This window comes from Ictalurus punctatus, chromosome 14, assembly GCF_001660625.3.
Source record: "Ictalurus punctatus breed USDA103 chromosome 14, Coco_2.0, whole genome shotgun sequence".
Lineage (NCBI taxonomy): Eukaryota > Metazoa > Chordata > Actinopteri > Siluriformes > Ictaluridae > Ictalurus > Ictalurus punctatus.
The window spans coordinates 28,697,818-28,768,082 of NC_030429.2; the positions used below are offsets into that span (position 1 = coordinate 28,697,818).

Genomic DNA, 70,265 nt, shown 5'->3' on the forward strand with positions numbered 1-70,265 from the left:
CTCAAACAGATTATTCATCTCAGTCCAGCTCTGACTGATGTGGCAAGAAACGTAAACGGAAATAATTAAACTGCGTTGGTGTTTGTGTAGTGTCTTTGATCTCTGAGTGTGTTGCATGTAATATTCGTGTAGCGTGATTTCTAACTGCGCAGTATTTTGTTGAACCTTTTGTCACATACTGTACTTCAACATGAGTGTTTACTTTCCCTTAAGTGGTTTAAAGTCTGGGTGAGGCAGTTTATTTTTATAGCTAAGAACCGGTTATCTGTAACTGGGTTCATTTAGCATTTGAAAGTAATTAAGTAATTAATTTGTGTTTTGACTTAATTGTGCCATATGTTTTATTTTCCCGCTTGCAGAGGCTCCCCCGCCGGTTTTGTCTCTTCCCGTGTTGTCGAGTTTGCAGTCCAGTTCATCGGTGTCTCGTTTCCTAGCCGAGCTTCAGAAGTCCTGCAGCGCCATCGATTTACGTCGAGTTTCTCCCACTTTCCTTTCTCACAGCGACCAATCTGAAATCGCAGAGAACCTTGAGCAGCTTTGGACGCTTGCGCAATGTTACCGTGACGACAGTGGTGGCACAGTGCGCTCTTCCTCTGAAGATGATGATGATTAGCTCTGTGTAAACAATCCAAGAGCAACAAGATAACATTTCTTCAAATTAAATCAGTTCTGCACTGAATCATGGCACAGCTAAGAAATAAAGATGGAAGGACTAGATTAGATAGTGCGTGGTATTGATGGTGAGATGGATTAGCTGCTAAGAAAGAGGGAGGAAAAGTAATGTAGAGGAAGGATGGTGGAAATGGAGGATAATGAAAATCACCCCATATTTAGCATCTTGGGGACAAAACTGTAGGGTAAAAGGGTGCTTAGGACTGATATTCTCAAGTAAAGAAAACTGCATGTGTGTTAGTCGAGAATAAAACATTTATTGACCGATAGAACCTCACTATTGTGGTTCATGAGTGTGGTTCATGAGTGTGCTCCATAACCAAGCTAGTTTTTATTGAAAGAAAACCTGCTCCTTCAAATATTGACTGACCTTATAAAAACAAAATGTATAATAAAAAAAATAGTTTTTTGTATATAGCTTTATATGAACATAAAACGGTTATTAATAAACAGTATTCTGCTCAAATTCATTTGAAGATGGAAGAGTATTTGATGGAAGAACTATCCAGCCTGATTGCCAAAGGGAGTCAAAATGGTCTTTTTGGTTTAAGTTTAAAAGAGAAAAAAACTAGATACAGATGAAACATTCTAAACAGGGTTTTTTGTTTGTTTGTTTTGTTTTGTTTTAAATTAATAAATATTTTTTTTTATAAAAAAAAAAGCTTTTGCGTTTCTGGTTAATTTTCATCATTTCAGATTAATTTGGGGCTAAAACTAATGAGCAATCTGGAATGGCTATGATGTGTAATAGCAGTGACGGGGTAGATAGGGATCACTACATGTTATAAAAAATAACAATCTTTTATGAAAACAGAATAACCTTCCAAAATTACACCAGAGAATTTGGATTCACAAATATGTTTCCTAGACTTTGGTGTTGAAACAAGCAGAAACTTTTAAAGGGAACCCTGACTATGAAGACTTGGATGGCTTATTAGATTAACTCTGACATCCGCTATATAAATCCGCTACATAAAAACACTCTAGATGTCAGAAAAAACATCCTTGCACTCTTAGGCCGCCATTGCTGTTTACATCACAATGCATTCTGGGTAGCGACATCAATTGGTTGCAACGGTCTTGATTCTCCACGACCCTACAGCGATATAAACATGTCTTTAGCCTTTTCAATTTGAACCCGAGTGTAACATAAGCGAGGAGGCTAATATAGAAGACATTACTTAAAATGTCCATCCAAATGAAGACGATCAGAGAGGTGAGGAGGCGAGAGTGGGGCAAAATCCATGGTGTCTGTGTAGCAACTGCACGTCTATGCCAGCCGAGAGTGTTTGTTGTTCAAGGCAAGCACATGGATTAAACTATCGTTTATGAAACGTATTCTAATATCAATAATTTTAGAGATTATCAGCCATCTCACCGTCATATACTTTATCCTGTTAAAATTCCCACGGCCCATGAGCGTGCTGCCGCCATGTTTTGGGCAAATCTATGCTATCTACAGTTTCTCTGTGTACGAAGGTACTCATATCAGTGGAAAGCTACGATTTTTGTGATTCGATTGATATAAACCGTTTTGAGATGCAATCACAACAGCAGCTACAATCTGTCAGACCATCGACATACAATCAAACATGAAATGCAGGCAACTCACCTCATAGTAATCCACTGATCATCCTGACAATAACATCCTGACAAAAACAGTCTTGTTACACTTGCAAAGGTCCAAACATTCCAATTATGTAAAAATATTTAATCCACCTTTCAAGAGACCAGAACCATGCGTGTACTCCAAATGGTTCAAGAACAGCTTTAATTTTACTTTGGGTATGCCAGGTGTTTTAGGCTAATTTTATTGGAGCTTTATGTTATGAATGTACAGAAAAAACACACTAACAAGATGCTTACGGGTTTGATTATATTTAAAGATATCCCCTGTATCACAGCACACAAGAACTAGAACATTACAGCCAAAAGCAGCACAACCATTTTGAGAGCACTGCGTATGTCACATAATGGCGGCCTCCGTAGGTTAAAATGTGTATTAAATATTAAGGATTTTTAAAGTAATGAACATATCATGTGTTTATTATCTCGTGGATAAATCAACCTTTTCAGCCTAAGTCAAAAACTTCAGAGACAGAGAATTTAGTAGATGTGAAAAAGTAAATAAACTTTATTGAAACAATAAAGTGTGACAGTCTGCAGAAAGTCCAAATTATTCAAACACACACACAGCCCTTTTTCTACCTTCCTCCACAGTGTAGTCATTGTAGGCAGGGTTTTGCCTTTCCTCATAAAAACAGACCAATCTTCTTCACCACAATTAAATATCCATGTCTATATGTTATCTTAAATTTGTGGAGCATCCGCAGTTAGTCGTTTTTTCTCAAAAGGATTTCAGGTAGTCATGGTTTCCCACAGGCTTGTGTGTCCTGACCTTGATCCACACTCGCCTTTTTTAAGTCTTATCCTAGCTCGTTATTTGATATCTGGCCTCAAAGTTATACCTGCTTCTGTGGAAGAGGATACAGGCTGGTACAGAATGAACAACTAGTGTACAGTAAGACACAGAGTTCATCCAACTCGATCCACACTCAGAATATAACTTGATCAAACATTGTTCTGTGGATTTAGATTATGCTTCTAACTATTGATTATGCATATAGATTCTGCTTTTTAACCAATATTGATTATTTGATTATGCTTAAGTAATAATTCTAAATGTTGGTTATACTTATTGATTACACTTCATAAATATTTTCTATTCTAACAACATATTTTAGTAGAAGAGGGAAATTATTGCTTGTTAAGGCCTACAAGACTTCATAGTCAGGGTTCTTTAAAAAAAAATGAAGAAAAAATCATTAATATCCATTTCAGTGCATGCAAAGGAAAAAAAAAACGTTTCCTTTTTTTCCGCCAATTTCCTTTGGATGAAGTTTGTTTTGAATGTATGCTGTGTTTTTCCTAGCACGAGCACAGAATGGCCAAAAGGTGCACGGACCCTCATCCTTCATCTAAGGTTCAGCATTTTAAAATATGACCGTTATTTCTCAGCTGTCCCATCACCGATTACATTTAGGAAATCTGCATCGCAACTGATGACAAAATGAGCTCCCGTGGCATGTGATTGGTCAAGCGGTTTGTGGCGGGAATCTTTTATGGAAAATTCCAGAAACTCGCATCAGGCAGGGGGGATGGAGGGGAAGATCACGGGATAAGATAAAGTGAGGTAAGAAAGCAATTAAATAGGTTATGATCTACATTTCTACTTTTAAATAAATAAATAATAATAAAACTACTTTCTTTGGAAATTAAGTATTTTAGCACTAATTATGTTGTTAAGTTCTGCAGGTATGTTCTCAATAGGTCTTAAAATAGCCTTAACTCATCTTTTCCCCTTTTAACGCGGTTATTCTTTACTATGTTATTTAAGGTTATATTAGGATGACAGATTTTATTAGCAATGTGCTAACTAGCCCTCTGATCCTGCCATGTTAGCTAGTTGGCTAGCATTAGCATTGATGATTGCAGACATTTTAATACAACCAACAAATTTATCGTAAGGAGACAGAGGAGGATGTATCCATATTTACAACGCGAGAGAAGACAAAATGGCGGATAAACTGAGGTAAGGAGCCTGTTAGCTTCCCTCCCCATTTCTCAAAAGGACTCTAAATTTTACTCTTATGTAGGGCTTGATTTGAGGATGACAAATTTCATTAACAACTGAGCTAACAAGCCAGCTGACGTTAGCTAACTGCTTAGCATTAGCAGTGACTATTGTGGATTTAAAAATCTCCAGAAATCAGTTTCAGGTTCGCTCATGTTAGCTAGCTGGCTAGTGTTTGCTGTCAGGTTATCCAGTGCTAGCTAGGTGGCTAATGTTAGTAATCAGTTTAGTTCTAACCCATGAGATCCTGTCAAGTTAACTCAGTGTTCAATAACTACATTCGCCGGTCAGAATTGCATCATTTTGACCTCGGCACGTTCAACAGACGAAATGGGAAACTGGATGCCCCCATGTTTGTATTTTGTTAGTAACAAATTAATTGCTAGCATTGCTGTCGGTAAAAGATGCAATGTTGAGCGCCATGTCACTCAAGTTCATGGTGACTTTACTCCGGACGTTCCTGTGGGTAGCGGGCTACAAACTGAAAAGGTGAAGCAGCTGAAGACAACATTACAAAAACAACTATCTTTATTCACCAAACCGATAAAGAGAGGAAACGCTGTAACAGAGGCATCATTTAAAGTGACGCGTCTCGATAACACACAAGCTCACCGATGGCACCATGGTGAAGGAAGCGATGACTGCGGAGGCAGAAACTGTGTTCAGGGACAACAAAAGCAAGACAGAAATGATGTCCGCTATCGCTAATGTCCAGCTCAGTGGCAAGAAGGGTTTCCTTGCTTTCTTCAGATGTAATGGGACAGTTAGAACAGGACAGGCAAAGGTGTCAATGGTGTCATTTCAATGTGATGAATCGGTGGACTTGAGTGATACAGCCCAGGTGGCTGTTATTGTCCGGATGGTTTTTGATGATTTTTCCACCACAGAGGAGTTTTTTACATTACTTCCTCTGAAAACCACGACCAGAGGAGTCAACATCTACAATGTTTTGAAGAACTGTTGTGAACCTAAGTGCATACACACCGGCATATACCTCTCTTGTGGAATCAGTGCCGTGTCAGTCAGCTCATTAACTGTAAATAAGTGTGAATGCACTTCATGTCAGACTTGTGACCCATCATGCACTTTCTCATGTACCATGCACTCTCATTCATGTGCTGTACATTTTAGTTCAGAATGCAGGACAACATTTGAAATGCTACTGCTGTTTATATTCCAGTTAATTTAGCTTGGACTTTCATTAATGTATATACGTAAACTCCCGTATAGTTCTGTGTAGACAACTATAACAAAGTGTGCTGTTCTCCATAAAGAACTGTACTCTCTGATTCTGTCTTCTTCTCTGACTCCTGCAGGTGTAGATCAGTTTGTTCATTTGAGAGTTATGATACATTATGTGAAAGATTGTAAGTATTGTATGACCTGAGTAGCTCTCAGACACTTTCATTTTTTTTTTTTTTTTTTTAAATAGCTCTTAAATGAAAAAAGGTTGGAGACCCCTGGTTTAGACTTTTGCACAGCACCCACTAACTCAGCCTGATGTTGCATCGCATATATTGCACCAACGACTGCAAATTTGTGCACCATATTAAAAATACAGTCATACTGTTTCTTCCATCGACCTTCGTATCCCTTACATCATTAAAAAAATTTTCCTTTTCTACCTACATCGAAAAAAATGTAGATTTTTGTCCATTTATTTTGCTTTATTTTATTTTACTTTTATTTTACTATTAAAAAAAAAGAATTTCACTGCATGGTTGTGTATGTAACCAATAAAACTTTAATATGAAATTTGAACTAGAAAGAGACACTCCCAACTCTCCAAAACCGCCAAAGCTTTGAACATGGTGAATGAAAATGGGTTTATATCCAGTGTTTCACACCATAATGAAAAAACAAGTTTGCAAGCAATGAGCTGCTAAAACTGCATTTGATCCCTTTCAAACATGTTGGTATGTTGAGGTAAAACAAGTCATGGATAATCACTTAAGTGTTCCTAAATACTCAGGAAAATTTACACGCTGACTGACACCATAAACTGTTTGAATGAATGTTTTTGATCTTCTCATGTGGTGAGGGATGTGTATACCAAGGAACATAGAACCACTGGTAATTTAAGGCAAGGACTGATCTGGACTGTAGACCTTTTTTAATTTTATTTTAGTAATTTATTCATAATTCATTTTTTATCTACTAATTCATCTGGGATGCTTGCTGATTGATCAGATTGAAAGAGTCTTAGCCCTTCACATGCATACATACAGTAGGTCCTAAACGTGATGTAATGTTCAGTAGACGAGTTTGTAGTTTGAATTTATTCATAAACATTCTAAGCTGCTATTAGAATAGTAAAAACCTATAAAATATACATTAAATATAAAATAATTACATGAGAAAATACTAAGATAACAAAAATGAATATATACTAGCTACAAAATTACAAATGTTACAAAATATTAGCCTGAATGAGTGTGGAATAATGGAATCTGTTCTTTTATGTTATAATGACATCTGTTGGTTAGCCTAATGTGTGTTCGTTAGTCTCTCTTTGGCTGTAAACAGGAAAGTAAAGGGATCCCTTATCATTGCAATCTCATTTTCTGGTGCTTGTCCACGGTACCTTGTTTTTTCTCTGTACAGCCCACAAACACTACTCCCTCACATTCCATCACTTAATAGTGAGAGTTTGGTGAAGTATGACAGCCTTGTGGAGATCGTGTAGCATGAACAGGAAGGATGAATCACCTGATGACAAATAATAAAGATCAATTTGAATGCAGCCATGTTTCTGGTGATTTTAAAATAATTACATGAATGTTGGATAGAAAATTATATATAAATGAGACCCTTTGTTGATTGAGATCATGTCTTGGTGAAGGCATTTGTACTGTGTACTTTAGTGAACCTCAGGGCATCGTCACTGGGTCCCAGTTGTTCTCAGTAAGACCAGCCTTTGTAAACAGATGTAACGGAGTGGTAGTCAGACAAAGAATGATCCTAAAGATCCTCCATGAACACTACTAAAAAGAGACTTAAGTGTATCCAGCCAATGTTAAGATTACCAGAACCCACCTCTGGAGTCAGGTGTGGTGGTGGTGTCTTTAAACCCAGTTGGGTTCAGCTCAAAATGCAAATGTCAAGTCATCTTGTTGGCTCAATACCAGCAAGATGAAAGCTGGGGTTCAGGTGTGATACCAGACAGTTGCAGTGGGGTACAGTGGGGGAAATAAGTATTGAACATATCAAAAAATGTTCAGGAAATATATTTCCAGTGAGACTATTCACATGAAATTTTCACCAGACTTTGGTATTAACTCAAGAATTCGGCAATATAAATCTATACATTAAGTTATGTGTAATAAAGAGGAATGACACGGGTGAAAAAAGTATTGAACGTCTCATCTTCGTCATCCTGGTAGATGGCAGCAGATTCTTCTCAAGAATCTCCCGGTAAAGGGCTCCATTCATCGTTCCTTCAGTTATATGAAGTCTTCCAGTAGCATGTGATGAGAAACAGCCCCACACCGTGACGCTTCACCTCCAAACTTCACTGTTGGTGTAGTGTTTTTAGAGTGATGTGCAGTGACATTACTTCTCCAAACATGGTGTTCAATTAAATTTTTCAATTCAATTTTATTTGTATAGCGCTTTTTACAATAGACATTGTCTCAAAGCAGCTTTACAGAAATATATAAACACGGGATACAGATTTTAAATGTGTGATTTTATCCCTATTGAGCGAGCTGGTGGCGACGGTGGTGAGGAAAAACTCCCTAAGATGTTAAGAGGAAGAAACCTTGAGAGGAACCAGACTCAGAAGGAACCCGTCCTCATCTGGGTAACAACAGATAGTGTGAAAATAAAGGAAAGTTCATTACAGTTTAATATGAAGTCTTTGTTGAACTAGTCCACTGTTCAGAGGAGACGCGAGTGCAAAACTGTATGTTGTAATTCCAGGCTTTAGAAGCAACCGTAGTCCCAGCAACCACAGTGAGTGTGTCCATCTTGAGAGCTCCATCCAGAGGTAGGGCATCCGAACGGATCAGGCAGGTCCTGAGAGCAGAAAGGATCAGGATCTCTAGTATCTCTATGAAATCGTGTGTGACTCGACAGAAGGAGAGAGGGAGAGCAGAGATTATTAGGACTGTGCTTAGTGTAACAGAAAGTCTAGTCAGGGTAGGCTTGAGTAAACAAATACGTTTTAATCCTAGACTTAAACACTGAGACTGTGTCTGAGTCCCGAACACTAATAGGAAGACTGTTCCATAACTGTGGGGCTCTATAAGAGAAAGCTCTTCCCCCTGCTGTAGCCTTCACTATTCCAGGTACCGTCAGATAGCCTGCACCTTTTGATCTAAGTAGGCGTGGCGGATCATAGAAAACCAAAAGGTCGCTTAGATACTGTGGTGCGAGATCATTTAGTGCTTTATAAGTTAATTATTGTAAATGGTAAATGGCGCACTTATATAGCGCTTTTATCCAAAGCGCTTTACACTGCGTCTCATTCACCCATTCACACACACTCACACACACACCAATGGTAGCAGAGCTGCCATGCAAGGCGCTAACTTGCCATCGGGAGCAACTTGGGGTTCAGTGTCTTGCCCAAGGACACTTCGGCATGTGGAGTCATGTGGGCTGAGAATCGAACCTCCAACCCTACGATTAGTGGACAATCCGCTCTACCACCTGATCCACAGCCGCCCCAATAATAATATTTTATAATCAATGTGAGATTTCACTGGGAGCCAGTGCAGTGTGGATAATATCGGGGTGATATGGTCGTATCTTCTGGTTCTAGTTAGGACTCTAGCAGCTGCATTCTGGACTAACTGGAGTTTGTTTATGCTCCTACTGGAACATCCAGACAGTAAGGCATTACAGTAATCTAATCTAGAGGTGACGAATGCATGAACTAGTATTTCCGCATCATGTAGTGACAATATGTTTCTTATCTTAGAAATATTTCTGAGATGAAAGAAGACTATCCTAGTAATATTATCTACATGAGCATCAGATTATACACTGGAGTCAATAATCACTCCAAGGTCTTTAACTGCTGCACATGATGAAACAGAAAGTCCATCCAGAGTTACTGTGAGATCAGAAAGATTACTTCTAGCTACACGTGGTCCTAATACATGTTCTTCTGTCTTATCAGAATTAATGTCTAATGTCCTTTACACAATCCTCAACTTTACTGAGCTGCTGTCTGTCCTCTGGCTTCACTGAAACATACAGCTGTGTATCATCAGCATAACAGTGGAGGATAATTCCATGTTTACGAATAATTTGACCTAGAGGTAGCATATATAAAGTAAAGAGCAGTGGGCCTAAAACAGAACCCTGTGGAATTCCAAATTTAACCTCGTTATGCATAGAGAAGTCTCCATTTACATCTACGAACTGATAACGATCGGTCAGATAAGACCTGAGCCAGGAGAGGACTGTTCCCTTAATGCCAACAACATTTTCTAGTCTATCAAGGAGAATAGTGTGATCTATAGTATCAAAAGCTGCACTAAGGTCGAGTAACACAAGCGTGTGTAGTATAACAGCCGATAACTACAATTTTGCTCTCGTCAAGAGATCACCTCCTGCTGACTACATATTGCTTCTTTGGGAATTCCCAGATTTCAAGTGAATCACTGCAGCAGTCTGTGGTGGTAAAGCCCACTACCAGCTCAATACGGACGAACATTTCTTACCCACCCACTGCACTGATGAACGTCAGTAAAAATGATGTTAAATCAACATTTTTCTATGATAAACACCTGCATGTTGTATGTTGATAGTGAGGATACGTATTATAATTTTTATTATTAGTAGTAGTACTTCTATGAAGACATATTCTAACTACTGTATGTATGTTAATCCTAATACATGTTCATTTATATAGCAAATAAAGTGATTACTAAATGTAATACTAGATTGAACCACAAGAAGGCAGAGTGGCCTTTAATATTAAACATGTTAAAGACATATAGGAGGCCGTTTATCAGTTGCTGTTCTAGACTTGAGGTAATGAAATCATGGATCGTGATGGTATTTGCTTCATTTATTATTAATTTACATTTTCATTTGAGTGGCTCTCAGAAGTGCTTTGTTGTCTCCTTAAAAAGTATATCTTCATGTCAGTACAAATAGTCCAGGGTCTTAAATCATGCATAAGAAGAGTTAATCTAAGCTAGTACATTAACAGCAGGAGTAGTCAAAGTTTTCACCACCTGTGTGTAGGACAGTAAGAGTCTTATTGCATGTCTTCCTTGTATTTCACGGTTCAAGTTAAGCCTTTCTTTTTAGCTTTGTAGAGTTGCATGCATAAGTTTGGGCACCCCAGCTAAATTACCTGCTTGCTTGTTTTTTTTAGGGGAAACAAGCACAAGCTGTGCAACCTCTGAATTAAAAAAAATCTGCAAGTATTAATGCACAGTTACTATACAGCGCATCCGGAAAGTATTCACAGCACTTCACTTTTTCCTCATTTTGTTATGTTACAGTCTTATTCCAGGCGGCCAGCTCTAGGAAGAGTCCTGGTGGTTCCAGACTTCTTCCATTGATGGAGGCCACTGTGATCATTGGGACCTTCAATGCTGCAGAAATGTTTCTGTACCCTTCCCCAGATCTGTGCCTCGATACAACCCTGTCTCGGAGGTCTACAGACAGTTCCTTGCACTTCATGGCTGGGTTTGTGCTCTGACATGCAGTGTTAACTGTGGGACCTTATACAGACAGGTGTGTGCCTTTCCAAATCATGTCCAATCAACTGAATTTACCACAGGTGGACTCCAGTCAAGTTGTAGAGACATCTGAAGGATGATCAGTGGAAACAGGATGCACCTGAGCTCAATTTTGAGTGTCATGGCAAAGGCTGTGAATACTTATGTACATGTGCTTTTTTTTTTTTTTTTTTTTTAAATAAATTTGCAAAGATTTCAAACAAACTTCATTCACGTTGTCATTATGGGGTATTGTTTGTAGAATTTTGAGGAAAATAATGAATTGAATCCATTTTGGAATAAAGCTGTAACATCACAAAATGTGGGAAAAGTGAAGCGCTGTGAATACTCTCCGGATGCACTGTATATTTGATTAGCTTAAAAATAGGAAATAAAATGAATTGTCATGTACAAAGGTGTGTTTTTTTTCCCCACTTCAAAAATCAGCAAAATGTCATTTGGCGAGGGATGGTCAAACTTTTGCATACACCTGTAGCTGAAGATCGGTGTAAATTTTACATTATAGCGCTGTGACAGTTAAGACTAATAAGCTTAAAATTCCTTTCTTAACCCAGCTAGAAGCTTATAAAACATTATATGAGCTGAACATTTTCTGTTCGTGGATTAAGTGAATAATGAGAATAACGTTAATTTTAACTAGGTGTGCTCCAATATCTGAATGGAGGTAGGTGCAATGGAACATAGAGCTGAAGATAAAACAAAGCAGTCCAAAATTCAGTTTTATGGCTTGTACAGTGGCTCTGCTCACTTTAATGAACACATCGTAAATTGTATGCAAGAACTGAATAAATAAATAAATAAATAACAAAATGTCTTTATCTTTAGATCTTTATGGGTAAACTCTCTCAACTGAATCTAAGGGTGTCTGGATTCGCTATGAAATGAGAGTTATTATTTATTCACTAATCTTCAGTAAACAATGTCCTGTTTGCAGTGCATACAAAGTTTGTCACTGGGCACAAATCCGGAAATAAAATAAGAGAGGAAACATGAATTACCACACAGACAGAAACCTGAGCTCGGGATAGAAAAACACCAAACACAGTTTGAATAATGTCAACATGTACCATGTAAATGTGAACCAGATTACACAGAAATAAATTTTTATCATCTCACCGGTGCATTATGGCAGTGCCCATAAACATTCTTAACAAGGAAGGTGGCTGCCTATGATTTGTTGATTGATTTACCTACTTATTATTATTATTATTATATATCTTAACTGTCTCACTAGTGTTGGTTCAGTTAGTTGTTTTGTAGGTTGTATTGCAGATCAAAATAGAAATAAAGCAACATTAAAGCACAGGGGGAAAATAGAATAGAAGTGTATAGAATGTGAATGCTTCGCTATTGGTTAACATTCATTATCATCAGTGATGCTGTCCTGGGCATAAAATTGCAGGATCAATATTATGTACCATTAAAAGAATAGATGAAAATCTTAATGAAAGTAATTTATGCTACAGTGACTGCAGAGAAAATTAGATCAAGTGTCTTGATCTGGAAAAACTCAAATATTTGGAAGAATGGTGGGATTTACAGGGTCCCCAATCAAAAGTTCAATCTGGTGTCATGCTAGCTAACCCCAATACCATTTATTGAGATTTTTAAATACTCTGTAGCCCTTATAGTTTCTTATATAATCACAACTTCGGCAAGCGTGTTCTAGACCAAAAACTCCACCTACAGCAGTAAAATATTGTCTCCAGGTGAAGTACCGTTCATACATCTTCTGGTCTTTGTCCAGAAGTGTGAGATGTTCTGTCAGTTCTTGAGGGGATTTGAAATCGTCCACGTGAATGAATGACTCTGCTGGAATGAATTCCTCATAGTTCTCCCTGGGTGGACCGAGAACCACAGGAACCGTGCCGAATTTCAGAGGATTAAACAGTTTTTCGGTGATGTAGTCTTTGTGGATGGAGTTCTCGAATGATAAGTAGAATTTACAGCTTGATAAAATCTTATTATAATCTTCATTATTAACATACCTGTTGAAGTGTCTACCGTAAGCTTCTACTTTGATGTGTTTGCTCAGTTCATTAAAATATTTAACTCTCTTTAAGTTGGGGTTCCAGTTACTGACAATCCAGCAGACAAGTTTATCCTTTGGTGGTATTTCAAAGGGTTTGTCCTGCTCAGATGCTTCTAAAATTCTCCCATAAGGCACCCAGACGTCTGAATCTTTCCGATAATTTGCTGTAAGATTAAATAAATGATCTGCCTCATTACGTCTAGCTGAATTATCAGGAGACTCCCAGTTCATCCACACCCACTTCTGGTGTGGAGGTCGTGGCTTTTTCTGCAGGTTTGGTAAATCACCACCAATATCTCTGTGATGAAACATAACACCATGGGCTTTGTGATATTGGCTTCTGTCATCAGTAATTTGACAACCTTTAATACCAAACTGTGGACTACAGCCTTTTACATCAAATTTAAAACCAAAAGGCCATGACCAGATTAACATGATGGTGTCAAGGTTCTGATTTTCTTCATTGTTTTCCAGGAGAGCTTGATTTTGCTTTAGCAAAGTGTAGTTAAGATTGCCGGTGGTGTTTGTACTCTGGGTAAAGTTTTCTATAAATGCAATGAGGCATTGATCTGTGCAGACTTCATGTTTGGAGGCTGGAACATTAGGGCAGGAGAGCAAGTTTTTCATTGGCTTGTAGTAGGTATAGAATACTCCTCCGAAACAAAAAAGCAGAAAGAGAATCAGCAGGAGATGCTGAGAACGTCCTGATGAAAGTTTAGTTTCCATCTTTTACCTTTTGGAGAAGAGAGAAATAAAATTCATGAACTTCAGTTAATGCCAAGTTACCTGAAAAGAAACACATTAATGATTTTTTTTTATTAGCTCATGGCCTCAGTATTATAGTTATTATAGTTATTAATTTGCCTTCTGTCTATATTTACACATTGTAGAGAGCAGATCTAAAGCATCAGTATTGTAAACTTTTTACTTTATTGTAAACTTTATTGTAAAAAATAAACTTCTCTTTGTAGATGTTTTGCATATGATCAGTGAGAGTAATAAAAAGCAATTAAATAAAACAGGATGGTGTTGGTCAACTGTACTCGCTTGTGTTGTGACATTTAAACATTACATTAGAAAGTCTTTGGCACAGAGAAAAGTTTAATATTGTGGCCAATGTTGGATAAGATTGATGTTAAATAATACAGACATTAGCTAGCTACATGTAGTGCACTTAATACATTCAACATTCCATGATATTCTACGCATATTAATAACAGTATTATAATTTGTTTTAAAATGAAGGTTTAAGCTAGACCTCAAATATCTTGTATTTTACATCTTCCAAAATACAGGATATGTATAAAATAAAACATTCAGAACGATATGAGGTCGCAATTTTTTATTACTGGGGTTTTTATCACACATCTCCTTTATTGTTCACTTCCTGAGATTGATTAACAGTAAATTGTTTAACAGTTGTTATATATTCTATTTATTTATTTTTTACTGGTAAGGAAGGCTTCTGAGCTGAGTGTACTTGCCACTGGATCTTGTCTTATGCCTTTAGTATTGTTGTGATTTCGAAGTGTCTGCTGGTCGATAAAAAGGATTTGGATTTATTGCACACGTTAATTACTTGCTTACTATAATTACCAGTCACCTCTGGCTTTATTAAGAAATCATTTATTGATGGGGACTTCAAAGCATTTCTGTAAATCCCTATAGATAAGGCCATCTGAGTTTACAGAATAATAAAGTTTAAAAAATACACTTTCTAAATGTGTCAGTATTTCGATAATCTAACGGAGACATTGCTGAGCTGTATATAAAATTACAGTACCCGAGTTAGCCGGAACTTGAAGTCAGAACCTTATCAGTTCATGAGCTGCGGTCTTGATCTCGCTCTGGATTCTCCTAGTGTATATAGGGATAACGTACAATTACTCTACATGTTAGCAAGCTTTGGAAGAAAACAAAATATCTGTATAATATCCTTTAAAGTTTGCGTCTGGTCTAATCCTACAGTCCTATCTATTTTTACATTCATAAGTGTAAGTTATGAAATACTTTGGTTGCTGCTGTTAAATGTAATGAAGATATAACCTACACGTTTATACGATAACCTACACTTTTGAACCAGAATTGAAGGTGACTAAAACAGAACTGAAAAACGTACCTTAATGTTTTAGATTTTCCACTGACTCACGGACAGACTGAACACACATTCTTCTGCACTTCCTGACCTGCAAGTTTCACAAATAGTGTTAACCATTTCTTAGGAAACCGCCGTTTTAAGGTTTGTGTATGGTAGTAATGAGTAAATCATTTCCTTGGACTGTAGTTCAGCAGCCAGTGACCACTGAAAATTATTTACATGCTTTGGGGTCAATTTGCTATTAAAACTACATGCAAATTGTAGTCAGCCATTTTGTTTTTTCTCTTAAATTTTTGCTCCTTTTTTTGCCATTTCCAGGCCTCGTACTGTAACGAACTCCTCTTAGAGATTTCATCAGATCGACATCATATTCGGTCAGTCTCATCTAAAGACATTGGCAATGCTAAATTGCGAAGCTTTGGAGTTTTTGCTGCACGGCATGGGCATGGCGGTCTCACAAATTTTGATGTTTCACCATGAAACAGGAAGTTGTTATAACTCATACATACAATGTCCAATCTGCTCCAAACTTCACAAGTTTGTTAAAAGTCCCGGCCTGAAGACATCTACCTGCCAAGATTCAGTTATAGTCATAGCGCCACCAACTGGCAAGAGGAAGTGACATGTTTTACACTGTGATGCACTCCTTACAATATATTAAAATATTCCAGCAAGTGGTAAATATGCTAGCAACATGCTAGAAACATGTTATACCATACTAGCAACACTTAGCTAAGTGCTAAAGCATGCTATTAAGGCCACAAAACAGGAAGTTGTTATAACTCAAGCATACAACGCCTAATCTTCTCAAAAGTTCACGTTTGATAAGAGTCCTGGCCTAAATACATCTACATGCCAACAGGAAATTACATGTTTCACATCGTCATACACTCCTAACAACATACAAGTGCTAAAAAGTGTTTTAAAAAATGGAATGTCATTCCCCTGGCAGAGCAGCCCCAATGTGCACCCGGGTGTGAGGGCCCGTTCATCGCTGCTTGCAGCCTTAATGTTTTTACATTAGATTTTTGTTTTGACTTCAGTTTGCACTTGTTGATCATCTGCACACTTATTTATCTCAGGATTTAGTCTCTATTATATTTTTGAGGTTGCAGTGACCCTGTATGTGATGCAGAGTTTGTTCTTTTTATCCACATACTCAAGGTTTTAGTTTCTGATTTCTTGGCACTGTAGGAAGAAAAACAGTTTGAGGACGTTTTATTTTGTTTATTAAAACATTCAACATTACAAAATACAATAATTTAAAATGTATAATAACAAAGTGTACTCCTGATTCAAGATGAAGATGAAGGTATCAAGGCAAGAATGTGGTCTTAATTAAGTTTATATTTTTATAACCGCTGTCAAGTAATATACAAAACTACACAAATAATAATAATTTTTGACAGGAAATAATTTTGACAGGAATTTTTCCATCCATTCATCTTCTATACCGCTTATCCTTCTTCAGGGTCACGGGGAACTTGGAGCCTATCCCAGGAAGCATCGGGCACAAGGCGGGGTACACCCTGGACAGGGTGCCAATATATGGATGGATGGATGGAATTTTTCCACACACCTTTAAACAGCTATTGTTAGGTCTCTGCTGAAGAGAAACAATCTTGATTCTTCCGTGCTCTGTAACTACAGCCCTATCTATAATCTTCCATTTCTCGGCAAAATAATTGAAAAAGTTGTGTCCATACAGCTCAATATCTATCTCAACATCAATAATCTTAATGAGATATTTCAGTCTGGCCTTTGGTCCAACTGTAGCACAGAAACTGATCTTCTTAAAGTTTTAAATGATCTGCAACAAAATAAGGACTCATGTAATCTGTCAATTCTAGGTTGTTGTTTTTTTTAGATCTCCGCCTTTGACACAGTCGACCATGAAATCCTTTTAGATCGACTGCAAAACTGGTTGGCTTATCAGGACTAGTCCTAGATTGGTTTAGATCCTACTTAAGTGTCAGGGAATATTAAGTTGGACTGTGTACACACAGCTCCAGATGTCATTCGATATCTTGTGGTGTTCCCCAAGGCTCAATTTTGGGTCGACTAGTGCCCCTGTAAACTGCATAAACTTGTGGATGTTACAGAACTTTCTGCATGTCACGTATCGTGACGGAGCGGAGATAGGACGGATGCAAGTGCAGTATGAACAGTGTTTATTTTAAAAGAGAGACAGGCAGACAAATCCAAAACAGGCGAAGGTCAGGCGATCGGCAAACAGGCATACACAGGGTTCAACATGAACCAAGGTCGTGGTCACGGAAAACAGGGTCACTAGACGAGAAACATGAACTATGACGAGGAACTGGGAGCGGATAATCCAGCGTCAACTAACTCTAAACATGGACCGTGACTGTGACTGTGACTGGGACTGTGACTGTGACTGGGACTGTGACTGTGACTGGGACTGGGACTGTGACTGTGACTGTGACTGGGACTGTGACTGGGACTGTGACTGTGACTGGGACTGTGACTGTGACTGGGACTGTGACTGTGACTGGGACTGTGACTGGCACTGGGACTGTGACTGCCATACGAACTAATCTAACTCTACGATAATCTTCCGCGTCGTGTGCTGGGAGGCGCGCGGTATATATGCGGACATGATCAGCGTCTAAACCGCTAGCAGCTGAGGGCAATACAGACACACGTGAAATCCCAGCCAATGACAGAACAGGGAGGAGACATGACCGAAACATAAACAACACACACATGTCCAGATGTCACTACTGACAACAATGGAACAGCAGGCGCCCGCGCATCCGCGCTTAGGGCACACTGCTTCAAGGGGAATCATGACACTGCAGCTAAATAAAGATAAGACAGAGGTACTTATTATCGGAAATGATGCACAGAGAACGTTAATTATGCCGTAATTGACTAATGACTGTGTTAAGAATTTAGGGATCGTGTTTGACAGTGATCTCGGTTTAACACAACATATTAGCAATGTTTGTAAAAGAGCTTATTATCACCTTCGTATCAACATCTCTAAGCAGGTGTTGTCGTCTCCCCCACAGACTCGACTACTGCTACAGTGTTTTGGTGCATTACCAAAGATCTCCATTACACACTTACAAAGAATTCAGGATGCAGCTGCACGGATGCAGACATGAACTAGACCGAAGAATCAGCTCAGTCCGGCACTTACATCATTTCACTGACTACTTGTGATTTCAAAATGCCGTTAATGATTTTTAAATGTCTTCACTGTAGTGCTCCTACATACCTTTGTAATATGATCACTAAAAATCGTCTGCTACATCACTTAGGTCATCTAACTGCAACCTGCACCAACCTGCACTGCAACGGGTTTTACCCAGAATGCAGCTGAAACTCGGGAGTCGGTCTTTGGGAGTCGGGCCTAAACTGTGGACCTCTCTCCCTGGCCACTTACATGCAGTTCATTCAATTACCACTTTACAAAGTCTCTCAAAGCGCGTTTATTCTCTGGGGCTTTTCCTCAAGCCAGTTAACTTTCCATACTTGACTTTATTTGTATTCTTTTACTTATTCTATTTTATTTCCTTAGTTTTTTAAAATTTATTTTTGCTTATTGTCTTTTATTGCTTATTTTTTATTTATTCTTACTACTGATTTTATTTTCTTGTATCTATTGTGTATGTATTCTTAAAGCACTTTGTAAGCATTGTTTTGAAAGGTGCTATATAAATAAAGCTTTACTTGTTTGGGTCACAATTCTAGCCGGCATAAGAGAAAGACTGTAGTGCATGCATGTAAATTTAAATTTAAAAGTTGACTTGACTGTGCTCACCAAAACAATGGTGCTGTTGTTTTATTATTTATCTATAATTACTATATTCAAAAGTAAATGGTCAAATAACTATTAAAAGAACTCATAATTCATCATAATTGTGTAAAATAAATATCTATAAATAAATAAATTTCTACGGACACAATGCTGTAAAATAGATATGTAAAATAAAAATCTAAAACCTGAGTCCTTTTTATACACATATATTTATGTGATCTCTCTCTCTCTCTCTCTCTCTCTCTCTCTCTCTCTTTCTGAATATTATTGAATAAGCAGTTAGCGATTGAATAAGCAGTTAGACACACCAGTAATAAAAACATGCACCTTTAGCCTGTGTTCTGTTGATTATGACAGTGTCTAGTACTTTTATACAGTACCGTGTGTGTCCGAGAAGGAAGCACAGGAAAGCTATATGACTATGTTTCATCATTAGCAATGAATATAACTCATGAAACATTCTGTGGTTTGTTTGTTGAAGACTGTTTTAAGCGGTCCTGCTTACAAAAGTCATCAACAAACAAACCACAGACTTGAGAGAAGAGAAACTGAGATAAGGGTTTTTTCTCACCACCGTCACCTGTTACTGTTCATTACAGACCTAAATCTACATGCAGGTTTTCTGTACAATCTGTTGTGTGACAATGTGTACTGTCAAATTCACTATACAAGTATTATGAATTGAAAAATACTAACAGTTATTGTTTAGTCTTAAAGAAGAGCTTGTAGTAAGATTAACCCGAAGGTGAACTGCTTCTCTACACTGAAGAGTAGGAATAAATCATTATTCATTCAAAGATAATAATAGCTTTTACTTTATAAAGATAGCATCTTTGTCACACTTAAGTACATGTTCCAGATAAGTGAGACAATTCAGGCTGACACATTGCTCCGACATTTAAGTTATAAAAGAATTACGTACTTGAGTACTTAAAGCAATTAACAATCATCGTTCTGTGTAATTTGTTTAGCTCAAAGGCTAGGCATGAACACGATCACTCAGAAAGCCCTTTTGTGTCATGATTGTTTACTATGACATGGCAAGCATGTCAGACATGATGGTTATAAGCCAGGCAGCCGCAGTAGTAGTAGTAATAGTTTTTTTGAAGGCCATGTCACTCACCATTATACTTTAGCAAAATTATCACAGAGAGACACAGTATAGAAGAGGAGGAAAGAAGAATGTCTTTATTCGTTACATGTACATTACAGCACAGTGAGATTCTTTTCTTTGCATGTCACAGCTTGCAGTAGAGAGGGTTAAGGGCCTTGCTCAAGTGCCCAATAGTGGTAGCTTGGCAGTGCTGGGGCTTGAACCCCCCACCTTCTGATCAGTATTCTAAACCCTTAAGCTAATTTTTGATTACACACACTCCTTTGACTCCCACTTTGGGGCGGCTGTGGTTCAGGCGGTAGGGCAGGTTGACCACTAATCGTAGGGTTGGTGGTTCGAGTCCCGGCCCACATTCCTCTGTGTGCCGAAGTGCCCTTGGGCAAGATACTAAACCCCAAGCAGCTCCCAATGGCAGGCTAGCACATTACTTCATATGTGTGTGTGTGTGAGTGTGAGTGAATGAATGAGAAACGGTGGAAAGCTCCTTGTAGAACCGCTAAGGTTAAAAGGTGCTGTATAAGTGCAGACCATTTACTTTCAGTCACTGACCAAAAACGCTTTTTTTATGATGTGTGTTTTGTTCAGTTTAAAAGATGCTGTGATCATGATTCATGCTTTCACAAGGACATGGTTAGAATTCTCTTGTTTAGAATTTTTAGTAAAACCCTAAATAGACACCACCATGTTCAAGGTTCAGCTGCACGAGTCCTTACTCATGCCAAACATGTAGCACACAACAGTCACACTGGTTCCCGTTTCAGAGTCAAATCCCTCTCACTTACAAAGCTTTACTTTAGGAGGGACATTCCGTCTCTAGTTTCAGACAAATCTTAAAATGAAAATACATTTTATCCCGAATCTTTCATATTTCTTTAGTCTAGTTTCACATTGTGTCAGTTGCAAAAAGAGTGTTAGAAGATGCAATATAAATGAAATTTTCTATAATTGATAATAACAGGACCTCCACAGCCTGGTTATTAGTCACCCAACTCTTTATATGCATGAAATATAATATTCAATAATGCTTTCCATGACAAAGCAAATAAATGAGTAATTCTTATGACCTAGGAATTTATCCTTAATTGGAATAATGTAGCAGGTAGAGGCATGGTTTAGTATTAAAATGGTTTCCAATGTAACAGTCTACATATGCTTGTAAAATAAAATGCTAGCTAGCCCCAGTACCATTTACTGAGACTTGTAACCACTCTGTAGCCCTTCTGTTTCCTTACATGATCACAAATATGACAAGCGTGTTCTAGACCAAAAATTAAACCTTCAGCGGTGAAGTGTTGTCTCCAGGTGAAGTACTGTTCATAAGCTTCCTGGTTCTGGTCCAGAAGTGTGAGATGTTCTGCCAGTTCTTGAGGGGATTTGAAATCGTCCACGTGAATGAATGACTCTGCTGGAATGAATTCCTCATAGTTCTCCCTGGGTGGACCGAGAACCACAGGAACCGTACCGAATTTCATGGGGTTAAACAGCTTTTCTGTGAAGTAGTCTTTGTGATTGGAGTTCTCGAATGATAAGTAGAATTTACAGCTAGACAAGGTAGCTACATAATCGTCATCACTAAAATACCTGTTGAAGTGTCTACCGTAAGCCTCTATGTTGATGTGTTTGCTCAGTTCATTAAAATATTTAACTCTCCTAAAGTTGGGGTTCCAGTTACTGACAATCCAGCAGACTAATTTGTCCTTTGGTGGTATTTCAAAGGGTTTGTCCTGCTCAGATGCTTCTCTGATTCTTCCATAAGGCACCCAGACATCTGAATCTCTCTGATAATTTGCAGTCAGATTGAATAAACCATCTAGCCCAGCCCATCTTTGGGAATTATCAGGAGACTCCATGTTCATCCACACCCACCTCTGATGATGTGGTCGTGGCATGTTTAGCAGATTTGGTAAATCATCACCAATGTCTTTGTGATGAAACATAACACCATGGGCTTTGTGATATTGGCTTCTGTCATCTGTAAAGTGACAACCTTTAATACCAAACTGTGGACTACAGGATTCCGCTTTAAATATAAAACCAAAAGGCCATGACCAGATTAATATGACCGTGTCACGGTCATGATTTTCCTTATTTTTGTCTGTGACATCTGGTTTGGTGATTGCTGGCAGTTGCTTTACCAAGCTGTTGTTAAGAGTGCTGCTGTTCGTTACATTTTTGATAAATATCTCTTGGAAAACACTGAGGCATTTATCTGAGCAGACTTCATGTGTGGAGACTGGAACATCAGAGAATCGTGACAGGTTTAAAGTGTGGTTGTAGTAAGTGTAGAATACTCCTCCAAAACAAAAAAGCAGAAAGAGTGGCAGCAGGAGATGCTGAAAAGGTCCGATTGAAGGTTTAGCTGCCATCTTTTACCTTTTGAAGAAGAGAGGAACAAAATATACGAAGTTCTGTTAATTCTAGAAGAATAAGGGGCAGCAGGAAATGTTGAAAATGTCCAATTGATGGTTTTGATGTCATCCTCTACCCTCCAGAGAAGAGAGAAATAAAGCAAGGGTTCGTCAATGCCACTCAACATAAAGAATCCACTCATTAAAGATCATTCAGCAAATGCATTAGAAGACCGGAACATGCTTGTCTGGAAGTGCAGTGCAAAACTCAGTGATTTGACCACAAGATGCGCTCACAATAAATCTGAAGTTAAAGTTCAGGTTATTAAGGCTGCAGCACATAAAAGGCTGATGTGAAATGGTGCACATGGTTAACTGCAGTTTGAAGATAACGTGGTATTAAATAAAGGTCCTGTTAAATAAACACTCAAGCTAGGCCGAGTACACTGTGTGGAAGCATTACGATACTGTAGCTGATATACCACTCACTTTTTGACAAATTTAAAGGATCACAAAAGTGCTGTTTAATGAGTAGAATTTGTTAGACGTGAGGAAACTGAGGTAACATGTAGCAGTGAAAAACATAAACAAAACAATAACGCAACAGCAAATCAGACATGCGTGACAAAAGCAGCCCAGAGGACGATCCGTATTGAAACACATTGAAACACAAAATGTTATTTTGATATACAGTATCTCGCAAATAAATAAAACATATCTATAAGAATGAATAAAAAGCCTACGTTGACAGTTTAAAGCCCTGTAGTTTTGAGGATAAACAGCACACTTGGCAACACACATGGTACTGATTTACAGTTGATTTTAGGAGGCGGACAAAATCACACACGAGACTAACTGCTGCTAATCATCCAAAATTATTATTCATTCAAATCACTTAAAACCACACTTTCCGTCTCTCCTCCCGTTTTACACCAAAGTCCTACTGTCTGCACAATCCTCCTTCAAGTGCTTCTGTATGAGTAAGAGAAGCACACGCTACATGTCTTCACATGAATGGTGAATAAATGACACTGTATGCTTTTTTTTACATGTGGAAAGTGGTGTAATTCCACCTGAAAACAAACACAAACAGTTCCATACACCTGATCCGTACAGGGATATCAAACGCACTGCAGCGACGTATCCTTTGTTTTTTAAATATAGTTAAACATTAAACTAATGTTTGACCAGGAAGTAAGGCATTTGTTGTTCACAGAGTTTATTTATTCTAGTTATATGATATGAAAGGTCTAATGCCAAAATGTCCCCAGTGCAAACTGTGGGGTGGTACTCTCAAGCAAGCGTACACCATTTATACATACCAGCTACGAGGACCCTGTGGTCCGGACCTTTGTGGTGTGGTACGTTTTTACCTGTCATGTAGTCTATCTCTTCAAAATGAATATGGAAATAACAACAACGTGCTGATAATGTAGTGGAATACAGAATACAGCCTGTGATGATTACCAAATGACCGGCTCTCATCTGACCTCAGAGCAGCGTATGCATATATGTATCATATGCAAGAACATATGAATGGTGATGGTAATGAGGGCAACGGGCAGTTTGGAAAAATCAAAACGCAATTTAATTTATTTGTTTGTTTGCTTGTAACACTGCTAGCCAAATCGGATTGCTAGTTACAGTAACATTAGGCTACAATCTCCTTAGTTGGCGATAAATAAACGCTTAATGTTAGTTCAGTTATACATTGTTGTACTGTATGATGTTACTTATTAATAATATAATATGAGCATGATAAACTTCATTATTAACTGTTGTATTGACGGCATGTTATCATGTAGCACAAGTCAGAAATAAATGCATAAATTAGTCTGTCTTGACAAAATAGCGCAATAAAATTAACACAATAAACTTAAATAGGCTGGGTACGGCCCTGTCTCGACAGGTGCTTTTAGTGTATCTTTAGAGCTCAGTGTGAAGAGTTAAGTCAAGAGTAAAGTGATTTTACTGCACTCACCTATTTGTCTCCAAAACTACAAATACACATTTTGTAATTTTGTATGTACTTTGGCACCACATGAGCATGTTTCTTTTCATTCATGAGATGTTTTTATTATTTATTTTCTTTGTTTAATGTGTCAGTTTTGTGAGACTGTATTCTCAGTAATAATTAGCAAGTTTGTTTGTGCTTCTCATACACATGCATTTGAGGAATGACTGCACCCAAAAAAACAAACAAAAAACACCACACCCCTCACTGCAGAACAAAAAATCAACAGGGTGGAGCCTCACCGGATCCAGCTCCTCCAACCTGGGTGGACTCCATGTTTGTTTTGGTTGGACATGTCAGTCTGGACAAGTGTGTTTAATCCAGATTTAAGTCTGGACAAGTGTGTTTAATCCAGATTTAAGTCTGGACAAGTGTGTTTAATCCAGATTTCAGTCTGCATAAGTGTGTTTAATCCAGATTTCATTCTGCATAAGTGTGTTTAATCCAGATTTCATTCTGCATAAGTGTGTTTAATCCAGATTTCAGTCTGGATAAGTGTGTTTAATTAAGTCTGGATAAGTGTGTTTAATGTGTTGTTTTATGTCGTACAGTGGTGTGTGGGTTAGGGTTAATGTTATAGAAATTGGATCCGATCCCTCTCCACTGCCTGAACTTTCGGTTCTGCATTATGTGATTTTGTGTGCCTCCACAAACCCAGATGTAAATCAGCACCAAACACTGCTCTAAGATTTATAGGCAGACGATCACTGACAAATTGCCCTACCTATGGAGACGTCCTATATTTTAATGCTGGAAGTATTTACTGATAAAATCAGAGTAAGCGACATAGCAGAGAATACTTGTGGTATAGTTTTAGGACAGTTTGATAAGGACGGACACGTCATCAGAACATTAGCAGAACTGGGCCATTTTTGAACTGATGATTCAGGTTTGTTTAGTATTATTTATTAATTCATTATTAAGCTCTGTTCATTATGATACCTGTAAAATAACTGTGTTTCAATACGTCTTCTCCACTAGAGACTTTTTTTTTTGTAGATCTCGAATTACTCTCTTGACCTTTTCCACTGCAGTTGGTATGATGAGCTACAGCTGTACGAAATATAACATTATATTTTTTCCACCACCATGTCCCTTTAGGGGCTCCGTAGAAGACTGGAAAAAGTCCATGTGTTTTATTTTTCGAACCTTCACCAGCTCTGCATGATTTTTTAAATGTATTTATTTATTTATTTATTTATTCTGCCACATGATTGGCTGATTTGATAGACGCATGGAAGGACATGTGTAAATGGACTGCGTGTAAGGACAAAGTGTTAAAACTAGAAATATGTTTTTCATATTAATTATACGTGTTAAAAGTACAAGTAATTCCACTTTTCTTTTAAAATACTAATATACTAACACGAATAATGAAGGACACGTCAAAAAAAAAAAAAAACACAGACACGGGAAATGTTATGCATATAAACGTCGACATAACGCCATAAATGACTTTTATATCCCGCGTTATTATGAGATATAATTACTTTTCTAATGTCTTTAAGCTGTAAGTGATTAAAATCCAGCGGGTGAATGAAACAGGTTCATTATCTCTGTACCTGGGGAACTAAAGTGAGGCGTGGCTGTGTAACCAGACACACTTATTCACTATAAAATAACTTTAACTCTTTAACTTTAACTGTGCAAAATATAAACTTAATACTTACTTAGTTTTGCGAACTAAAAGAATAATAATATCCAGTCAGTCTGCTACAGACCACTTTCTTATTCCACTGGAAGTCATCACGTGATCATTACCTGCTGTCACCAACTCCCAGTTCTCCTCAAATACAACTACAATTTACCTAGATCGAATTAAACCCGAGTAATAATAAAGATCTGAGGAAACCTTCCTATAATTATGTTCTTCCGGTGACGCCGGCAGCCGTGTGTGCTTGTCTACAACTGCGCATGCGCGGGAGCAAAACGACCGCAATCACCGAAGCGTTAGACAAAATAAACACGAGATAAAAACGTCATGTAGTTTTAAATACCAAAAATATGTTCCTTGAAACATACAGTAGAAATAATCAGATAATAATAATAATAATAATAATAATAATAATAATAATTATTATTATTATTATTATTATTATTATTATTATTATTATTATTATAATTATATAATTATAATTATATAATTATTATTATTATTATTATTATTATTATTATTATTATTATTATTATAATTATTATTATTATTATCATAGATTACATTAACATCACTATTGCTGGTCAGACAGATTATTAAGATGTTTAAATAGAGAAGATATCTGCCTTTACTCATGTCTAAATAATACAATTTTTTTTTTTTAATCTGGAATTTTAGAAAAGCAAACTTTAAAGAAAAAAGATTGTCTCAGCTACATTCTTCAGTCTTCATGAAGCAAGTACAATGGAAATGACTTGTAACCTTGACACCTAAAATTAAAAAAATATCTAAACTTATTTGTTTATTTATTTATTTATTTATTTATTTATTTATTTACTTTGAATTTAATTGCAGCTAATATTAATTCCTCCTACTGGGGATGTAATAGACAAGTCGTGGTGTTGTATTGTACTTGGCTGTTACAGAAGACATTATGATACTGTTATTTTCATTGTCGTGAGATATAGTTTTGGAGCACGTCACTGGATATAAAAAAGTATGTAAATAAAAATGTGCACAGATGCAGGTAGAAATAACAAAAGTGTAAGGCGCTAAAATGGAAATAGATAGTTGCTGCTCCCTATGTCTGTATGGTACTGTTTTAAGCAAACAGGCTCAGACATGTTCAGGTAGGCTGCTAAGTACTGGCGCTCGACTCGACCGCTGGCGCTTTAGGGGCTTTCCACTGTGGTTAGTACCACCTAAAGCCGAGCTGATATTAAATGTGTCACACACTGAGGGAGTAGGAATTCTCCTTACCAAGTGGTTCTGTATTGTGTCTGAATAAATGTGTCATTTAATTCATACTTTACGTACAGTAATATTCTATTAATTGAAAATTCTGTATCATTTCATCTCATTACAGATAAAATTACAACAAAGTTTCTGTCTTAGATTCTTACCTGTCGCTTGTTACCGATTTCCAAACAGGCGTTTATCGAAGTCACTCTGTCGCAGCTAAAGCTAACGCAGTCATATAGAGCACTATGTAGGTTCTAGAATGTCGTTGTTTTACATCCTTAATAGTGTCCGTGTTCAGTGAACAGGAAAGGCGTTTGCAATATGGCCTGAGCGTGTATTTGAATAGGACTTCTATAATACAACATTATTCCTGCGTGAAGGCGAGTGGAAGATGGCACCCATGTTGAGGCGACACTAAACTACTGTGGAAAAGCAAGCTCAGAAAAGTCAAGTGAGCCGAGTCGAGGCGAGTCGAGCCGTACCCTACAGAGAAAAGTAGCTTATGACTACTGAAGTTGAGCCTAGTAAGCCTGAACACCTTCCTCTGAGAGACCCCAGCACATCCAACTACACTCCGGTGTCAGTACACTGCTGTTTGTGCTGCTAACTCACGACTGCGCTGCATATTACAGCTCAAACCCCATCATCAAGTTTGTAGTTGACATTAAAGTACTAGGCCGCATCACTAACAGTGAAAAATCAACAACAAAGATAAGCCACAGAGGAAGGAAGTGGGTCAGCTTGCAAGCTGGTGCAGAGACAGCAATCTTCCAGTGTGGATAAAATAAAATATTATTGTTGACAACAGAAGGATCCACTACACATGACTGGCACAGCTTTTCAAGAAAGATGTTGGAGTGAACATCTTGTATCATCTGTACCATCATCTGACAACACCTGAATTCAAATAAATAATAATAAAACAGCCCGAAGTACTCTATTGCTCAACATCTACACATGATATTGATCCCTCAAGCATCAAAAAGCACATCCATCCATCCAGATAGATTTTACAGCAGACCCATGGCATAGCGGCCACCTATGATCCGAATCCACCACCGTACAACGCACATAGACTCGCCTTACACAAACACTGTTTAACATCAGCACTTATCTTCATCTGAAAATGATTCAGAAACATGTCAGTGCTGGTCTCGTGTGATTCAGTCACCAACTCCAGATCGTGAAATAAAATAAATAAATAAATAAATGTATAATTAAGTGGTTTTTTTGTTTATTTGTTTTTTTAAAGTATGTACTCAATTACTTGAGTGATGTACTCAGGCAATACACTTGAGTATTATACTACTCTGTCATGTTAAAACTGAAACTGAATACTTGTACTCTTACATAGTTACATATATCTGTACAACAGAACAAAGCAGCATTACACAAATTCCTAGCTAGCATTGTAACTTACGTTCTTCCCTTTTCGTCAAGTTTGTTGTGTAGTGATACGACCCGGTCGGCCGGTTTTCCCAATGACTTTATAAGAGTGTAGCAGTTAATGAAAGCATTTAGTTATTTCACTTAAAATTAAACCTGCTTGTAAATATAAAAGAATTATAAGCTCACCTAAATGTGTAAATCAAATGCCCTAATGGTGTAGCTTATCCACTGAAGCTCCTGCTGAAAAAAGTGAGAACACACCTTTGCGCTGGAAGATTCATTTCCTTAAAAGGTGCCCGATCCAGTTTGACAACTAGCATGCTCATGTGCGCTGCATGTTAGGAAATCACGAGGAAGGTTCCGCCCAGAACATTACACAGGGAGCCTGGGTTTCTGACGGTGGACAGAGTTTTTCCTTTATACCCAAAATAGAATTTTCATGTTTAGTGAAGGGACAAAACCCAGCATATTAAATAAAAGGCATAAATAGCCTGAGAGAAAACCTAAACCAGCTAAACCAGCTCAGTGACCTTCAGCGTGCTTTCAGACCACATGTTCTTCATTTTACAGACTGTAGATCTTACAAAGTATGTAAATTTATCTTCAGGTATAATTAAAGAGTGTTGTCTGAAGTGAAAATGTGGGTTTTTTTTCTCACTGTGTCTTCATCTGTACTTTCACTCAGTTGAAATCTCAATCAAGTTCAAGTGTCAAGTGACTTTTAATGTCATTTCTACCATATACACCTGGTACAACACACAGTGGAACAAAACAACGTTCTTCCAGGACCAAAGCTTAATTTGAGCCAGAACAGGATCCTGACCTCCAAAAGGCTTTTGACACCAGTGATCACACTATTCTCCTTGATAGATTAGAAAATGTTGGCATTACGGGAACAGCCCTCTCCTGTCTCAGGTCTTATTTAACTGATGCCTATCAGTTCAAAGACGTAAATGGTGAGTTCTCTATGTGTACTAAGGCTTGGTGTTTGGTGTTTCTGTTATAAACCCACTGCTTTTTTCTTTTTAGAAGAAGATACGACCACATCACCTCGATCTCATCCACACTGCATTGGCTCCCAGTGAAATCTCACATTGATTATAAAATACTATTACTGACCTATAAAGCACTGAATGGTCTCACACCACAACACCTGCATGAACTTTTGGTCTTTTATGATTCGCCACGCCTACTTCCATCAAAAGGTGCAGGCTATTTGTTGGTAATAGTGAAGGCTACAGCAGGGGGAAGAGCTTTTTCTTAGGTACAGGAGCAGATCTAGAGGATCACAGGTAGAGACTGTTTAGAAGACTGTCGCTCCCCCACTTTCACACCTTCACCCAGGTGTGTTGATGATGGAGAGGCTGGTCGTCTTATGTCCCAGAGATCCCTCATGTCTGTGTTCCCTTCTGGTTCTCCCTTTTAGTTATGATGTCATAGCTAGTCTTGCTGGAGTCCCTACTTTCACTCACACACACTACATTGTCCTTAACCATTACAGGACGACAAGCATACCTAATAATCTCTCTCTCTCTCTCTCTCTCTCTCTCTCTCTCTCTCTCTCTCTCTCTCTCTCTCTCTCTCTACACGTGATACTCCTGAGATGCCAGTGATCCTGACCCCTTCTGCTCTCCGGACCTGCCTGATCCATCCTGATGTCATACTTCTGGTTGGAGTTCTCATCAGTTGGAGTCACATGCTGCTGCTGAGGATGTCCCACATGGTGCAGTATAAAGATCACTGAGATTACTGAGGACGGTTCCACTTAAACACCATAAAGATGCTCTGGACCTCAGTTCATATGAACAGTTATGCTATGATAGCTTTAGCACTTCAATTACCACAAACAGTTCTGCACTCGAGTCTCCATCAGTGACCAGTGGAGAAGTTCAACAAAACAGACTTCCTGTAGAAACTGTAATGAATTTCCTGCTTACACAACTGCACTATTTCAGCATGTAGTATTAGCACATTTACAGAAGGGGTGTATTTATTCATAATCGCCCTATCCGGTGTCACCCAGATGAGGACGGGTTCCCTTCGGAGTCCGGTTCCTCTCAAGGTTTGTTCCTCATATCGTCTCAGGGAGTTTTTCTTCACCACGTCTCCTCTGGCTGCTCATTAGAGATAAATTCATACATTTAACATTTATATCCTGAATTTATATATTTCTGTACCGCTGCTCTGGGACAATGTCCACTGCTAAAAGCTGCCACTGCTGGGTCCTTGAGTAAGGCCCTTAACCCTCAACTGCTCAGTTGTATAAGTGAGATAAATATCATTCTGGATAAGGGCGTCTGCCAAATGCCATAAATGTAATGTACACGTGGGAAAGCGCTATACAAACAAAACTGAACTGAAACCTGAGTTTTGTTTGTACAGAAATCCAGTTTAGCCTGATTTTGAAGAAACATACTTCTTTATGTCCACATGACGTCCTGTGTGTGTTTATTAAGGCAGATTGATAAGAATGCACTGTTCTTCTGTGTAGGTGTGAAGAGATCTGTGTCAAATCTGCAGAGCTTGAGTCACATAGACCAAAACACGCTCATCTAGACCAAAAATAGATTCACCAGGACCTCGAACACACAAACCTTTATAGAAACATATTCAAATGGACCTCAACCACAGACCTGGCCCCAAACAACACACTTCTAAACCTAAAACACTCATCTGGAAAATGTCCACTGTTAAAATGTGCCAAGCTGCCAGTGCTGGCCCTTGAGTGTGGACTTTAACCCTCAACTGCTCAGTTGTATAAATGAGATCAATATCACTCTGGATAAGGGTGTCTGCCAAATGCCATAAATGTAGTGTAAATTTGTAAAAGCGCTATACAATCCATCTTCTATACCGCTTTATCCTTTTCAGGGTCACAGGGAAACCTGGAGCCTATCCCAGGGGGCATGGGGCACAAGGCAGGGTACACCCTGGACAGGGTGCCAATCCATCACAGGGCACAATCACACACACACTCATTCATACACTATGGATACGCCAATCATCCTACCATGCATGTCTTTGGACTGGGGGAGGAAACCCCCACAGCACGGGGAGAACAAGCAAACTCCACACACACACAGGACCACGGTGGGAATCGAACCCCCGACCCTGGAGGTGTGAGGCGAACGTGCCACCGTGGGGCATGCCACTGTGAGGCAAACACAAAGCCACTGTGCGTTATACACAACAGCGCTATACAACTGAAACTGAATTGAAACGTGAACTGAAATCTGAGTTTTGTTTGTACAGAGAAGTATTTGGAAATAAATCCAGTTTAGCTTGATTGTAAAGAAACGTGCTTCTTTATGTCCACACTCATCTAGACCAAAAATAGATTCACCAGGACCTAGAACACACAAACCTTTAAAAATGGACAAATGGACCTCAACCACGGACCTGGCCCCAAGCCACACACTTCTAAACCTAAAACATACTCATCTGGACCAAATCACCATAGAGGTCCTGAACCCAGAACTCTCGACTGGATGAAAACACACAACCTGGACCCAAAACACCACTTCTGGCTACTCTTCAGAATAGTTGTACATTTACATTTATTCACTTAGCAGATGTTTTATCCAAAGCGACTTACAAATGAGGAAATACAAGCAAAATGTATGTATCTTATAATTTAAAGAATCTGACATTGTAACATTTTCTTTTAACTTATGTGCAAGTACAGTGTTACAAGCATAATGAAATTCTTACTTGGATGCCTGTCTGCTGCCAAGACCAGAGAGTAAACATACAATAACAATAACATTCATTACTGTAGAGTAACATAAAAAGACAGATGCCATTACCATAACTATTACATTACTAGCAGTTTAGAAATATTCTCAGTTCATTCTGAATAACGTGTTCATGTTAGGTCAACTCAGTCAGCGAATTCCATTTCCCAGAACACACCGTGGCCTACAACCACAGCCACCATGGACTACACCACTCAGAACACACACCTCTCGTCACACAGTTGATTATTAATCAGGCAGACCTGTTTACAATCACACTCACCCTTAACATGCTGTCACCCTGAATTCCTCGTGAAATATACTCTCAGTTTGTTTTGTGCACCTGATGTTACCAAGGCTTTTGTTCCTGATGTCCTGGTTTGATCTCGACTCTCCCTGCATCGCAATTCACCTACGTACACTATGTACTAAAAGTATGTACTCTTTGTTTGTGAAGAAAAGGAATGTACTTGAGTGATTGTGTAGCACAAGAGAATGTAAGTACTGGGACATCTGCTATAACACGTCGTGTACAGGAAGAGATCACTTTAACCATAAACACACATTTGTTTACCTACCTCTCATTAAATATGTTATCTGTCTCAGCCTCCTCCTACATGACAGCTTGTATCTTGTTACAATGCTACTCTGTATTATACAAAGTTCAAATACTAGCATAGAGATAACAATCTATAATAAAAAAAAAGTTTTAAAAAATTTAAAATGTAAAAGAGCTATAAACTACAAAAATCTTCTTCATATATATGTGGTGACGTCATTTCATATTTGACTATCGTGCTTCGGATCTGATCGGATAACACACACACACACACACACACACACACACACACACACAAATACAGAGAAACCCAAAATATGTCCAGGGGCGTAAATAACAACATACTAGACTCACAACATGTTTGCATTTACTTTTTATACGTTCACAATTTCAACGAGTGTGCTCTAGACCAAAATGTGAACTTTCAGCAATAAAGTGCTGTCTCCAGGTGAGGTACTGTTCATACATGTCGTGGATTTGTTCCAGAAATGTGTGATATTCTGCCAGTTCCTGAGGGGATTTGAAAAGATCCGCATGAATGAAGAAATCTGCTGGATTGAATTTCTCATAGTTCTCTCTGTCTGAAACCAGAACCACAGGAACATTGACTTAAAATCATAAAAGAGCTTATCTGTGAAGAGCTCAGAAATGATACATGTAATTTTCACCTAGGTAACCCCAACCCAAGGTAAGGTCTTATAACAACCTTTGTTGTTAATGTAATTGTAAGACGTACAACTGTAAGCCTCTATTAAGTGTTTGCTCAGTTCATTAAAATATTTCCCTCAAAGGTTTTGTTCTTCTATGTTTCTCCCATAAGGCAGGCTCCCAGGCATCTGAATCTCTCCAACGGAAAATTGTGTCATTTCAACCTCCAAATGATCACTTACAAGTCAAATCAAACGCAGCGTTGATTTTGTTTATAGTCGGATAAACAGCTCATTCGTGCACTTGAATACACATATCATGTTGTTTTTAAAGTGTTGTTTTCTGCAAGTACGACTGACAACCTGATCCACAGACACACAGGTGTTTCTGGTAGGTGTGTCATGAGGCATGTTAGCTTCATGCAACCATGTTCAGTCAGGGCTTCCCTGAAATTTCTCAACACAAAAGGGATACTGACGGGGCCAGAAGAATGTTTTACAACCCCAATTCTGAAAAAGTTGGGACAGTATGGAAAATGCTAATAAAAACAAAGAGGAGGGAGGTGTAAATGTTCTTTGACTTGTATTTAAACAAAAAACATATAAAGACAAGGTACTTGATGTTTTACCAAATCAACTGCAAAGGTTTACTTTGAAATTGATGTACGCAACTCGTTCCAAAAAAGTTGAGACAGGAGCAATTTAGGACTAATAGCGATGTGAGAAGTTGAAATAAGAAGGTGATGTGAAACAGGTGAGGCAATCGTCTAATCATAGTATATAAGGAGCCTCCAAAAAAGCATTGTAGGCATTTCACCTTCTACAGCGCACAATGTAATTAAAAGATTCGAGGAATCCGGTCAAATCTCGGTGCGTAAAGGGCAGAGCCGAAAACCACTTCTGAATGTGCGTGATCTCCGATCCCTCAGATGTCACTGTCTTAAAAACCGTCATGAGTCTGTAACGGAGATCCTGACATGGGCTCTGGAATACTTCGGTAAACCTTTGTCAGTCGACACCATTCGCCGCTGCATCCAGAGATGCGGGTTAAGGCTTTACTATGCAAAGCAGAAACCAATAACTGTCCAGAAGCTCCGCCCACTTCTCTGGGCTCAATCTCATCTGAAATGGACAGTAGCACAGTGGAATCGTGTTTTGTGGTCCAACGAGTCAACGTTTCACAAAATAGCTGTTGTGTTCTCCGGACCAAAGAGGAAAATTACCACCCGAGCTGTTCACAGCGCCATGTCTGAAATCCAGTGTCTGTCATGGTATGGGGGTGTGTCAGTGCCCATGGTATGGGAGCGTGTCAGCGCCCATGGTAAGGGGCGTGTCAGTGCCCATGGTATGGGGGCATGTCAGCGCCCATGGTATGGGGCGTGTCAGTGCCCATGGTAAGGGGTGTGTCAGTGCCCATGGTATGGGGGCGTGTCAGCGCCCATGGTATGGGGGCGTGTCAGTACCCAGGGTATGGGGGCGTGTCAGCGCCTATGGTATGGGGCGTGTCAGCGCCCATGGTGTGGGCCGTGTCAGTGTCCATGGCATGGGTAACTCACACCTCTGTGAGGGCAGCATTAATGCAGAAAGATATGAACACATTTTGGAGAAACATGTGCTTCCATCCAGAGCAGGACAACGCCAAACCACATTCTGCCCGGATTACAAGCGCACGGCTGCGTAAGCAGAGAGTGCGGGTGCGAGCATGGCCTGCTGCAGTCCTGACCTGTCTTCCATTGAGAACGTGTGGTGCATTATGAAGCGCAAAATAAGGCAACGAAGTCCTCATACAGTTGCACAGATGAAGAAATGCATAACGGATGAATGGGGAAAATTCCTCTTGCTAAACTTAACCACAAGGTGTCTTCACTCAGCGTCCAAACACTTAATAAGTGTTATTAAAAGAAAAAGTGGTGTTACACAGCGCTAAACAGTCGACTGTCCCAGCTTTTTGGAGTGTGTTGTAGTCATCAGATTTGAAATGAGTGTTTATTTTCAAAAATACATTAAATTCACAAAGGAAAACATCAAATAATGTGTTAATAACGTGTTTTCAGAATAGTACAGCGTGAACTGAACTTTCAGGTTCTGAAATATCCAAACCAGCCCACCTGGCACCAACAACCAAGTCACAGAGATCACAGTTTTTCTTCATTCTGATGTATAATGTGAACATGACCCTTCACAGTTGTCAGATGTGAACAATTGCCCCTGACCTTGAAATTCATCTGCATGATTTTATGCATTGTGCTGCTGCTCCATGATTCGCTTATTAGATAACTGCATAAATGTGCAGGTGTACAGGTGTTCCTATTAAAGTGGACGGTGAGTGTAAGTCCCACCAGTTTGGTTGCTTTCTGTGCTTTTGGAGGGAAAACGAGTGTAAACAGCAGATAAGTCTTAATATAAACATAGATAGGTAATGTGAGCTTCAACTTTGTAGTTGTAGAATTTTGTAGTTTGTAGAATTTTGTAGTTCATTGCTCAAAATATCAATGTATTACTGTCAGGTCAATACCTGCACATTGGAGATTGTAAGAGATTGTATCTTTATAGAGAACTTTGAACTTTTGAGTGGACTGAGCACACAGCCCTGGGGGCACCAGTGTTCAGTATGGTGGTGCCGATCCTGATGGACTGGGGTCTCCCAGTCAGAAAGTCCAGGATCCAGTTGCAGAGGGAGGTGTTTAAACCCAGCAGGCTCAGCTGTGTTATCAGTTTCTGTGGGATGATTGTGGTGAACTGAAGTCTATGAACAGCATCTTTATGTAATTGTCATTTTTTATCTAGATGGGTAGACAGAGACAGATGGATGGTAGCACATATGGCATGTTGAGCAGTTGGGACAGTATGCATACTGAAGTGGGTCCATATTGTGCTGGGAAGACTGACCTCTACTGCTGACAGATGAAGTACTTGGTTGGTGGGAGTTGGGGTGGTCTTCCTTGCTGGCATGTTGCTCTGTGCTTCGAACCATGCATAGAAATCTTTCAGGGCATGTGGGAGCGAGGTGTCATCATCACAGACAAGTGGTGTAGCTTTGTAGTCTGCGATGGCCTGAATGCTATGGCCTTAGGACTGCAATTACCACATACAATTTTGCTTAAGTCTGATAAAAATGGAGGAGTTTTATCCCGTTCCTCAGTACAGAACAGCTTCAACTCTGGGATGTTGGTGTGTTTCCTCTCATGAACTGCTCGCTTCAGGTTCTTCCACAACATTTCTACTGGATTAAGGTCAAGACTTTGACTTGGCCATTCTAAAACATTACCTTTATTCTTCTTTAACCATGTATTGTATTATTTTTTAGTAAATAGTAAGATTTACTTAATGATGACTTGATGACAGCAACGTTCCTGTCTATGAAAACATTTTATTGATTTTACTTTAAATGAATATAACATAACTTAAATATAATTTGGTAACATTTGCTTAATATCCTCACACATGTTATGTTTAGTGGTAAGTAGATTGTACTTGACAGTGCGGCAGTAAAATTTACTTAAAACATTACCCGTGCAAACTGTTCCAAGGATTTTATCAATTAAATTCTACAAGTAGTTTTTTTTTCGGTGCTCAATCTACACAGGCTTCCTGTAGCTGTGGTATCAAATTTAAGGCCTTGATGCTCACGTACAAGACCTTGTCTGGAACAGCACCCTCTATCTCAACACTGTCCTGAAGGCTTACATTCCCTCACACAACCTGCAATCAGTTAACAGCCAACGCTTTGTAGTGCCTACTCACCGTGGCTCAAGGTCCCTTTCCAGAACCTTCAAACTGACCGTCCCTCGGTGGTGGAATGAACTTCCAACCTCAGTCCGACCAGCAGAAACTGTCACAATCTTCAAAAAACTGCTGAAGACCCACCTCTTCCGTGAACACTTATCTAACCCCTAACTTTCCCCTCCCCTTTAAATATTTTTAAAAAATTAAATCAAATAAATTTTAAAAAATAAAGCCTAAACATTCTGCACGTACTCTGGCTCTTACACCTCAACTCTGCGCTCTTTCCTTCTCTAGAACTCAGTTATCAATCGTGGACAGTAGCACTACTTGTATTGTTCTCCGCTTGATATATCGCTTTGCTTGTATTTCCTCATTTGTAAGACACTTTGGATAAAAGGACTCCAGTCTTTCTCATTGTGAGATAATGCTCAGTGTGCTCGTACCTTACCTTACCAAGCCGCACGCTGCGTATCGTTATTCTGGTTTTTGACTCTGTTTTCCATTTTAGTTCTTGTCCTTTGGTTTTGTCCTGTTTGCACATCAGCTGATACAATTCCCGTGTTTTTTACTAGGATTCTTTGCGTGTCTATGACATGCACTTCTGGTTTTAAACTCTTTCTGCTACGCTGCGTTTAATGTCATGAGGATGTGGTTAAAACGAGGAAGCTGTAGTGTTTTTTTTTAAATACTTTTTGTAGCTTCGTTTTATCTGTGATGTTCTGTACTGCAGTTATTAAAAAGCTCTCACAGAAAAAATTATACGTTAATACACTGCTTATTTCCACATTGTGCTAAAGTGAGAAAACAGATGCAGTAAAACCAGCATGTTAATACAGAGTGGAAAATATAATTAATATCAAATATAAAAATCAGTGTGCCTTGTTTCAGAGAAATACTGTAGGCAGACCAGTGTTGATGCTAAACACAGACAGCAGTATGAGCACAGCATGCTACAGGCTACTGAATAGCCTTGTTCACCAAAAAGAACCACATGACTACAACCGATTGCATTTAAGTAATCCATTTGATCTGTGCAGAAAGATCAAACTCTACTCTAAAACGTAAAAACAAAAGTGGAGAATTTGAGTCAGTAGCAGTAATGCTGTAACCAGGAACAAAATCTTAGTGAGGTCCATGCTGCGTAAATAGTAAATACATCACAGTGCTCAGTGCGACCACATCAACCGCTAATTATTAATCTCCTTTATGTTTTCATTCCATTCTTCCATTAAACTGCTCTTATGGTTTGGGTTTTCTGAAGTTTGCTTTCGTATTTCTTAGAAATGTCACAAATGACTTCATCTTAAAGCAGAACAAAGTATTAGCGGTCCTGCAAGAACATACCGTTTATTTTGTTTACTTATTATCACTCTTCCTTAAGCCCTATTCGGACGGGATTAGTTTTCAGGACTCAGAATTCAGAATTGTCACTAGGGACGTCTGTGATACTTATCGTCAATTTGCACAGGATAAGCGATTTGTGTAGAAATTGTTGAGATGATTCATCGTTTACATGCTGACGACCCATCACAGCGGCCCCGAGCGCCATACGTAACATGGCACTGCACCTCAGTGTGTGTTTGATAATACAACATTATGGGCGGCTGTGTCTCAGGTGCTAGAGCGGGTGTTCCACTAATTGTAGGGTTGGGGGTTCGATTCCCGGCCCAGATGACCCCACATGACTCCACATACCAAAGTGTCCTTGGGCACTATATATTAAAAAAAAAAAAAATATATATATATATATATATATATATATATATATATATATATATATATATAATAAGATATTACCCTTATAATGTCTTAATATTCCTTTTTATTATTCTTGTAAAGTTATAGTAGTATGTGTGTGTGTGTGAGAGAGAGAGTGTGTGTGCGTATGTTATGTCTACTTGCCCGCCCTTGACTGTACGAGCGTGTGTCTGTGTGTGTGTGTGTTAGCACTCCTCAGCTCGTATACTTCTTTTTGACTAATAAACCATAGTGTATTACTCTTAAAGATCTAAGATCTTTAAAGTGTGAATCCAATTCAATATTCAATATCAGTCAATATCCGCCTACTACCGCTTCTGTGTGTCTTGGTGCCCGTCTTTTCTTCTTCTCCCCTTTGCTGGATGCTAGGTCTCCCTTGTGTTTATTTTATGACATTTTTTTATCCACCACATTCTTCCACAACATTTCTACTGGATTAAGGTCAGGACTTTGACTCGGCCATTCTAAAACATTATCTTTATTCTTCTTTACACGTCCTTTGGTAGAACGACTCGTGTGTTTAGGATCGTTGTCTTGCTGCATGACCCACTTTCTCTTCAGATTCAGTTCATGAACAGATGTCCTGACATTTTCCTTTAGAGTTCACTGATATCATTCAGGACTCATTATTCCTTCAATAATGGCAAGTCGTCCTGGTCCAGATGCAGCCTCATCAACAGTGATCATTAAAATAATCACTTTGCTGAAGGGTTTATCTCACATTACTCCATCTGATGTTGCTGTTTCGGACAATCATGTGATTCTTCTTGATTCATTTTTCCTCTTCTTGTGGTTACACGTCTCATTAGTCACCTCCGGATGAATGTTCTTTTTGGAGAGTAGTGACTTTCGACTTTCAGTCCTGCCATGCACTCCATTGTTGTTTGGGGTTCCCCGATGGTGGACTCATGAACTTTAACATTAATCAATGTGAGAGAGGCCTTTAGTTGCTTAGAAGTTACCCAGGGTTCCTCTGTAACTTCGTGCCTATTACTCTTTGATAAGTTACAGGCATGATCTCTCTGTCTCATTTCTGAAGGTCTCTAGTTTATGTCACGATGTACCAGAACCAAATTGTTTTGTGTTCTTGGTATGTGTTGTTTTGAGCATTCCTAATCAGCCCCTGCCTTTCACCCTCACTCTCCCTTTTGCTTCTTCTTCTTCTCTTATTATCTGGTAGACTAGACGTCTTTAGTTCTTATATCACTGGAATCTACGTAATAGATGTTTTGATTTTATCTGCGACCTATTCCAATTGACATTTATCATTTATCAAGATACTGGTGTTATTATCTTTTGTATATAATTAAAACTGTTTAATTTCATTATGCATGCTTGTGGCTCTCAGAATCAGAATCACTCCACTCTTCTACTTCACCTGATTCTGTTTCAGTCCACTACTCTGATATCTTCAGGAATGACTTTTCCTGCTCAGGGTCTCAGTGGATCCAGAGTCTATCTTGGGAACACTGATCATGAGGCAGGAATACATCACCAGGCACCAAGGACACAAACATTCACACTCACAGGTAATTCAGGGTAGCCACCTATGGGCACGTTTTAGGACAGACAGTAACCTGAGCTCAGGATCAAGCCGGTGACCCTGGAGCTGCGAACTGTAACGCCATACCACGCAATTCTTTTAAAACAGAGACTTTCAAATGAATGTTTGTGATGTCATAAAATAGGCTTTACAGCTTTGGACCAATCATGTTCAGTACTCAGATTAGTAGAGGATGACATGGTACAATGATTAGTACCAGAACCTTCATGCTTAGCCTGCTAGCTAATGTTGTAGGTGAACAGTGAAAGGTAAGTAGTTAGGAGATAATTATCATGAGTTTAATTCTTCTTTGGACAACCTCAAACTCTTCTTCAGGTAACCAGTCAGAAGAAATAAAAAACAGAAACAGAAGAAGACTAGAACAGTTTTAACTAGAGATGCACCAATATATCAGCCGATAAAGGGAATTATTCCCGCTATGGGCTATCGGCCGATATTTAAAAACATCTGATGATCAGGGCCAATTATATCCGGTCAATAAAAGGGGGGCGGGGGGTACACATCGATTTTGTAAAGATGCTGTGTGTAATCTCTGTAATTATAATATTTTACACCGGAAGTAGCAGCAGTGAACTGTTTCGGCATCGAGTTTCAGATCGAGCACCCCGCGATGCTCGAGCTGCATTAAAGGGCCAGTACACCGGTGAAAGATTTAAATGAAGAGGAGTTGTAAAAAGGTATGTATTGCCATATATTGCGCAGAAAAATATTCGTAGAGTAATATGTTTCATATGGAGTTAATGTTAATATGAGTTAATATCATCAACAACAAAAAAAAGATTTATATTCGGCCTATATATGACCAGTTTGATGTCCGTGATGGAGTAGAAATGCTTGTGTTTATGGAGAGGGAATGTGAGACTAATAGGAGGGTTTTTTTAAATTCAGTCAATGTTAATATGAATGAATAACATTCAATAAATTAATAATCTTACTTTAATCTTCAGAATTGAGTTCATGTGTTAATGTTAATTAGAGTAATGTGTTTTGTGTTGATGAGACCAGTTACTGTCAAACAACTTGCTGAAATGGAGAGAATAAAGTTTTTATTGTCATTTCTTTCAGAATTGTGGAATTAATTATTATTCATTTATAAGAAGGCATAAAAAGCAGAACTATCGGTATCGGCCGTTATCACTCTGAATAATCGCTTATCGTTATCGGCTGAGAAATTTAGTATCGGGGCGTCTCTAGTTTTAACTGAACATTTACATTATTTTCACAGTTCAACAAAGTTTCATAATTGATTTGTATATATTTATAAAACTATTTATTTACAAATAGCATCACTGTGGAGACAGTGAGAGAGAGGGAGAGAGAGAGAGAGAGGGTGTGTTTGTGTTGCTCTCGATCACTGCTTTCTCTATGTTACTGATGACAGAACATCCTGGGTGTTATTCCAGGCCTCCATCTGTCAGTGTTGCATCATGGTGTGTGTTATGTCCTCCGTCTGTATCTAATGATGGGGTTGTTGGGGGTGTGTATCATGGTGGTGTAATTCACAGTGGGAAAATAACCATCCACCAGCTCGAACTCAAACAAACGCAACAATGTCGACCAAATTGTCTTAATCTGCACGTAGGCGAAGTTCTCCCCGATGCACCGGTGACGGCCTGAAACAAACAAACAAACAAAAATAACCACTACAGTAGAAATCAATACCGCATACTTCCTCTCAGTGTATTGAGCATGTTTCCTCCTGTTTCTCTTACTTACACTATATGGCCAAAAGTATGTGGACACCCGAGTGTTGAACATCCCATTCAAAAACCATGGGCATGTTCCCTCTTTACTGTTAGAATGTGCTCCATTCTTCTGGGAAGGCTTTATACTAGATTTTGGAGCGTGGCTTTGGGGATTTGTGAGTGTGATTTTGGGGTGTGGCTGTGGGGATTTGTGAGTGTGATTTTGGGGCGTGGCTTTGGGGATTTGTGAGTGTGATTTTGGGGCGCGACTCTGGGGATTAGTGATCATTCAGCTACAAGAGCGTTAGTGAGGTTGAGGTCAGGTGCTGATGTCGATGTGAGGAGACTCCAGTTCCAGTTCATCCCAAAGGTGTTCAGTGGGGTTGAGGTCAGGGTTCTGTGCAGGACAACCTTCACACACCACGTCTTCATGGAGCTCACTTTGTGCACTGTGTGTCATGCTGAAACAGGTTTGAGCCTCTTGGTTGTTCTCTTAGAACAACATGCGAGTGTGATGGTCACGGGTGTGTATAATTTTGGCCATATAGTGTAGATTTCTCTAATCTTATATATATATATATATATATATATATATATAAAATGTATGTGTGTATGTACACTATACTGTATATGTAAATTAATATTTTTTCCTCTGCTTTTCCCACTCTTCCTTTTTTTTACCCTCCCCTTTGCATTTCTTCCCTCTTTACCTTCTCTTCTGGTCTTACGTGTGGTGTTAAAAGTATTTAAACAATGGAGTCTATTTCTGAGTCATTTGTGAAAAATGTTGCTATGTCTATATCAGTAAAAGTATCAAAATTATCACAAATATTATAAGAATATATTGTTATCGTCATGTTATCACTCTCTGTTAAGAATGTTTCCAGAATGTAACCACGCCCACCTGCTCCGAATGGGATGTAGGCGAATTTTTCTGCAGCAGCGGGGTTATCACCAAGATAACGATCAGGGTCAAAGTCCATTCGATGATTCCAGGTGTCCTGGAGTCGATGGTTTACTGTGGGTGACACGCACACCTGGTGTCCTGCAGGGATGGTGTAATCTCCAACCTTCTACACAAACAAGAGAAAGTAAAACGTTACGGGTTCCACAGGGCAGCGGAGATGATGACGTTCCAGTCAGAGGTATATGGTGCAATAGAACAGGGGCAGAATTCATACCAGAACAGTAGTGTTCATACCTGAGGAGTTCGAGCCATTCTCATCATGGTCATGATGGGGGGGCGGAGCCTCAGAGTTTCCTTCAGACAGCGGTCGAGCAGGTTCAGGTCCTTCAGCTGCACAACATCAACCACACAACAGCAGCTCAGTATTCACATTAAACACCAGCCATATACTCCAGCCAGTCTAATGGCTCCACACCCAGGACACTTTCTGGGCCTATATGTGGGAAGTGTAACACAAGTGAAGAAGCACAGCACTTTTGGCTTTTATATATTAATAAATTGTTCCATCGACATCACGAAGCGTTTTACAAAACAACAAGTAATGTGACACGTCGAATGAATCATGTTACTCTGGCCACACCACAGTTCCGTGGAAGTGAACCCCAAACCACCATCTTAAGAAGACCAGGGATGTAAAACAGTGTTCACCAAATGCACCGAACCCTGGGCTCAAATGGCCTGGAAAAAAAATCCCAATGAAAGCTTTTCCCTGATGAATTTGTGGGAGCTGCTGGGCACAACCAGGTGTTTATGGGTAGTGTAGTGTCTTGTGATGGTGCCTGACCTGTTCGTATGTGATGGCTGGCAGGTTTTCTCCACACACTTGTTTCTGTTCATTGTAGCAGCTTTTCTGCAGCGCAGAGTCTTGCGCCAGGAAGAACCCTAGCCATGCGCTGGTGGTGGACGAAGTGTGCTGACCCGCCAACAACAGACCTATCAGCATCCCTGAAATCTCGTCATCATTCAGAGCACGGCCATCTCTACAGAGAGACAGACAGGTTGAGGTAATGTGTTATAAAATATACGCTTGTGTGTAAAATGAGTGATGTAATACTTGTATGTGGCGTCGATGAGGGTCTGTAGGATGTCCTCCTCTTTCTCTGCACTCTTCCTGCGTTTCTCGATCACTTCGTAAAAGATTTGTTTTATCGCTTTGTGAGCGCGGTCTCGCTGCCTGCCAATGGAGAACAGGAATGAAAGTACATTCTTTGCAATGGTCGAGTTAGGAAACGCCCTTGGATCCATACCTGTTTCCTAACACAAGCATCGAAATCAATGGTGTTTGTGATGGTATCAAGTGTGCAAGAGAACAGAACACTTCATTTAGGACATATGGTTTATTCATCAGGATCATGACACCCACAATCACACACAGTAACTGGAGGACCTGACAGAGTAGAGGATCTGATAGCTGCAATGGTCTCCAGAATGAAGTTCAGTGAGGATCCACACGTGCTACATGCACACTCACTACTGGTGTCCCTCAAGGTTTGATGCTTGGGCCTCTTCTCTTTTCCCTCTACAATCTTCTTCTTGGGAATATATCATCTACACATGGCTTCTTCTACCACTGACACAAACTCATACCTTTCATTACCCACCATCAGATAGCCAAGGTCCTACCTTTACCTGGGCGTGCTTGGCAGACTTCTTCTGGACATTACAGTATCTTATCACTTGAAATGGACAGGGCTGCGAGCCTGATCTGTTGCACATATTCCATGTTCCATGCCTTGCCATGTCTTCCCTTTTCAAGTAATCACTCTTTATTAAAATGCATGAAAGCTCAATGTAGTGTTTGATGATCTGCGATTGTTTCAGAAGGTGCTTGTTCAGTTCTTCTGTCATCTCAGGCTGTGACTAATGCAGTCTCATGCTGGTTGCTCAATCTGCAAATGATCCAGCTTCTTGCCACTCTACTCTGCAAAACCACTACATGCTCATGGAGAATTTCCATATGAAGTTTCTTCTGCAAATCCTAGGGATCACCTGAAGAAACCACTACAGTGCCCATATAGAAGTACTTGATCTTAGACAACAGGGCAAATACACCACTCCCATGCAGGGTGATACCTGCCAAGCCTGTTTTTAAACATCCAGTTAGTGCGATGTATGTCTGGGTGTATGTTCTACTGGAGGGCAGAGAATGCATTGTAGAAAAAACATGACACCATCTGTGAAATAATAGCCTATTAACCAGACTCATCTGCAAACACAGTAGCCTGGAGATAACACAGCTAAGTGGCAACAATGATGAGAACTTAACACGGACCCAGCCCTGCACTGTTTGAGGGAAACAGTGCATATCCTGTATCATGCCTTTCAACCATGTCCAATCAACCAATGAACAATGGACTGATACTTGCTGGGGTTTACCTGAAGCTTGGCAAAGGAATCCAAGGAGGTAATATCCAGGCAGCGTGGGTAAATCCTCCATCGAGGTCAGTGTAAAGCTGAGCAACACTCTCAGTGAGAACGCTGCGGATCTCCACGCCGTGCAGACAGCGACTCGCCGTGAGGATGATCAGCTCACTCAGAGCCTCAAACAGATCTGAGCAGGCATGTGAAAGGAGAAGGGGAAGAAAAAGGAAGTAAAGGGAAGAGGAGAGTAGAAAGAAAGAATATGATAGGAGAAATGTATGAGAAAGTGTTTCAAGGTGGTCTGTTGGGCTCCTGAGGCAGTACTTTAGCTTCTCACTAGTGCTGGTAGTGCCCCCTTGTGGGGAATCATCAGCATAAAAAGCAAATCCTTGAGTACAGCTAAAAAAACAGGGTCCAATTAAGGGGTACCCTTGATTCATTCATGAATCTCACTCTGAGGAAACCAAAGCTAAAGGTGTGTGTGTGTGTGTGTGTGTGTGTGTGTGTGTGTGTGCACACGTTGTATCTCACTTTTCTCCCCGCTATCCCCCCAGCGGAGGAAATACTGCCTCGTTTCTTCTTCAATGAGCTGTACATGCTGCTTAAAGCGAGCCACATTCAGCCCCGTCTTCAACATCTTCTTCTGCTCCAGGAACACCTGCACACACAGACACACACAGACACACACAGACACACACAGACACACACAGACACACACAGACACACACAGATATATCTACTTGTACATTTTCACGAGAAAGGGCTAGTTATGCTTTTTATGCTAGGTTCTTCTTTATTTGCTGATGAATAACATCAGATTCAAAAACTAATACACTATAACTGAGTTAATGAAAGAATCAGTTAACAGTGTAAATTGTTAAACCTTGCACTTTGTGATATGCAATATGAGAAATTTCATTATCTTGCCCTTTTCTACAAGACTAACCGGGCGAACACTAACATCCACCTAATTATATTAATGGTTAAATCATTTAGTTTTTCTCGATGTTAAATATCAAAATCAGAGCAGTTCTGATATTTTAAAGCTGTTCTTAAATTTTCCACAATTTTCCTCCCAATCTTTCTCACATTCAATTTCATCATCATGCTACCCCCCACCCCCCACCCCCATTCATCTTCATTTCTTTCCTCAATCACTTTTAGCTCATTGTAATCACTGTATTTCCTGAAGTGCACAATGGCGTACGTGGTTTGGGACGTCATAGGCGACTCCTTTGCCGAACACGGGCGTGGTCAGTTGTGAATAAACATCCTCAGCGTTCAGGTCTTCGTTTTTACTGTTGAACATCAGAGCAGATGCTTCACTTCCAACCAGATAGGTGAATGTCTTCCCCACCATCGTAAAGCTGAACACGGGTCCATACTGAAAACAAGGATAAATCGAATATATAAAAGCAGGAAGTTGCATAAATAAAGGCACAAAACTGTACTTATCCTTACGTATATCCTTTGTACCATTAGTGCCCATTTTTCAGAAGGAAATGTGAATGTAGTAAACCTTAAGGAGCATCGATGTGACTTTAAAGCATCACACTAAACGCTAATTAAAAGGTACACCATATGCACCTACCTAAAATGGTGCAGAAGATGTATATTTGATGGTACCACTGGAGTGACAAGGAAAAGTACAGCCTGGTCCCTTTGTTTCTGAGAGATTCCTTTTAGTGGTAGTTAACGATGACCAAACAGTAACTATGACGACTGTCTACGAGTAAAAATATCGTAAGGAGATACGTCTAATGGTGTAACAGTCTTGTTCTGTGGTACCTGCAGTTTGGTATTTTGGACTAATTAAGAAATATAAGATCATGTGCTGGTTCCACTGAAGACATTATGTCACCTTCTTGTACGCGTTTTCCAGGAAGTCGATGGGGCTTTTTCCGAAAGCGATGGCGTGACCCAGGAACGGCAAACTGGACGGGATGTACGGGGGATATTTCTGTGAAAAGGAAACAACAAATTGATTTGTTTTCATAATTTACAACAACTCATGTGCCGTTTATATCTGTAGACACTTTTATTCAAAATATCCAGGTCTGACACTAAACAATAAAAGATTTGACACTAAATATGAGGTGTGTGTTAATCCCTGGGTAAAGTGTGTTACTGATTTAAACCATAAATCCTCAAATTTGATTAATCTGAAGCAATTTCATTTAATTAAAATGTATTTATTTATTTTTAAACAGTGTCCCTTGTACTGGTCCAAAAGTCATCACATATAATTGTGTATGTGATTTATGTTCCCATTATGCTGCATTAAAGGCTAATTAAATGAAGAACAGAATTTGTTCTTATTTTTTTTCAAATTGTCATATTTTACACAATTGCCTCTCATGATTTCTCAAAGAAAATGACCTGTGGAGATTAATACTAACTACTTATATATTTTTTTCATTAAAAACATCTTTTTGAATGAAAAAGAAAGAAAGAAATATCGCAATATGGTGACATAAAATAAAACAGCATTTAAATTAATTTTAACAGTGTAGCGTCACTGTCAGTGTAGTCCGGAGGAGTGTTAGCTTAGCGTAGTCATATTTTTTCCATCTGAAGAGGCGCATCCATAGACTCCATAGGTGCCGTAAATTTTAAACAACAACGTAGACAATCATCTACAAAAATTGTAAAATTGTTTACTAATTGTTCATTACGATTTATACAAAGAATAACCACGTTTTGAACATTTCTCTATGAATTCATGCCTATTTCGCTATTTTAGAGACAGCGCGGCGTGTTGTACTCCCCCCCGCTCCGCAGCATGGTGGATTGATCCGCTCCCATGGCAACACGCAACGCCGTTTTTTTGCCCATCCAGCGCCGTCAGTGAGCTCGGGACACATTTAGAGGCGTTAAAATGGCGTTTAGATGAGGAGAGTGCAGTTCTTTACTCACATGGCCGTCATCTTTATCCTGCGGCTGTTGCTGTTTGAACACCATTTTAAATAAATACGCCAGGGTGAGGGTGAAAGCTGACATCGCGAGAATCGTGAACGTCAAATTTTCGCTCATTATTTTCTCCACTGCGCTTTCCATTAGCCGGTTGCTAACTTCAAAAATAGTCATTTTTATTTTAAAGCTCGACTGCCAGCGTGACGATTCCGTTCAGTCCTGTGAAGAGTTTTAATCCTCCACCTTCATCATAAAAGCTTCTACATGCAGATCAAAACACAAATCGGAATACACCCCGCCCCCGTCTGACAACAAAGCCGCTCTCTATTGGCTAAAGCTGTGTGTCAATCACGTAGCTCCACGCAACCTTGCGTTCTGATTGGTCGATGTGCTCTGAACGGACGGTCTGACTATATGACGTCACCTGGCTCGTTCCACAGCTCCGTTTCTCATTGGTTCATTCTGTTTGTGTTTATTTGATGTAAAAAAAAAAGAAGAAGAAGAAGAAGAAGAGGAAGAAAAGAATACGAGCGCGAGAGTTTTCAGCGCTTTTTAAAATTTTGTGTCCAGATTTGCAGAATTCATTCCTAATAATCACAGTTTTGTGTTATAACTCATCTGCAGAGAAAAAATATTAACCAGGGGTGCTGAGAGATTTTGGATTTGAGCTATTCCCAAATTACTGAGGAGAAAAACCATAAACATATCACACCACAACAACATACACTATAGGCACCGACATGTCTGAAAAACTATGCTTACATTAAATTTCAATTCATTTGTGCTTATTTTTAATTTAACATTCATAAGAAATTGCTGGAAAATAAAAAGAAGTGAATTAAAATGTACAATAAAAGACTAACATCCAAAACACTGGACAATAACATGACATTAAAATAAAATATCACAGATGAGAAAAGTAAAGAAATGATAAAGAATATAAAAGAACACACAGGAGAAGGGGAAAGAAGATAAGAGATGTGAAAAAAGAGAAGAGAAAATATCAGAAAAACAAAAACAGCAGAAAAAAGAGGAATAGGTCACTGAAATTCCACTACAAATACCATTACAAACCATCAGCTAACCATTAAAACCATTACCATTATTGGTCCTTAAAGGACCACTAGTCAGAGAGACAGACAGAGAGAGAGAGAGAGAGATCCACAGGGTCCCATTATAACCATTAAAACCATTACAGATACTATGAGGATTTTTTCCCCAGCAGGGATGCATCTTTCTCCACCTGTGTGCAGTGTTTAGAAATGGATTATAGATATATTTCCCCTACTCTGATTTATCATTGTATTTAAAGTGTCTGAGGTATTGTAATATGTGTGTTTTCAAATTGATAGTGTTCTGACATAGTGTTCCCCTCTGAAAGTATCGGAACAGCAAGGCCAGTTCCTTTGTTTTTGCTGTACACTGAAGACATTTTCGTTTGAGGTCAAATGATGAACATGAGACCAGAGTTTCAGATTTCATTTCTTCATATTTACATCTTTCAAAAACAAAACAAAACAGAATCTCTTTATGTTGCCAAGTATGTTAGACATATGAGGAATTTGTAGTGGTGTGTACACACGAATGACGTCACACACTAAAAAAGCTCATACCAGTAGGTGGCGGTAATGTACCAATCTGTTGTTTGCAGCAGAGGAAAAAGAAGAAGAAGAAGAAGAAGAAGAAGAACTACTCTGTTTGTTGTTAGCGCTATTTTTTTTGTTGTTCCAGTCCGTTTTATTAGATTTTATCGTGTTTTTCAGTGAAGATGCCGGTGTGTAATTACTTTCTGGAGGGAAGATGTCGTTACGGAGATAAATGCTGGAATGAACACCCGAGAGGAGGAAGAGCCCAGACTAACCGCGCCGGGGGAGGTCAGTGAGTCATGCTCGGCTAGTTTAAATAACTTTTGATTAAAATTAATAAACATCTTCATTTATTACTGCTTGTGATGGCGCAGTGAAGCTCTAATTTCTAATGTTTGGGAAAAGACTTCATTAGTCGCAACGTTTCTGCACAGTGCTCATTACTGACAGCTGGTGGCCGGACAGGTGAGGTGCAGCTTCTGTGGTTGTTGGAGGTTTTTTTTTTAATTGTCAAAAATAAACCAGTAAAACAGGCAAATAACAGTGCAGTAAATAATAGCGATGAGAGCAATACACATTAACGATATATAGTTGTTTTTTTTGTTGTTGTTGTTGATTGTATCCAGAAGAATGTTTGTATTCCACATCTTGAAAATGATTAACAATTATATTTTAAAAATCTTATAAAATCCAACAGTAATCAGCATTTTGTGAAATTCCTGAGTAAAATGTTTCTAATACGGGATAGGAGTGAACGTGTGAGAGTTCATAAATGCAGCTCATCTAGAAACTGAGTTTATTTGATTCATAAAGTTTTAAAGAAAACTGATGTGTATATTATAAGTAGAGGAGGACAGATAGTGGACATTACCGATACGATTCTGAAGTTTGTCAGTACCTGCTGATAACTGATTAATCAACCCATAGTTTTAAAAATAGATACCGAATGAAAACACTCAAAGTAAAATATTGCTGAACTTTATTACAAAAATACTGTAATTAGTTTTGAGCTGTCTGTCATGAACACTTGTGAATGTAGCAGTGTTGTGGTATGAAACGTTCACGTTATGAAAACCTAGTCTGAAAGTATTGCAGTATGACGTATTACTCAGCTGTTTAAAAACACAACAACATTTAAAACCAAGTAAAAAAGATACAAAGACATTTCAGTAAAATCCTGTACTCAGTCAGTATTAATCACCATGTCTGTATGAGCTGAGAGAGGGCGCGGTGGCAGTCGCCCATGTTGTGCTGGTGTGTATTGTTAGATGTTAGTTAGGGATGCATCGAAATGAAAATTCTTGGCCGAAACTGAATATAATGAAAAACTTGGCCGAATACTGAACACGTTTTTTCGCGTTTTTTCCATTTATTTTGCCATTTTTTTCACCATTGCATAAATTAAATAGTCAAAGTGTGCTTTTTACTATTTTGTCTTGCTTTTCAAAGAAAAAATCAATTACAAAAACTACAATTTCAAAATATTTATTTAACACTGAACATTTTTTTTAATTCCAGTAGGCACAGGCTACCAACAAGGCACAATATAACTTTAAATAAATAAAATAGTAAAATAAAAATATTCTGATGTGGTCATCTTTGAGCCCTTTGAATATCCAATGTTAGTCCTGTAACTGACTGCTGAAAGAATGGAACACTGTAGCCTACAACTAAAAAGTGCATTGACAAGAGTGCAGAAACTGGTTCTATACGCCTGATGATATTGGGGATATATACCACTCGCGTCCCTGTACACCTCGCCGAGTATTATAGTAGATATAGTAGAGTTAGATACGTTGTTAATGTTCTGTTCCGTGATAGATTTAGTTAGTTTAAACTATAGATCAGTTCATTTAGTCCCGCTGGTGTTTCCGCTCCCAGTCCATAGTACTACTTCACGGTTCTTGTTCTGTGTTGTGACCCTGTTATCAGAGACACGACTCTGATTCCTGCTTCGCCCCGTTTACGCCTGTTCGCCGATCGCCCGACCCACTGCCTGTCTTGACTACGTTTTTTGGATTACGATTTGGATTTGTCTGCCTGCCCTTAAATAAATACGTCTTTACCTGCTTCCGTACTCTACTCCCTTACGTCTCGCGACATGACAGAATACTCCGGAACAGAAACAAAACAAACGCATGTTTCCATAGTAAACATCCGGAGAGCACGTAGCTCATGCACGTAGCCCATGCATGCGCGCGCCCCCTCATCAAGGTCGTGACATTCGCACGTCTCACTCTGGTTGTTAGGTTATTTGGTCGCGTCATCAAACACGTCATTGTTCGGTCAAATTTATTCGGCCTTTCCACTTATACGGCCAAACACCGAAAATGCTTCTTTTGCTATTTTCGGCCGAATAATTTCAGTTGCCGAACATTCGGTGCATCCCTACTGTTAGTGTATGATAAAGTTAAGAGGCAGCACTGTGGTGTGTTTACAGCAGTAGCGGTGGTAAGATTGGTATCGGGACCAGGGATGTTTGAGAGATTAGAACTGCTGGAGTAAGGAACATGAACGAGTGAAAAATTGAACAGCTCGATGGTTATCTGTTGGTCATGTATTCTAATCAGTATTGTGACCTGACAGTTAATGATACATTCCTGTTTTGCAGGCTCAGTGAACCGGGTGTGGGTGAACCCATCTCAGCGCTCAGGGGGAGGCGTGGTCCAGCCCTCATCTTTCTCCCGTGGCGGAGGGGATTGGGGCCGAGGGAACAGCGGAACAGGGAGAGACGACCGGAGTTCTAACTTCAGTTTTAACACACAGAACCGGTTCTCCGCCTTGAACAACACGCAGAGCGGATACGGGAGAACCGGTGGAGGAGACGACACTGATAAACAGCTGTGAGTTATGGCACATGGAAGATCAGCACAAAGTCACTCCACATCTAAATATCCATCTAACTTTGTAAAAGAAGTTCTATTGGCTGAAAAAAGGCATGACAGCGGTGTGAATGTACCGTGGCTGTAAATGACTTCCTGTTTGATTGACAGTGAGACGATTCAGAATGACATGGAGGCGTGGCAGAGCTCAGGACAGTGGCTCTTCTCCTGCTACTCTGTCTTGAAAGCCTCCATCACAGGTGGGTCACGGATCAGTGAAATAAACCATCAGGTATTGAGTGTGGGGGTGTAATTGTACTCTGTGTGTGTGTGTGTGTGTGTGTGTGTGTGTGTGTGTGTTTGTTTGTGTAGGGTTTATGGAACTATCTCCAGAGGAACTGAGGATGGAGTACTATACCAGCAGAGCTACTGGAGACGTACAGTCCTACGTAAGTCCTAACCTTTTTCTCTGTCCTCCTCTGAGAAATTTACAGGCTGAACTACCTGCTGTTTTTCCACCAAACTCGGAGCTCTGAGTTTACACCTGTCCTTGACTTTCTATACTGATATCTCCTCACATTGGATAAAACGATGTCTGACTCGCTGTATTTAGCCTCATAGCGTGCATATCCGTGCCCCTCCCCCTCCAGAGAAACGAAAAATGGGTGCTTTAGAAGAGGCATTCAGCCATATACCTGTTCCGTAAACCATGATAAACTAATCAATCCCAATAGGTGTTTTAATGTAGCTTTAGTCTGCATTTGCCCTGTCGTTAAAGAGGGATTGACGTTTGCCCTGTCGTTAAAGAGGGATTGATGTTTGCCCTGTCGTTAAAGAGGGATTGATGTTTGCCCTGTCGTTAAAGAGGGATTGACGTTTGCCCTGTCGTTAAAGAGGGATTGATATGTGTGTGATGTATATTTGATTGGTTTAGTGACTGGCATGTTTGTTTGATGGACTTGGTTGCTGGTCTTTAATGAGTTATCTGTGTCTTTGATTTGTTTTTAATGTGTTTTATATGTTGTGATTAATTTAGGTTAATTCAGTCCAGCAGTTCGCCAATCAGTGGAGATCCAGAGTTCAGGAATTGAGAGCCATGAGCGCTAACACACGTTCTGCCATGGTGAGAAATTAAACATCACACATTCACACACTGATGCACACTATCCCATCCTGTTCCCTTTTTTGTGATTTCATATTGTTGCGCCTCCTTTAAATTGTCAAGAAAACACAGGTTTTAAAATGTGTCTGCGGACATGTTTTGGTTTCCACAGATAGCAGAGTTGACCAATCCGAGGGCACAGACATCCTCAAGTGGAGGGATTTTCAGTTCTTCATCATCATCAACAACGGGGTTCGGAGCTTCATCAACAACGGGGTTCGGAGTTTCATCAACAACGGGGTTCGGAGCTTCGTCATCAACGGGGTTCGGAGCTTCATCGGCGTCTGGGTTCGGAGCTTCGTCATCAACGGGGTTCGGAGCTTCGTCGGCGTCTGGGTTCGGAGCTTCGTCAGGGTCTGGGTTCGGAGCTTCGTCAGGGTCTGGGTTCGGAGCTTCGTCAGGGTTCGGAGCTTCGTCAGGGTCTGGGTTCAGAGCTTCGTCAACATCTGGGTTCGGAGCTGCATCAACTGGGATTCGAGGAGGAGGTAGGCTGTGTGATCTGTAAACCATAATGCCACTGTACCCAATCAGATTGCAGTTCTCTTTGTAGATTTTTTAGCATGGAAAGTGACTGCAGGAAGTCAAAGGTTTATATAATTGACCTGTTGTTGCAGAGCATTGTGGGTAATTTTTAGATCTGAATGAATTAACGTAATGAAAGATACTTTTCTTGTATTTCCTCTTTCCTAGGATTTGGCTCGAGTGTTCAGAGTAGTGCTGCTGAGTTTAGCTTCTCTGCATCCAATCCCGGGTTCGGATCATCCGGGACCCAGCCAGTTTCATTTGGGTTCGGTTCATCGGCCCCCTCTGCTTCCACCTTCTCCTTCGCTGATCCTGCAGGAGCGACGGCGAGTAAAAGTTCTGCCTCGGGGTTCAGCTTCTCCTCTGGATCTTCGGGAGGTTTCGGCAGCTCATACACTGCTCCTGGCGTCGGGGGTGTTGGTGGGTTTGGTGGTGAAGCGAGTGTGACTGGGAGCGCAGAAGACAGGAAGAGTGGAGGAGACAGCTTGTACACTCCTCAGAGTGAGCTCACACCAGATGAGCTCAGAGAGTTCACTGCTAAACGATTCACACTGGGACAGATTCCTCTCAAACCACCGCCTGCTGAGCTGCTCACTGTCTGACCTCTGACCCGGAAATGATATTTGTTTTATTGATAATAAATCTGTTCCTTCCTGTAAACTCTAAATTTGTCTGATGTGTAGACTGGAGAAACGTAGAATCCCAATCTCACTTCAAACTTGGAGGAATTATGGACTTGAGCAATTGTGGACTTTTAGAGCAGTTTTATAATAAATATAGGAAACAAAAATGTGTATGTGAACGGAGTGAACTTGTATGTTTTCTCTTTCTTATCTTTCTCCCTCTCCTCCTCTGTTTTCTTCTGCTCCGCCTTTCCCCCTGAACCACACTGACACGGAAATGTGAATTCCCTGAAATGTTTCCAGCTGATGTCATGTGGGCCTTATAGCAGCTGACCAATCAGCAACTTTGCTAGTGTTACCTTCTTTAGGTAGCAGCCTCACCCAAATTTGACTGGTAAGATGTTTACTGGCATGGAACCAGTTGTACATCATGGCAGGAGTTGGTATTTTGAAATCAATAACAGCGCATAGCAAGTGCGTATTTATTAATTATTTCGGCTGTCTCTCAGGTGGTAGAGCGGGTTGTCCACTAATCGTAGGGTTGGAGGTTCGATTCCCGGCCCACATGACTCCACATGCCGAAGTGTCCTTGGGCAAGACACTGAACCCCAAGTTGCTCCCGATGGCAAGTTAGCGCCTTGCATGGCAGCTCTGCTACCATTGGTGTGTGTGTGTGTGTGTGTGTGTGTGAGGGAATGGGTGAATGACACACAGTGTAAAGCACTTTGGATAAAAGCACTATATAAGTGTGCCATTTACCATTTACTTTCAATCATCTCTTTAGGAAATTGTTGGTTTAGGTCCACTTTCATTAAACATGAAGGAATTGTTTACTTCTGTTGAAATCCTCACATTGGTGGAACGGAACCTTGTGTACTTGCATGCTTTGTTTCATCACATCACATCCCCCCCCAGTCTCAACAAACCTGACAGCAGCTTCACAAACTAGCTAAATATGTTTTTCTTTTCAACTGTGGAAGATTTCTCACCACCACCTTCATCCACGACCTTCCACTTTAAGGACGATATCCAAGATGATGAGACGGGGCATGTGTTTGGCAGATAAAGTGGTATTACTGACACTTACTGATGGATATGTCAGTAATAAATCTGAGATTCGGGTATTGAACAGCCCGAGTTGTTTAAACACTACTTGTAAAACCACCAACTCCACTCTGTTCCAAATGGATTCATGCCAACCATTTACCATCAGCTGGAAAAGGTAATAGCCAAATATGCCCAGAAGCTAGTGAGTAGCTACTGCACAGTAAGACACGCCCCCAGCCACACCATATCCTCTAGGGTGCATTTAATTGGGCAAACACAAAACTAGTACACGATGAGTTATCAAAATATTTGTCATTTTGAACTATAAAATTAAAACAAGAATATCTCTAAAACGTTGCAATCCTACTGGTGTCATTAAGGGAAAGGTTCAAAAAGCTCAGAGTTTTAATTTCAGAACAGATTTAAGATGACATTTGTCTCAGGGAAATTAGAGGGCTGGTCCTTTAAGAGTTCTGAAACGCTCCGCCAATCACAGCGCTCCGTCACACCCACGAGGGGGCGGAAAGCTTCTACCTGATTGGTTGATATGTTGCTCCGCGGGAAGGACAGAAGGAGAAAGAAATGTCCGCCGTCAGGGCGCTGTAGAGAAACATGGACACTTCTGCAGGGGAACGTTACATTCCATTACTTTTGTGTCTTTGCGGAAGAAAAGAATGAAATAACATGTCGGATTACAGTTTGACTCGGGTGCTGGAGATTCTGAGAGGTTTGTATGGGCGCGTGCAGACGTTAGAAGAGTTCAGTGATGGTGTGGAGTTCAGTGATGGCCGGAAGCCGGTTCTGATGGAGGAGTGTGACTCAGAACGCTTTAAAACGCTCATCAGGGGGCTGATAGTGTGTACGGAGTCTCCTCTAACACACACTCCCAGCTCGGCACAGGTACACACACACACACATCATGGATCTGCATGAAATTAGAGAGGCGTTGGTTACACGGATACCGGAAGTTAACGCCCCTTTCCTTTTTTAAAATATGGACTGTCACGTGGTTTATATACTGTTTCACTAATTTCCAAACCTTTTGAGCATTTATGATTAGAAAAAAGTCATTAATTTCGCTGTAGTACACAGAAACACAGACTGACTTTTTAGAAGTCATTTAGCCAAAAACAACTTTAATAATAATAATAAATTATGATAATAAGTAATGGTAAATTTAATAAATTCAGCCCCCCCCCCCCCCCCCCCCCACACACACACCCGAATTCAGAATGGCAGTGCTTTACAACTTGTAAATCACATATTATAACTAATAAATACAATAAATTAAGTATATGTAGTTTTACTCTGACTGCCTCCTGGCCATGTAGAGCTCTATGAAACATTATATTTCTATGAATTATACCTTTTTTTTTTTTTTTTTTAAACTGACATCAGTGATCATGTACACAGTTGTACTAAAAATTAATCATAGTACACAAATTTCCAGAGAAACAGGACGTCCTACATCTGCTGTGAAAGCAAAGAGAAACCCTCCTACATTTATTTATTTATATTTTACATTTATTATTATTGACTTTTTTCTGTACCTACACTTATTTAGTGTATTTTTCATTAATTTCCTATTTTGCTTATTTTTTTTATCTTATTTATTGTATTTTTGCTTCACTAATTCTGTTTTGTTTTCACTTTTTATATCACTTTGAGCTGCATTTTAAATGTTATTGAATTATAATATTAATTATTAGATAGCAGTTAGAAGACTTACTTGTATTTAAATAAGCCTGTATGATTTCTTCTTCACTGGTACTGATTTGTCTAAATATTGTCTAAATATAACAAATCTAAAGAAACCCCCCTTTTGCCCACAGCTGGGCACCCTGCCTGAGGTGCTAGCATTTGTTCTGAACCGCATGAAGATGAAGAAGAAGAGAAACGTTCTGAGGTTCGGTTACCGCTCCAGCTCAGGTGGAGCTGACTCGGACCCTTTCAAGTTCCACGGATCCATTTCACAAAGCGCTGCATTCATCTGCGGCAATGAAGCCTGGGCAAAAATCAACCAACGGCTCGGCTCCGACCTCACCCAGTATCTGCTAACTCGCTGTGCCATGTTTACTACAGCGCCCCCTACCTGCCTGGTGCAGATCTGCGGCGTTCCTGTGTATGATTTAGTGCCAGTACATACCTGGTCTGGGTTCTTCCTCAACTCAAGTAACAAAGCTGGCATGTTGAACAGGAACCAAAGGATTGACATTAAAAAACAGAATGGGGTGAGGAAAGAGGCAAAAAACAGAAGGAGAAGACAGATGAATTCTAAAAATGCCAAAAACACAGTAAATGCTAAAAAGAGAAAGAGGGAAGAAGGAAAAGAAGATGTGGAGGACATCAGGGAAAGTCATGAGGAACTTCCTGCAAAGCAAAGATGTATTGAGATTGTGGGAAAGTCTTGTATCATTGAGAATATTTGTCCAGTCCAATCAGAGTTATCTCACATCAGCCCCGCCCCCAAACATGGCCTGTCTAGTTGGAAACCGAGTGATCAACCCCCACATCGCCCATCTCACTGTTTCATCAGTGTACTGAGCATGCTCTATGGCGGCCGTGGCATGAAGGGCTTCCTGCTGAACAGGAAGTTGCAGGGACACATGGGCAGAGCCAGAAATATCCAAGGGGCAGATGTTGTTAGGATGGTGTTTTGTCTCAAGGACAAGGCCCAACTGTCAGGGTCAAATTCACAAAACCGAAAACTACCCAAGCGTTTTTTTGCCATGGTGCCAATCTTCACTTTGCTCTTGCGGCGTCACAGGAAGTGCGACTACATTCACTTCCTGTCTCAAAAGTGTGCAACGAGCGAGGGCGAAGGGGACATGGCATCTCTTTTGCCTTCTCATTGCTCATCCTACAGAGTGTATCTGTTCGTGAGGGAGTGTGTGCGCTTTGTTATTCCAGATGAACTCTGGGGTTCCCAGCACAACCTGCTGCAGTTCCTGTCCAGAGTAAAGCACTTCCTGCGACTGGGGAAGTTTGAAAAACTCTCATTGACTCAGGTGATGTGGAAGATCAAAGTGAGTGATTGCCATTGGCTGGGGCATAAAAAAGGTGAGTGATATGGCTGTGTTCTAGTTTGATCGTGTCCCAAGGGAGTATATCAGAGTAGGCAGCGATAAGATTTATTCATATTAAGATGCCTCTTCATATCATGATAACTGCATCATTTTTAGAATGTTTATCTAGAATAGATGTTTATCATCTATTCTTATTGGTCAGTATTTTAATCTTAATTAAATATTAACTGTTAGCGTATTATGGAACATTTCTTTGATATAGAGCGTTATTTGTACTTCAAATTTGACCAAAATGAGGATCTATTGAAGTCAGTGGTACTTGAGCCAGTAGGCTATCAATGGAGTGCGTGTTGAATATGTTGCTCTATCAGACAACCGATCAGGTCTTCTGTCTCTCTCATTTCTTCCACAGGTCACTGCCCAAGTGAGCATCGCTACAGAGAGTGGATTTTTGGACAGTTTTTGCTCTGGATGCTTAAGGACTTTGTGATAGGCCTTGTCAAATCTTTATTTTACGTCACAGAGAGCGTCGGCCAAAAACATGCACTGAGATTCTATAGACGACACATCTGGACCAGACTACAGGACCAGGCCTTCAGGTACAGATTCATAACTTTTAGGCTTGAGAGTGATGCCTTTTTCAGGTACCAATAATCGGGAAATATTCCTGATGATTATCTGTAATTTTCAAATATAAAAGCTGGCTGCTGCGGTGATCTGTAAATCTATAGTGTAGGCCTACATGTATACTATTAAAACCACACAGACTGTGATATCAGGAATACCCACTAGATGGATCCGTATTACGTGTCGGAGGAGTGATGGAGAGCAGTTATATCTACAGGATCAGTTTTATCTCTCTGGTGTGGTGTCCCAAAGCAAACACAAATGAACCATTTAAATGTACTTTTAAACCACTGATGTCTCAAAGGCCCATCAAGAAAAGAACATGCCAATCAGTAATTGATATTTCAATGTCTTATGACATCCTTACTAACTACAGGACTTGATATTCAAGAAATGATCCCTAACTACTGGATCTGACCATTGGGTAATGGCCCCTAACTACAGGATTTGACCATCGGGTAATGACCCCTAACTATAGGATCTGACCATCGGGTAATGGCCCCTAACTATAGGATCTGACCATCGGGTAATGACCCCTAACTATAGGATCTGACCATCGGGTAATGACCCCTAACTATAGGATCTGACCATCGGGTAATGACCCCTAACTATAGGATCTGACCATCGGGTAATGACCCCTAACTATAGGATCTGACCATCGGGTAATGACCCCTAACTATAGGATCTGACCATCGGGTAATGACCCCTAACTATAGGATCTGACCATCGGGTAATGACCCCTAACTATAGGATCTGACCATCGGGTAATGGTCCCTAACTATAGGATCTGACCATCGGGTAATGACCCCTAACTACAGCATCTGACCATCGGTAATGGCCCCTAACTACAGGATCTGACTATCGGGTAAGGGTCCCTAGCTACAGGATCTGACCATCGGGTAATGACTCCTATCAACAGAACTTGACCGTCAGGTAACAACCCATAACTACAGAGCTATAGCAACATATAGGTAATAGCCCCTGTCTACTGGTCTTTATCTTCAGAGAATAATAAACTACAGGAATGGGGCATTTAGGCAACAACCCCCAACCACAGGACCTGGCCTGCAGGTTTTAACCCCCAACTGCAGACCTTTTAAGTTTGAGCCTTCAGGTAATGACTTTAGCATTGCTTGAACTATATCACTTGATATAGTTCACTATAGCAGTTGACCTTTGCTTCTGTGCAGACCTGGACTGGCAGGAAGTCCTAAATACAGGACCTGGTGTTTTGGAACATTGCATTCAGTATTTTTATTTTTTCATATTCATACCTAGGTAGCCTGTTGTTAAACAGAAGAGGTGGGTGTGAGAGAATTCTGAAGTACCCATGTTAAGAGTATTATGGATGATACATATCATCTGCAAACAGTTATCAGCATATACCTAGTTCAGATGTTGTGTATAATGAAAGTGTTCTACAGCAGGTTGCATAATGAGGCTGAGGTATTTTTCTGTTTTGTGGTTAATTTTTAGGGAGCATCTCTCTAAAGGCCAATGGGAAGAATTGAGTCCTGCAGAGGTGGCATCACTACCCAAGAACACTGTAACCTCCCGCATTAGATTTATCCCAAAAACCAATGGTATGCGGCCAATCACACGCTTAATCGGTACGGGAGCAGCTATGCAGGTGTGTAATGCTAATGTGTGTGTGTGTGTGTGTGTGGTTTTGTATGATGCCTACTGCAGTTGATCAGTATGTTTGTGCAGTTCCAGAGTTCAGCACGTGATCTTCAGAACATATTGAGTGTGTGCGTGCGAGAGCGGCCAACTCTGTTAGGCTCGACTGTCTGGGGACGACAGGACATTCACAGAGTGCTGAGATCCATCACTCACTCACACACGCCGTGGTACTTTGTTAAGGTACAAGACCCCTTGCATGCAAACACAGACTTGGAGAGCTAGCTCAGTCTCACTAGCAATCTACCTATCCAGCATTAGCAAGTGACCTAACATACTGTATAACAAGCTTAATATTTTCTTATTTTCTCCTGCATGTTTACATTTTTAGCATTCTCATTAGTGATTTATCTCTCTCTCTCTCTCTCTCTCTCTCTCTGTTTTTGCAGGTGGACATCAGTGGGGCATATGATAGTCTTCCCCACTGTAAGCTCTTAGATGTGGTGCAAGATGTTCTCAAGCCATTGGAGGAGAACTGCTTCTCTCTGAGACATTATGCTAAAGTGTGTACCGACTCTGAACAGGAGATCAGGAAACACTTCTGCACCAGGGTACACACGCAATCATGCCATTCCATTCCACAGTCGTCCCACTGTCGTACTGTTGTGCTGACTGGTATATGACCCCTGTGTAATATCTTTCTGATAAAGGCTGAAGCGGTTGAATCGTTGAACATGAAGGGTTTTGTAATGGAGGAGCAGAACAATGGAAAGCTCCACAATGCCATTCTAGTGGAGATGGTATGTGACCAAGCAGAACCACATTCACATTTTATCCTACTTGTTGTTCTTGAGTGATTTACATAAATGGTTGTTTGTCTGTTTGAAGATCATATACTTTATAACACACGGAGTTAAATGCTGAATTTAGGAGTATCAAAGTAAAGTAGGGCTACTACCTTTTGTATTGACCCACTTGTTGATGGACCAACCAGGAGGGGGCTGATGAAGAGCAGAACCAGCACCTGGGTGGCTTTGATGAAGAGAAATGGCTTGCAGCATGTGTTGAGAATTATTGAGGATCATCCGACACTACAATTTCTTGTTTTAACGGTAATGGGTGTTAACTGTTGACATCAGACAGTGGTCTAGACTAGTGTCTGTTTTCACTGACCTTTGCTATGTTTGGTGTGAAAACTGTTTTTGAGCTTGGGAGTGGTCCGGAGAACCGATAACTGGACCTTTTAAGTAAGGCCTGGAACTTGCTGTCACTGAAGAAATGATAAAAATTTAAAAAAGCTTGCATGAACTCTGCCAGTTTTCCTTCATAGAATGATTTTAAAGCAGTTCTGACTTTGGACAAAAGAGAGCGATATGAAAAGATCTCCATCTTGTTGCAATTCCTTCCATGTTTTTAATTTTCATCTACGTAAAGGAAAATCTAATAACCAAGGAACGGGTGAAGAGAACAGTGTCAGTCTGGAGGTCTAGCACAGAGCCTGTTTGATGGATCGATCAAAGTAAAAGTTTCCAATCAAATGATGAGAATTGTGAGAGGAGGACAATGGACATTTAAAATGAAATTAATCAGCATAAACGGCTAATAACTTGGTTCCCCGGTGGACTAGGTGCTAGCACGTGGCACTCTCCTCGGCACGGCCCGGGTTGGATTCCCGGTCACGAGTCGGTGCACTCTCAGTCACAAGCCCGGAAAATGGGGAGGGTTGTGCCAAGAAGGGCATCTGGAGTAAAATCTTGTGCCACAATCAACATGTGGACAGGTGATCCGCTGTGGCGCTCTCGAAAACGGGAGCAGCCGAAAGAGGGAAAAAAGGCTAATAACTTATCATTTGTCTTCATCACTTCCAGCTCTCAGTGGAAGTTAAGGGCGCAGACGTGTTTCAGTTCTTCAAGCAGATGCTGAGCAGCTGCATCATCCAGTACAACAAGAAGTATGTTTACATCTTGGACTGTTCTCTTTGATAGAATGTTTCTTATAAATTCTGGGCTCTGTCCCAAAAATTATACTTCAAGTCTTGTTCTTACACGGTGTTACTCTTACCCATAGTGCACTGCAGGACAGCCTAGAACTCATTCTAGGCAACTAGTGCTGGTCAACAAGATCAAGTCTCATAGACCATGCTGAAATGTCTGTGTGTGTGTCTGTCCGTCCGTCTGTTGGTCGTAGAGTGTTCCGGCAGGTGTGTGGTATTCCTCAGGGTTCTGCTGTCTCCACCATGCTGTGTAATTTGTGTTATGGCCACATGGAGAACTGTGTGCTGAAGAAAGCCACAGAGAAAGGAGGGTGAGATTCAACTCTTCACACCACTGAAATAGTTATGTTGTTATTCCATGGACAGTGACATAGTGTGTGTGTGTGTGTGTGTGTGTGTGTGTGTGTGTGTGTGTGTGTGTGTGTGTGTGTGTGTGTGTGTGTGTGTGTGTGTGTGTGTAGGTATCTGATGCGGTTGGTGGATGATTTCCTGCTGATCACTCCAAGACTGAGTAAAGCAGTAGACTTCCTCAAGTACGACTGTCTTACTCAATCTAATACAATGTCTGTCTGTCTATCTCTCTATCTGTGTCTGTCTTTCTGTCTGACTCTCTGTCTCAGTCTGTCTCAATAAAATACAATGTCTGTCTGTATGTCTCTATCTGTCTGTCTGTCTTTCTCTGTGTCTATCTCTCTGTCTATGTCTGTCTTTCTGTCTGACTGTCTCTGTCTCAATAAAATACAATGTCTGTCTGTCTATCTATATCTGTCAGTCTGTCTGTCTATAGTTGTCTGTCTACCTCTCTGTCTGTCTATCTTTCTTTCTGTTTGTCTATCTGTCACTCAGTAAAATACAGTGTCTGTCTATCTCTTTGTCTGTCTGACTATCTGTCTGTCTATCTCTGTCTCAAGCTGTCTGTCTGTCTCTGTCTCAATAAAATACAATGTCTGTCTGTCTTTCCGACTCTCTGTCTGTCTTATGGCGGATGTTCTGGGTGATGTCTTTGAGATTAACTGTCTGTCTGTCTGTCTGTCAGGACGTTAATGGCGGGTGTCCCTGATTACGGCTGTGTGATTAACCCTCAGAAGGTGGCGGTGAATTTCCCGCTGAGGGATGAGCTGGAGAGTGTGGAGATGACAGAATTCCCAGCACACTGCATGTTCCCGTGGTGTGGGCTGCTGATCGACACTCGTTCTCTCCATGTCTACAACGATTACTCCGGGTACCAACACCTTCTCTCCATCTCTCCATCACCAATATTTACATTTTAAACCCAACTTTAAACTGTTTACCCTTGCCCATTCAGGTACGCCGGCCAATCACTGCGCTACAGCCTGACGTTAGGCTCCGCCCACTCACCTGCCACGTTTATGAGGAAGAAGCTGCTGATGATCCTGAGGCTGAAATGTGACAGCATTCTTCTGGACGTTCACGTGAGTCTGAGGTACACACTGATCTCTTCATAATATAAAAGAAACATTTAATCATGTATAATATTAGCCTTCTTATTCACTCTCCTACAGTTAAACTCCATTGAAGTGGTGTACAAAAACATCTACAAGCTTCTCCTGCTGCAGGCCATGAGGTAACATTCTCCACCCATCTCCACACCTCTCCACCCATCCATCACCAGACCTCTCCACACTTCTCCACCCATCTCCACACCTCTCCACCCATCCATCACCAGACCTCTCCACACTTCTCTACCCATCTCCACACCTCTCCACCCATCCATCACCAGACCTCTCCACACCTCTCTACCCATCTTCACACTTCTCCACCCATCCATCACCAGACCTCTCCACACTTCTCCACCCATCCATCAACAGACTTCTCCACACTTCTCCACCCATCCAACAGACCTCTCCACACCTCTCCACCCATCCATCACCAGACCTCTCCACGCTTCTCCACCCATCTCCACACCTCTCCACCCATCCATCACCAGACCTCTCCACGCCTCTCCACCCATTCATCACCAGACCTCTCCACACTTCTCCACCCATCCATCAACAGACCTCTCCACACCTCTCCACCCATCCATCACCAGACCTCTCCACACCTCTCCACCCATCCATCACCAGACCTCTCCACACTCAACAGACCACCTCCATCCATCCCTTCTCTTTGTATCCTTTCCCCATGTGGCACATCAATATACATCAATATATCTGTGTGTGTGTGTGTGTGTGTGTGTGTGTGTGTGTGTGTGTGTGTGTGTGTGTGTGTGTGTAAGGTTTCATGTGTGTGTGAAGAGTTTGCCATTAGGTCAGGGTGTGTGGACCAACCCGAGTTTTTTCCTGAAGATGATCTGGAGAATGGTGAAGATTACCAACAAGAGCATCACACACAGCAATTCAGGTAAGACACACACACACACACACACACACACACACACACACACACACACACACACAGTGATACATGGATATTCATTTATTGCCCTCATAAAGTAAACACTCACTCCCTGATGTCATGAGAAAACTGAGTCAGTGAAAACTGTGTAAAACATTTCATCAGCAATACCAAACACACTGCTCATCCATCTCTCTCTCTCTCTCTCTCTCTCTCTCTCTCTCTCTCTCTCTCTCTCTCTCTCTCTCTCTCCCTCTGTAGGAGTGTGTGTGGACGATGTACTGCAGTATGAAGCAGTAGAGCTGTTGTGCTGTTTAGCGTTTGATGTTGTCCTAACGCTCCATCGCTCTTCATACCGCGCTCTCCTCCCTCACATCCACAAACGTGAGTGGATTTTGGAAATCCCGCCTCTGCAATATTTGCCTTTTCATTTCCTCACTTCAACACACTTCAATCAACCAATTTCTCCATTAGGTTCCTAATTCATTAGTGCTTCTGAGTGTGGAGGTTACGTTCACTGATTTCTCCACAGGGAAGAGGTGTCTAATGAGCGTGCTCCGTGGCGTCAGACTGGCGCGAGTTTTCCAGGCAGCAACTCCCAGAATTCCTCCTGACTTCACCTCCATCCGTGCCTAACCCAGCCTCACTCGGAGTAATGACATTTAAACCATTAACTGGATATGTGTGTAGATTTGATTCTGCTGCTACCAACATGAGTTCCATCATCAATAAAGATTAGTGAGAACGTTCCAGAAGCAGCCATGCAAGCCCAAGCCATGACACCACCTCCACCATGTGTCACAGATGAACTCATATGTTTGGACCCAAATATCTACAGCAAAAACATATGAATTGTTGTTATAATAGTTTTGACAGGGACTGTAATTAAGATTTAGAGGATATTTATAGAATTGTAAAACCATCGTTTGTTCAGGTGACCTCGCATCGCAGGTGAGCATTTTGATAAATAAATGAGTAATTTGTTTTTATGATGTTTTCTGCTTGTATAAATGTAGAGGCAGTGATTCTGGGGGCGGGGCTAGCGGCAGAAGCTTTGAGAAGATAATTTATTTCCCGCTCAGCATGTAACTAGTGTAAAGCCTTCCACAGCCTTTCAACTCGGCGTGTCACGATATCACTGAATCTGCTGCGATTCATTCTGATTAGATTTAATATCCTCCAGTCGACAAGTAAAGACTATTTTAAACCATAACACCTGGCTTTCGTTTCATTTATTTATTTAAAATATCAGGAAACACACTGAGGACAAGTCGGCAACGTGAAACATGTACATGATTTAAATATATAAAACAGTCTGAGGTAATAAGAGAAGCTAATATGCTAGCATGTGTTAGCTAATTATTCAGTCATGATCATTTCCGAACATTATTAAGTTCATTCGTTTCTCCATGTTTATTTTCTCCATGTCACCATTTTAAAGGACTGCAGACTGTTCGTCATTTGGGGTTTGGCTTTGTTATACCAGCACTAACAGCTAGCTAGCTAACGTAGCCTCACACAATAACAAAAACGACAGCTTTAAAAACACCTACAGTTTATTCTGTTTATATTCATTAAGAGCGTAATATGATGTTATTGTTAGTCTATTGATCAGGGACATAGGCGGCGTTGCTGTAGGGGTTCTGGGGTTGTGTGTGTGAGAGAGAGTGTGTGTGTGTGTCAGTGTGTGTGAGGCGTCTGATGAGGTGATACAGCGCTACGATGGGGATGGGCATCACTGGCAGAGCCGAGAGGAGCACGCAGATCGCAAACACCCAATCGGGATACGGCTTCACCTCCGCATCAGGGAACTCGGACTGGACACACACACACACACACACACACAGAGGAGCGATAAGAGACAAGATACACTATAATAGACTTGTTTATCATTATTGTTTATTATTATTACTTGTTTGTTATTGTCTCTATCTATATCTGTCTAACTGTCTATCTGCCAGTCTATCTTTCTATCTGTCTGTCTTTCTGTTCTATTTAATTGTTTATTTATTAGTTTCTTTTTCAGTTTTTATTCCCTTTTTTGTTGCTTTTTTCTTACCTGTCTCTCTATTTACTAATTTAATTATATTTTTTCTTATTTATTTGTTTTTTCATTTTTATTTTATTTATTTACTGTTTGTTTTTATTGTATTGTTTTTATTGTTCATTCCCTTCATCCTTTCTTTTTTTGGTATGAGTTTATATATTTAATTTGTCAATTCCTATCTTCTGATTCTTTATTTTTACTTTCTTTATTTATTTATTTATTTATTTATTTATTTATTTATTTATTTATAACCTTTCTTTATGGTTAATATTTTTTCTTTTACTGTTGTTTCCTTTTTCACTTATTTTTAGTTTCCCATTCTTTCTTTCTTGCTCTGGATAAAGTGGTGTGTGTATTGAAGTCTGTGTAGTTGTTAAAGCAGTGAGTTGAATGTGTAATCAGACAGTAGTTATTTACATCTCTCTGATCTGCGGCTATTAAAGAATAATTACTGATGTGTAACACTCAGTAAAACGCTCTCGCACTGAGTAGTGATCACAGCGGGAGTTATACCAGCGCCGTTATGTTATAGAACACTGATTAAAGATAACGCGGCTTTACAAAAATCGCTTTTATAATGCCTAGATCATCTAATGCAGTAGGTAGCTCTTAAAGGATAACCGCTGAACTGAGGTCAGAGAAATGTGGTGTGTTTGTCCTGAACGCTTACGTATTGTGGGTTCCAGGTGGGGTATTCGGGGTGCACCTGCACCTGCACGACGACGTATGCCACCAGCACCACCACCAGCAACACAGGGCTGATCCCCATCCAGCAAACACGCCAGAATATATTCGGCTTTCGTCCTGTCATGAACTCGATATCCTCGCTGAACCTGCAGAGCCGAGGCGCGATAGTCACGCACAAAAAAAAAATTTGGAGCCATTTCAAAGGGTTTTGAGACTTTCGTACCAAAAACGGACAAAACATTTGATCAAGAATTTATAAAACAATAAATGAGGTGAGTTGAAATAACTGATCTGCGATCAGGTGCCGTTACGACTTCCTTTACCTCTGAAGCACTGATATTTTACCTTTTTTAATGGTCACACAGAGACACAGCCACTCATTTATTCATGTGCTTTTTATTATTTATTCATGCTCTCATTTCTGTATGGAACATACATGATTACGCAGTTCAAATAAGAATAAAACGCTCTGTCGTGCCATTGAGAGTGGCGTTCCTGTGATCCCCCATACCCAAGTGTTCTATTCCTCTTATACTACAGCCGTTCACCAACAAGCACACTGTTTTATTTGGTAACGAACAGCATGCCTACTTTTTAAAATCTATTTATAGTTCAACATATATTATACCTCTGCCTTTACTGTTTTATATTATATTATATTATACCTCTATATCCTGTTGTCACTTACGTTATAGCAGCTATAATCAGTTGTTTCCTCACCAGCCCTCTCTCTATTCTGACTCTATTCTCTCTTTCTCTCTATTCCCTCTCTTTATTCTTGAAATAAGTTGAAATGGAATTTTTACTGTATTATTACTGGTTACTTTTTGTAGTAATATGGACAATGCTATGATGTAACGGTATAAGACATAGCAATCTGAAACAATTATACCATCAGCTTCTTTGCTAATCGCAGTGATAGACAGATACCATGTCATATCAGCAGTGTTCCATATTAAATTAATGAATGAATGAATTAATTTTAAAACTGACCGTCCCATTCCGTAGACAACGATGACAGCAATGATTTCAAAGAAGGCGATGATGAGGAGCGGGACGGAGCCGACGTAACTGTTAAATATCTCCAACCAGTAATTTCCTGAGCCCATGGTGAAGATCAGAGACACCAGGAAACACACCAGACAGATTAAAGCTAAAAAATGAGAGAGAGAGCATGTATTCAAATATTGTTTATAGCACTCCCTCCCTTAAAATCCCCTTTAAGTACTTTGAAGTCCCAGGTAAAAGAAAACACATTATAAACAGCCATGTCTGGCTGCAGTGCCTTATACTGTATGTCTGATAGAGTTTTATCCTTCATTCACACGAACAAGCAACAAGTCACTCCTTCCGCTTGTAGTTTGTCTCGTATGGGCCGGTAATGTAATGTTCGTAATGTCTCTATACACATTTAATGAGGTTGTATATTACAGGATGAGATGAAACCATGCGTGTAAGTTTTTCTTGCAGTTTTGTACCCTACATGCCATACAATTCGCCTTAGGAAGTTTAAAAAATCACAGCTCGCGTCCCTTTATTGCTCGCT

General features: G+C 40.0%; 7 protein-coding genes across 15 annotated transcripts in view; 3 read left to right on the plus strand and 4 right to left on the minus strand.

The window, feature by feature from the left end:
* The window catches only part of msto1 (misato mitochondrial distribution and morphology regulator 1), a 14,290-nt gene extending 13,346 nt beyond the window's left edge, over positions 1-944 (plus strand). Inside the window, exon 14 of the mRNA XM_017485193.3 lies at positions 360-944. Within this exon, the coding sequence (XP_017340682.1) occupies positions 360-613 (254 nt within the window). The 3' untranslated portion in view covers positions 614-944. The remainder of the gene's footprint in view (positions 1-359) is intronic.
* A 10,779-nt stretch (positions 945-11,723) lies between these two features.
* Positions 11,724-28,999, minus strand: si:ch1073-440p11.2 (4-galactosyl-N-acetylglucosaminide 3-alpha-L-fucosyltransferase 9). The gene is made up of 4 exons (XM_017485226.3): positions 28,875-28,999; positions 15,162-15,228; positions 14,826-14,899; positions 11,724-13,775 (listed from the first exon to the last, which is right to left on the minus strand). The coding sequence occupies exon 4, from the start codon at positions 13,766-13,768 to the stop codon at positions 12,590-12,592; it is 1,179 nt and encodes a 392-aa protein (XP_017340715.1). The 5' UTR covers positions 13,769-13,775; positions 14,826-14,899; positions 15,162-15,228; positions 28,875-28,999; the 3' UTR covers positions 11,724-12,589.
* Positions 16,153-28,991, minus strand: LOC124625934 (4-galactosyl-N-acetylglucosaminide 3-alpha-L-fucosyltransferase 9). Of its 5 annotated transcripts, none has more exons than XM_053685535.1 (2): positions 28,875-28,991; positions 16,153-22,522 (listed from the first exon to the last, which is right to left on the minus strand). In XM_053685535.1, the coding sequence occupies exon 2, from the start codon at positions 22,405-22,407 to the stop codon at positions 21,214-21,216; it is 1,194 nt and encodes a 397-aa protein (XP_053541510.1). In that variant the 5' UTR covers positions 22,408-22,522; positions 28,875-28,991; the 3' UTR covers positions 16,153-21,213. The 5 variants fall into 5 exon arrangements, with proteins under 5 accessions (XP_053541510.1, XP_047016012.1, XP_017340713.1 ...); XM_047160056.2 differs by having other exon boundaries at positions 16,153-22,414; positions 28,875-28,963; XM_017485224.3 differs by lacking the exon at positions 28,875-28,991 and adding an exon at positions 26,074-26,426 and having other exon boundaries at positions 16,153-22,414.
* A 12,701-nt stretch (positions 29,000-41,700) lies between the features above and the next one.
* LOC108274811 (lanosterol 14-alpha demethylase) lies at positions 41,701-48,860 on the minus strand. 3 transcript variants are annotated; one of them, XM_017485201.3, is made up of 10 exons: positions 48,606-48,860; positions 47,551-47,649; positions 46,897-47,073; positions 46,221-46,347; positions 45,705-45,879; positions 44,383-44,502; positions 44,113-44,308; positions 43,563-43,658; positions 43,266-43,431; positions 41,701-42,289 (listed from the first exon to the last, which is right to left on the minus strand). In XM_017485201.3, the coding sequence occupies exons 1-10, from the start codon at positions 48,774-48,776 to the stop codon at positions 42,114-42,116; spliced, it is 1,503 nt and encodes a 500-aa protein (XP_017340690.1). In that variant the 5' UTR covers positions 48,777-48,860; the 3' UTR covers positions 41,701-42,113. The 3 variants fall into 3 exon arrangements, with proteins under 3 accessions (XP_017340690.1, XP_017340689.1, XP_017340692.1); XM_017485200.3 differs by having other exon boundaries at positions 43,266-43,434; positions 48,606-48,858; XM_017485203.3 differs by lacking the exon at positions 48,606-48,860 and adding an exon at positions 47,281-47,415 and having other exon boundaries at positions 43,266-43,434.
* A 1,375-nt stretch (positions 48,861-50,235) lies between these two features.
* nup42 (nucleoporin 42) lies at positions 50,236-55,496 on the plus strand. The gene is made up of 7 exons (XM_017485199.3): positions 50,236-50,476; positions 52,800-53,031; positions 53,182-53,270; positions 53,383-53,459; positions 54,047-54,133; positions 54,285-54,657; positions 54,863-55,496. The coding sequence occupies exons 1-7, from the start codon at positions 50,371-50,373 to the stop codon at positions 55,294-55,296; spliced, it is 1,398 nt and encodes a 465-aa protein (XP_017340688.2). The 5' UTR covers positions 50,236-50,370; the 3' UTR covers positions 55,297-55,496.
* Positions 55,497-55,640: 144 nt separating this feature from the next.
* tert (telomerase reverse transcriptase) lies at positions 55,641-67,198 on the plus strand. Of its 3 annotated transcripts, none has more exons than XM_017485148.3 (16): positions 55,641-57,264; positions 58,197-59,424; positions 59,803-59,989; positions 61,494-61,647; positions 61,728-61,880; positions 62,087-62,248; positions 62,348-62,437; positions 63,506-63,588; positions 63,825-63,941; positions 64,092-64,163; positions 64,667-64,852; positions 64,937-65,063; positions 65,154-65,215; positions 65,867-65,991; positions 66,247-66,369; positions 66,518-67,198. In XM_017485148.3, the coding sequence occupies exons 1-16, from the start codon at positions 57,049-57,051 to the stop codon at positions 66,619-66,621; spliced, it is 3,189 nt and encodes a 1,062-aa protein (XP_017340637.1). In that variant the 5' UTR covers positions 55,641-57,048; the 3' UTR covers positions 66,622-67,198. The 3 variants fall into 3 exon arrangements, with proteins under 3 accessions (XP_017340637.1, XP_017340638.1, XP_053541600.1); XM_017485149.3 differs by having other exon boundaries at positions 66,460-66,549; XM_053685625.1 differs by lacking the exons at positions 65,867-65,991; positions 66,247-66,369; positions 66,518-67,198 and having other exon boundaries at positions 64,937-65,074.
* A 4-nt stretch (positions 67,199-67,202) lies between these two features.
* The window catches only part of slc6a18 (solute carrier family 6 member 18), a 13,115-nt gene continuing 10,052 nt past the window's right edge, over positions 67,203-70,265 (minus strand). Inside the window, exons 11-13 of the mRNA XM_017485190.3 lie at positions 69,713-69,872; positions 68,703-68,865; positions 67,203-67,802 (exon numbers count right to left, since the gene is read on the minus strand). Of these exons, the coding sequence (XP_017340679.1) occupies positions 67,590-67,802; positions 68,703-68,865; positions 69,713-69,872 (536 nt within the window). The 3' untranslated portion in view covers positions 67,203-67,589. The remainder of the gene's footprint in view (positions 67,803-68,702; positions 68,866-69,712; positions 69,873-70,265) is intronic.

Excerpts from the sequence above, each read along its gene's own strand:
- si:ch1073-440p11.2 (XM_017485226.3), bottom strand. The coding sequence starts at position 13,768 with ATGGAAACTAAACTTTCATCAGGACGTTCTCAGCATCTCCTGCTGATT.
- LOC124625934 (XM_053685535.1), bottom strand. The coding sequence starts at position 22,407 with ATGGCAGCTAAACCTTCAATCGGACCTTTTCAGCATCTCCTGCTGCCA.
- LOC108274811 (XM_017485200.3), bottom strand. The coding sequence starts at position 48,776 with ATGACTATTTTTGAAGTTAGCAACCGGCTAATGGAAAGCGCAGTGGAG. Across the intron at positions 47,650-48,605 it reads AGGATAAAGATGACGGCCAT|AAATATCCCCCGTACATCCC; the intron begins GTGAGTAAAGAA and ends TCCTTTTCACAG. Across the intron at positions 44,309-44,382 it reads CTCATCGACGCCACATACAA|AGATGGCCGTGCTCTGAATG; the intron begins GTATTACATCAC and ends GTCTCTCTGTAG.
- nup42 (XM_017485199.3), top strand. The coding sequence starts at position 50,371 with ATGCCGGTGTGTAATTACTTTCTGGAGGGAAGATGTCGTTACGGAGAT. Across the intron at positions 53,271-53,382 it reads CTTGAAAGCCTCCATCACAG|GGTTTATGGAACTATCTCCA; the intron begins GTGGGTCACGGA and ends TTGTTTGTGTAG. Across the intron at positions 54,658-54,862 it reads AACTGGGATTCGAGGAGGAG|GATTTGGCTCGAGTGTTCAG; the intron begins GTAGGCTGTGTG and ends CCTCTTTCCTAG.
- tert (XM_017485148.3), top strand. The coding sequence starts at position 57,049 with ATGTCGGATTACAGTTTGACTCGGGTGCTGGAGATTCTGAGAGGTTTG. Across the intron at positions 63,589-63,824 it reads ATCATCCAGTACAACAAGAA|AGTGTTCCGGCAGGTGTGTG; the intron begins GTATGTTTACAT and ends TGTTGGTCGTAG. Across the intron at positions 66,370-66,517 it reads CCTCCCTCACATCCACAAAC|GGAAGAGGTGTCTAATGAGC; the intron begins GTGAGTGGATTT and ends ATTTCTCCACAG.